The 72,089-nt window shown below is 34.0% G+C and overlaps 1 protein-coding gene, 1 non-coding gene and 2 pseudogenes across 2 annotated transcripts; all 4 read right to left on the reverse strand.

The window, feature by feature from the left end:
* Window positions 1-17,927: 17,927 nt before the first annotated feature.
* Window positions 17,928-19,515, reverse strand: LOC120173835 (annotated as a pseudogene).
* A 126-nt stretch (window positions 19,516-19,641) lies between these two features.
* On the reverse strand, window positions 19,642-19,714 carry TRNAK-CUU. The gene has a single exon. It is a non-coding gene; the product is annotated as a tRNA-Lys (tRNA).
* A 6,008-nt stretch (window positions 19,715-25,722) lies between these two features.
* On the reverse strand, window positions 25,723-38,942 carry LOC120173842 (annotated as a pseudogene).
* Window positions 38,943-49,840: 10,898 nt separating this feature from the next.
* LOC120173862 (SPX domain-containing membrane protein At4g22990-like) lies at window positions 49,841-55,201 on the reverse strand. Its single transcript, XM_039180912.1, has 11 exons — window positions 55,132-55,201; window positions 54,399-54,457; window positions 53,827-53,947; window positions 52,945-53,256; window positions 52,669-52,773; window positions 52,105-52,559; window positions 51,346-51,647; window positions 50,928-51,115; window positions 50,496-50,686; window positions 50,237-50,370; window positions 49,841-50,109 (listed from the first exon to the last, which is right to left on the reverse strand). The coding sequence occupies exons 2-11, from the start codon at window positions 54,449-54,451 to the stop codon at window positions 49,871-49,873; spliced, it is 2,100 nt and encodes a 699-aa protein (XP_039036843.1). The 5' UTR covers window positions 54,452-54,457; window positions 55,132-55,201; the 3' UTR covers window positions 49,841-49,870.
* Window positions 55,202-72,089: the final 16,888 nt, after the last annotated feature.

Consider the following 72,089-nt stretch of genomic DNA (forward strand, 5'->3'; position numbering starts at 1 on the left):
AGCTATAGGTATAATTGGCATGCCAAGAGTCGAGGGATTATCAGTGGTCCTTCGGGACATAGTGGTTCTTCGGAACAATTAGTGGTCCTTCGGGACATAGTGGTCCTTCGGGACAAATATTTAGTGCCACTTGAGGGAATTATATGAGCTGTGGTGACAGCATAGTGCACAACCTCTATGTACTCACATACCTTTGTTCTCAATAATGTAAATGGGCAATCCAAAGATAAATTAAAGTGGAATTGGCATGAGAATGTATGTGTTATATGTACATGTTATCATCATATATGTTATAGTGTAATCGATACATGAACATTGAAATGTCCTGATTCATGGTAAGAACACATGTTTATAAATTCATGGTTATACATGTGAATACATACATTTATGTTATGCCTCACTAAGTCTGTGACTTAGCGTGTAAGTGATTTACACGTAGGTACTAAGAATCAGGAAGTACGGAAATAGGGTGGCAAGAACAGCAACACTGCTAGCGGATCAGATCAGAAGTAACTGATAAAGTATATATTTTATCGTGTATAGTATGTTGGCATGTAAGTAAAGTGTCAGTTATGAATGCTCTGATCGATTTTGGTTATTTTGGTCAATCCATGTAAATAAATCGCTTTTATTTTAATGAAAGTTTTAAATTTACCTATTTTCTTTAAGTGTCAAAGTTGAAAAGTCAATGTGACATCTCAGACTCGTATTGGGTTAGATATGGGTTGGGGTGTTACAGTTTTGGTTGAGCAAAATCCAAGGATCTCTTTCTCGGTGTTAGCTGCATCTATTTGAGACCAGTTCGGATAAAATGTAAAATACAAACCCGTTTGGCATGCAAAGGAGAAGGCAAGGAGGTTGATATATGGTGATTGAGATACATCATACAATGAGTTACCTGATTTTTACTAGCTATAAAAATTCATACCTAGAACCATCGTGAATTCTCAGACCATGTCTGCATAAACCGAGAAGGTCAACTTCTTCAAGGGAAGAGAATATTCAATATACTCTTTTGGGCATTCAAGTCATGCATAGAAGGTTTTCCATTTTGCAAATATATGGTCCAAGTAGATGATATGTGGTTATACGGTCAATACAAACATATATTATTGATAGTAGTTACGCAAATGGTCAACAAATATATTCCCAATTGCATTTGCCATCGTTGAAGAAGAAACGACAGAGGCTTGGGATTTCTTTTGCCTAATCTATGTAAGTATGTAATCAGAGAAAAAGGCATTTTCTTGATATCTGATCGAGGAACATGCCTTTTGGCAGCAATTGAACGACTGGAAGTCGTTGGACACCTCCGTATGCATATCCCTCATATTGTATCTGTCATATTGGTAATAATTGTATTGAGAAGTTTCATAACGACCGTATTCGTAGGGAGATAATCACATGAGTAAGTTTTATTTTCAGCATTTGTACTTATTTATATGTTTGTTTATAAATTGACTTTAACACAATATCTATTTTGAAAGAGGATATGAAATACGCCAACCAAATTTTGACAATAGATTGGAGGATTTGAAGGCCATAGATGAGTGCGTTTGGAAATGGGCACCAAATATGAGCAGAGAAGTGGTCACAAGCATACGATGGTGGTCGGTGATACGGACATGACTACAAACCTTGCTGAGACCATTAATTCAGTACTAAAAGGTACACGCCATCTCCCAATAGCGAGTGTGGTGAAATAGACATACTTTAGGTTGGCTAAATTTTGTCTGATAAAGGAAAGAGATCGAGTGTCTGATAAATCGAGGTAAAATCTGGTCTCCGACGGTGGTAGAAGCAATGAAAGTAAATGAGCGTATATTCATAACTTCGATCGAATTGGACATACTTTTGTTGTCATCTCATGCATACGTCGCAATGAAGGAGCAGATCGAGAATCATTTACTATTAATTTAAGACAAAGATAGTGTGATTGTGGCCGCTTTCACGCGTGGAGATATCGTGTGATCATGCAGTCGCTGCATGTATGCATACTGGATCAATTCATACACTTATGTTGATGAGTGCTTTCACCTACAGAGGATATTAAATATATACAACCACGAGTACAGACCGATCCCAAATGAATCTTATTGGGAGAATCGAGATCATGATGAATGGTTGCCAAATCCACTACTTCGTAGAAGTCCGACGGGTCGACCAGAATCTACTCGTATTCATACCAGTATGGATATCCATATTAGAGAGAAAGACCAACCGAAGATATGTGATTATGTAGAGGAGAAGGTCATTCAAAAAGAAATTGCCCAAACCTTCCACGGTACAGGCCTCAGCAGTAATCTTATTTCTATTTGATAATGAATAATTGTATTTATTTATAAATTTATTAATTATATTCTATTCAATTATTTGAATATATATATAATATTACTTAAAGTTTAAAACGTCAATTTTAACTTCTTACTGAAATGAAAATTTTTTGCTAAAGGTTTCGAACTTTAATAGTAAAAAACTCAATTTAATAGTAATGATATGATTTATTAAAAATGATTTAATGATTTAATGATTTACTATTAATGATTTAATAATAATGATTTAATGATTTTTGTGGCTAATGATTTAATAATAATGATTTAATAATGATTTGATAATAACAATTTAATAATGATTACTAATAATGATTTGAACTTTAATGATTTAATATGATTACTACTAATTATATAACATTTTTTATTTTTTAAATGCCAAACAAATTTGTTAATTAATTTTTATAAATTTTTAAATTATATTATATTCAATTATTTGAATATATATATATATATATATATTACTTAAAGTTTAAAACATCAATTTTAACTCCTTATTGAAATGAAAAATTTAACTAAAGGTTTCGAACTTTAATAGTAAAAAACTCAATTTAATAGTAATGATATGATTTATTAATAATGATTTACTACTAATGATTTAATAATAATGATTTAATGATTTGATACTAATGTTTTAATAATGATTTGATAATAATGATTTAATAATGATTATTAATAATGATTTGAACTTTAATGATTTAATAATGATTACTACTTATTTTATAACATTTTTATTTTTTAAATGCCAAAAAAATTTGTTAATTAATTTTTATAAATTTGAAGATTATATTCCATTCAATTACTTGAATATATATACATATTTATTACTTAAAGTTTAAAACGTCAATTTTAACTCCTTACTGAAATGAAATTTTTTACTAAAGGTTTCGAACTTTAATAGTAAAAAACTCAATTTAAGTGTAATGATATGATTTATTAATAATGATTTAATGATTTTCTACTAATGATTTAATAATAATGATTTAATGATTTGATACTAATGATTTAATAATGATTTGATAATAATGATTTATTAATAATGATTTGAACTTTAATGATTTAATAATTATTACTACTATTTTATAACATTTTTGATTTTTAAATGCCAAACAAATTTGTTTATGATATTCGATTCAATTACTTAAATTTGATACTAATAATTTAATAATGATTACTATAATGATTATTAATTTTTATTTAATACTAATGAATAATATGATTAGTAATAATGATTATTAATAATGATTTAATTATTATTAATTTAATGATTTAATTTTTAATGATTTAGTAATGATTACTAATAATGTTTTATTATTAATATTTAAAGATTTGATACTAATGATTTAGGAATGATTACTAATAATGAAATTATAATAATTACTAATAATGATTTAATAATTATTACTAATAATGATTTAATAGTGATTTAATAATATTAAATATTTAAATTTTATCTTAATATTTAAATATTTAAATAAATCTTTAATTTTTATTTAAATATAAATTTCATTGTACCATGAACGATATATAAATATATCTCATTTATTTAATAATAATTCAAACATATAAAGTGTTTACAACTCTTAACGGTGTCAATGTGTTGTTGAATAATAATGTCGAGGCGCACGTCAGTTTCGTTGTGGTCGTTGCACTTGTTCAGGAGTTTGTTCATCATAACCAACCTGCTTATTCACTGAGGGCACAGGTTCCGGTGTTGTAAATATATGCCCACCACTACTATGCTCTCTCATCTAAGGACAAATACTCGTATTTGTCATCATAGATGTCATCTGATCAAAATCATTTGTTGCCCCAAACATGGGAGAGAACATGGGTGATTGATAAGGAACAAGTTAAGGAGTATAGGGCGTAACACCAAAATCACCAAACACTTAATTAAATGATATTGTGTGATCAAAAGATTTGGTGGGATATTATCCATTGCCTCTTGTTTTGCTCCATGGTGAGAAGAACTCCCACTCCTACTCCCAGTCCTTCTTGGTTTATCGGGTTTACCAAATTTTTTCTATACTCTACAAATTGTCGTCTTTCTCTGTTCGTTGTCAAGAACGGCTTTCCGTGTTCCCAAAAATAATTCAGGTAATCCGAACCCTGGAAGTCAAAGTCATCCGCTTGTATGGGAGTGAGCGTTGGCAAGTATGAACCCCTGTTGTTCCAATGATCGATATGAATGGCATGCTTCACGGACCAATCCTCACTGACCCTATCCCTCTATCTAATTTATGGAAAGCGTCATGATTCTCTGGAATTCCTGGAATAGGTTGGTGGAAGCTGAACTACCTCAGCACTCTGTCGGAAAATTGAAACTCCACAAATGCGAAAAGGATCAATGGTGTAACAACACACCAATATTGACAACCCTCCCAGACATGTTACAGTACACACGACATAATTTCTCCATCATCGTACGACCTCCAAATAAACTATAAAACAAAATTATATAGTTATTATTTAATTAAATAATTATAAAATTCAACTAAATAACTAAACAATATTATAATATAAACATAATAAAAAATCACCGTTCTTTCTATTTTATGCCTCCATTTGTATACCAATCAAAATAAAATTTTGTAATTATTTTTCCTTTACAAAATATTCTTTAATTAATTTAAGATCAAATATTTTAAATCAAAAAAATTACCTTCAAGCAAGAGGAAAGTCAACTGTAGATCGGCTAATCGGTGTTAACCATGGAATTTGTGCCATGCCCACAATTGTAATAACATCGTGCATCCACTAATTTCAGTCGTATATGCATCATTTACAAGTAATGATGCCTTGCACATCTCGCGATACAAGAATGCCAATATTGTCGATCCCCAACTATACTGAAGGGTAATAAAGAAGTTACCCAAAAACGGAAGATATTGTATATGAACAAGATTATTGGATTTATCCGACATCAAGATTCTGTCGATCAACCGTAATATATATGCTCGAGTTGCATATATAATGTCTTGCTCACTACAATGAGGATCGAGCTTAAACTCATTTGGTAACCAGGATAATCTCAGTCGTGACCCTTTTGTTAAATCTTTGTGTGGTACCTTCCCAAGGTACTCCTCACATATTGCAAACACGTCAAGATCAATATTTCCCACCACTGCCATTCCATTTGTAGGAACACCGAGTTGTAAACCACATCCTCCAAATTGATCGTACATTCACCATACGAAAGATGAAAAGTATGAGTTTCTGGTCTCCACTGTTCAATTAATGCACTGATCAAACCGGGGACCAACCTAAATTCTCTTACAAAAGTGACATAAAAAAACTGACTATTTTAAATTATCGACAATACGTTGATCAGGCATCTCGCAATTGATAAGTCAAGGACGAAGGACTCATTTTTCGTCATCCTGCAATTTGTTAATCCATGTAATTAGAATTAATTCACCGTTCTCAAATAAAAAAAATATTCGATCATAATACCAGTTCTCCCAAATGACTCGAAATGTGTCAACCATCTAGCCTCAAAAGAACATTTTCTTCTGCCATGTTTCAACAAATCTAGAAAAAAAATTACACTCAAATACAACTTAATATGTTAGAAAAAATAAACGGAGTTAACATGGGAAACAAGAGAGAACTTAAGTGTTTTTGAACAACGTTAAACCAAAACTCAGAAAATTATCACTGAAAACCCACTTCAAGCAAAGCAACAACTCCAATTGAAAATAAAAGAAAAAAAATTGTTGACGATCCTCACACTATTTTGCCGATTTGCTTCTGTAAATTAACACCGACTGACTCGTATGCACAATGAAACGCAAAACTAAACCCCTCTTATAAACATAATCAGTGCATACATTATTGGTGGTCTAATTATTGTACCTATCCTAATGCATGCATTCTGTATTCGGGGTCCCTTTGCTGCAGAAGATGCCGAGAAATCCCCCCATACTGAAGAAGACGTCAAGCAATCCCAGCAGCATACATGCAAGATTCCTGCGCCTATGCAGAGAAATCCGCTCACGTCCAGCCCCCCACATGCAACCTGAAGAAGATGTCAAGAAATCCCACATGCAAGCTGAAGACGTCGTGATTTCCCACATCCAATCCCCCACGTGCACCAGCAGCAGCACCAGCAATATGCAACAACTCCAACATACAACAACAATAGTTTTGCAGCTCCCACATCCAACAACAGTATTTTCCCATATGCAGCAACAGTAGCAAAGCTGAAGACGCCAAAATTTTTAGCTGCCTTTATCGTAACCCTAAAAACACCGAGAGATCCCAAGCTATGCATGTTTTACTATAGCATTCACCCCATTTGGGGAAATAATTGGAAAAGGGGATTATTGTGGTAAAAAATATTTCCCACATGCATTATCTGGGCATTTTTGCCGGGCAAGGGATGGCGCATTATTGGATCTTGGATTTTCTATAAAAAAGAAAGGAGAGAATATTTTGTTTAACAAATTTAACTCCGTATGAATATAAGTAGGTCTTAATTCTTACTCACTCAAGGGTCTACATTAGGTGTCGACTTTATATAGATGACATCCTTATCTTTATCATTTTAGGAAATAACACTTAAAATAAATTATTTAAAAAAATGATATTTACACAAAAAGTTATATTAGATAAAAGTGTAGTCTTACTTTATTAGAGACAGGTTTAATAAGACAATTACATAATATTTTTTTATTTTTAAGATCAAATCCTAAGGAAACAATTTTTTAATTAAAATAATGATTTTATAAATTATTCTTTTAAGTTAAATGATGAAACTTAAAATAATATATATAAGATAATATATTTTTTATTTATTTTTAATATATTAATAGTAGACACCCATTTTTGTCTAGATCTTTTTTATTATTATTAATTATTATAAATTATTATTTAATATATTTACATTCATTTTTTGCAGGCATAAAACACAAACCAGCAGCCCAACAGGATCACACCCGGTACAAGCCCAGGACCCAGTTACAGCCGACCCGACCCGAACCGTCCCAAGTCAGCAGACCCAAACAAACTAATTAGGGTTTTTAAACCCTAACCCAACCACCACCGCTGTTTACTGAATTTGACCATTCCATCATCGACGCGTGTGGTAAACGCGCCTGACCCTTTGTCTTCCAAACACGCGTGTATCCCACCGTTCAAATCCTCACCGCGTGAGCCACCACCAAAGAGCTCCACACCGCTTCCGACGTCATCCAAAGTACCCAAATTAAACACCAAATCAGAAAAATCTATCAAAATCAAAATCCAAAAATAAAAAATACCTAAATCCGATAAATTCAAAAATGGTTCCCTACCCTAGGATATCATAATTTCCTACCCGAAGGGTACTGATAAATCAACATACAACTATAAAATCAAGGGGGGATTTCAGAGAACCATTCGATGAAGAAACGAAAAGAACCGAGAAAAAAATCCAAAAACCTTCATCCTTTTCGAAAAAAGAGAGAAAAAACAGAGAACAAAAAAGGAAAAAGAGAGAAGAGAGGAAAAGATACTTACCTTAGTTTGAAGCGTCGGGAAACTAAAAGGTTATCGGAGTAGTTTTTTTCCGTGAGGTAAACCCTAGATCTAGGGTGCTTTTTATACTAGGTGGGGTAGTTTTCGGGTTGAGGGAGACGAGAGGGGCCTTTTGAGGTCATTTGCTCCCTCCGACCATCTTGAGCTCCGCCGTGAGTCGTCGTGACTGCCTCCGGTGAGAGACGACTCCCTCTCTCTGATGAGAGGAAGTTGAGAGAGTTTGGCAAACTCTCTCTTCCCTCAACTCTCTCTTCCCTCAGTTGAGTAGGCCGAACAAATGAATTGGGTGGTTATTTTTTGGCCTAGGATAATATATATATATATATATATTTGGTGTAAAATGACGCCATTTAGAAGGGGATTACTAGCATTTTTGTGCGTGGGTAAACCCTATTCCGGGTTATTCTAATTTTGTAATGTTTCATTCTAGTCATTAATGAATGTTTTATTTCTTTTTATTTTGAGCACATGATTTATTAATGTTGTAATTTAGTCCTTATTTGCCTTTAAATGTTTTTACGTATATATTTAAGCTGGAGTCATTGTACTTTAATTTATTTATATTTATGTAGTACATGTTTATATTAGTTCATTTTAGTCCCTTGTTTTTATGTTATTTTATCTTGGGTTAAGTTTCTGTTAGTATCATGGTATTTTACTTTGTTATATTTCAATCCTTAATTGAAACATTGGTTATTTTATTTCGAACTTTAAATTTCATCCTTCCTATATTTTAGTCATTTTTTACACTGTAAATCTCTTGGTTAAATGGCTGATGTCACTTATTAATTTGTGATGTGATTATTTTATTCCTTGCATTTAGTTTTTAAATTTTCATATTTGGGTCTGCCATGTTTGATGTTTGTTCCCATGTTTGATGTTTGTTCATTTAAGCCACAATACTAAATTATAGTGCGTATGTACTGTGATAGGTGTAAGCATATTTATATTATTGCATGGATCATGTTTGTGTTTATTAAACTTCCTTTTTTTTACTCCATTCATGTTTTCCATATATATATATATATATATATATATATATATATATATATATATATATATATAAATAAATGTATGTGCCGTGTGATTTATTTACTTTTCCTATTAAATTCCTAATTTACAAATTTTATATGATGTATTTGGAATTTGTTTTTTTTATGTATATAAGTGTTATTTTTAAATGTATTTAAGTGTATTTTGTGTAGAGCCCACCTTTGTGCCTTAAATATACATATATTTGTTTTTTTACCCATGACTTATATTCATTGTTTCCATGTCAACTCTTTGGTTCCTTGTTAAATTACGTTCTAATTTTTATTAATGTCTAAGTGTAGGTAAATATTTACTTGGTATTCCATAATTCTTGTATGTTTGTATATCGATTATCCTTATATACTATATTCATATTAATTGATCTAGTGTCGGCATTTTATGTATCTCTCATATTCGATTAAATGTTTTAGTAACTAATTCGAATATTTTCATGAACAACGATTTGTAGAATGGGCGTGGAAAGTATTGCTTGATCGAAGTAGTGCGATCCGGAACTTGAAATAAATCGAAGTTATTTTTTAAGTGCCAATTAATTTGTTCTAATTCAAATGATGCAATGTGAATGTAAACGTTGATTTTTTAATTTATATTCGATTCACGTTTTAATGAGGGAATATTTTTTTAGATAAGAAATAGACGAGATAGCCTTCCCATTGGAGGACGAGCAAATCTCAGGATTTCTTATCGAATTAAGGAATGTTCCCTAACTAATCAATTCGGAGCAAATTAATTAAAATTTAATAAATGGATCATTCTTTTAACATTATATTTGATTCAAAGTTTCCACCATTACGACAACGTTTAAGCGACTAAGTACCAATTTTGGGCACTGTGGTGGTGCTAATTCTTCCCACACGTAATCGACTCCTGGACCCGTAAAATTGAGTTTTTGGTAAACGCAAACCAATTTTTGTCTTAAAAACAAATTTTTTCTTAAAATTATTTTAAAAGACGTTTTTAGGTATTCAACCTACCTAGCCCAAAGGTCGATGGCTACTCCCTTTCAATTTAATTCAAATCAATCACCAATTTTTCAAAATAAAATGTCATATTTGTTTTTCAAAAAAATGGTTATGACATTAATAATATCTATTGATATATTACTTATATATACTAAAATACTAATAATATATAATAATATATTATAATATGTACTAATATAATATATGTTGATATATTAGTAACATGAGACATGAAGTAAAGAGATTAATAAAAAATAGAGTTAAAACATACCTACTAAGATTTTCTTCATCTACTTTTTCAAGTGTAGCAACAAAACTCAAATGAGAAGCTTGAGGGTCTTGATGATTTTTCAACTTACATAAAATTCTTGCTGTTGATTTTTCATACTGAAGAATTCGTTTAGTTATTTCATGCTCACCTTGAAGGTCAGACTAGAAGAATGATACTTGCATGATTTCTCTAAATCTTACAAAAATATGAATTGTTCATTTTTTTACTTGACGTTAAATAATGAGATATTTTATAAAAATAAATAAAACTTTGAATCCGTTTGATTAAAAAAAGAAGTCAAAGATTTAAAATTTGTGATAGAAAACTAAAAAAAATCTAAATCAAAGGATAAAATGATATTTTATGAGATGAAAATAGCGACAAGATGTCTTTGGTCCATTGTTACTGTGAATTGTTGAAAAATAGATTACTATAAAACGAGGCGTTAGCACTAACTTGAAAATATTAAATAAAATATGCAAAAAGGAATAATAAGCATGTCGTGGTAATCCACTACCTTAAAAGTGAATTCACCCCGATGTGTATAATCGTTACAATCGACGAATGACCTCCGGAGGTTAGCACAACTCTCCAAATTTCGCACACCCGAAAGATAGAGTGGACTTAGGTGGTACTACTATTCTCTCAACTCAAACAACACTCTCAATAGGAAGAGTGTTTCAAAAGCAAACAACAACTTAAAGATACTTCTACAGAAGTGCATATGAAATGGAGAATTAGACATCCATTTATAGGCTCAACATAAGGGTAAAATGGTAAAAGATCCAGTGACAGTTATAAAATAATTAATTGTCATAAACATTATGACCATAAACTATAATAAGTATTTTATAATAGCTATAAACAATAATATAAACTATGATAAATAATATTTTATCGGAAAGATCTTGTTTAAAAAGAAACACATATGAACTGAATTCGAACCACACCAAACAGTTCACTCCCAATGTGAAATTCTTTGAATTAACAACATTTCTCCAATAATACAAAAGAATGCTTTTGTAAAATGAGAAATTTGAAGCTAAACACGAAAAAAAAATAGCGAGATTAATTGCTTAAGCACTAGTGAACATATCTTGAATTTGTACATAATGATAATGAGTAAGTCTTCTCTTAGATAAGTGAATGAATCTTGAACTTTCTAAGACTAGGTTGAACTCATAACACACAACTAACACCTTCATCCATCGAAGTCCACGATGGGTGGTTTATATATATATATAGCATTCTTTCTTCAGGATTCTAGTAAGTGTACTAGAAAAATGATCCAACGTTTTTTATAGAATGTGGCTATTCCTTATTATTTACGTAGATTATTTCATCATGTTTATCTCAATATAAACCACCCAAACTAGCATGCTATGAAATAATTAATAGCTTTTTCAATATAAACCACCCAAACTAGGCTATGAAAAAATTAAGAGCTTTTTTAATGGCTCATCCTTACAATAGGTAGGATGAATTTCTTCAAGTTCATTTTTAAATGAACCACCCAAACTCTGGATAAGAAATCATTAAGAATAAATATTCAACATCATCAATCGGTGAATCTAATATGCCCTTCTCACTAGGAACACCCAAACTCTTGGGTTTAAATCATTAGAAGTTTTAAGAAAACTCATCATCTCTAGTAGTAAGTTCACCTAGTCTTTTGCAATAGTACTACCCACTCAACACTAGGTTATGAACTTATTAAGAATAGATATTCAACCAAAAATTAGTAAATTCATCAAGTATTTCACAATAAGACCACCCAAAGCATGAGCTATGCATATATTAAGAGCAATTAAGCTCATCCAGTGCATATGCATTATTCGTCATAGGGATAGATAGGTATAAACGTACACTATGATTCTTTCCATGACTTCGTTTGACCACACTAAACTTAGATAACTAAATTGAGTATCCTCCATGAATTCCTCAACCAATAGACTTTAAACCTATCCCCCTCGACGAATCAAGAACCAACTTCCGACTTAACCCTTTGATTAGCAGATCAACTAGGTTCTTCTCCGATTTTAATCATTTTCAGACACCCCCTATTTTTAAATTTTATATGATAGAAATAAATCCTTAAGTGTCTTGGACAATGTGTAAACAAATTCTCTTACACATTTACTCATTTATACTACAATAAAATTTTTATGAGTTTTAACCATAAAATTATGCTTTAACAAACTCAAATCTTGTTTACACATTATTATATTCTCAAAGTTTAGAGAAGTTACACATAATTAAGATTAGTTTGTATAATCTCCAACATTTATGAAATTCCTTATATCTCATCCGTAGACATTCATGAGTTTTTCTCATTCAAAAGGAATTTTGATTTTCCTAGTTCTTCATAAGACGTGTTTAGGAAATTATGAATATTATGAGGAGTTTTCAACATTTTCTAACAATGGGAAAATTATCTTAAGTTTACTGAAAGAGATTTTAACTCAACTCCTGAGATATACCATCTTTTTCTTTCCTCTACTTAGAAAAAAATCAAAGAGATTTAGTAGCTACAACCAACTTTTAGTAGCACTAAAATTAACTTCGCTCAACCAAATTACTATGACTAAATTTGGTATTTCGCTCAACCAAATTAAAATTCACCTTTTTAACTTCAACACTAATTTTAAAGAGAACTTACCTTGTCATAGTATTTTATAAAATTGGAATAGTGAGTATAGTAATGATCCAATCCTAGACATGTACTTTCATACTCATCACACTACTTTCCAATAAAGTAATACACCATGTAGGTTTCTATGAAAGAGAAGTGGTACATTATGCATGCTTAAGTACCATGTCTTTATAGAACCAATCCTATACATGTACTTTCATACTCATCACACTACTTTCCAAAAATCAATTATGAGTTTTCCCTTTGTTAAGGCCCCTTCAAGAATTATGCTTGATATTTTTACTCACAACAATATCTTATTAAGCATACACATTTTTGGCTCACTATTATCTTAGTCTTAACCTTAGCCTTAGTCCTTTTACTAAGGATTTGTCTCAGTCCATAATATATCAACTAAGTTTTAAAGACTAACTTAAAGGCTCATTTAAACTAGTTCATGTATTTATAAAGCATGGATTATAACATGCAATAAGTCAAAATAATCTGACCTCGCAGGTAGAATCATAATCCACAAATAGATTTATCCATTCTCACCATGCTTGTGATCTTCACTCTTTGCATCATCATCGTAACTTAATCAAAATGATCTTGTAATATACCAAGATGATCACATCATCAAAATCTTCTTTTGAATCTTCTAAATTCAAATGAAGATTATACATGGTTAGTCTCAAAAATAATTTAATTGATAGTAATAGAGTTCTTATCTTTAGTAACTTTCAGTAATCAAAACAACCATTGGATAAGAACATTTGATTTGAAGAGTTTTTCATTCTCGCTTCACTAGTTCCATATTTTCCCAAAATTACAATTGTCGTGTACGTCATCCAAATTTCTTGAAAACTCGTTGTATAACATCATCATTCACATAATGTTTTATCATGATATATTTATGCAAAAAAACAAATTATATATTAAATCAAATATCAATTCACTTAATTAACTTCTGGTAACATAACAATATGAAATTAATACTAATTCAACAGAAAGAATCAAAATATTCGTTAACAAGTTGTTCATTTCCTTTCATATTAATTAGTATTAACCACGCACTTTAAAAATAAGTATTAAGGCATAACTTAGAAAATCATATTAATGCTTTTGATTATGTTACTTCAACTATTCAAACATAATTTAAAGCAGGTTAATCAATAGATCTTAAAGTCATAAGTCGTTAATTTAAAATTTTATTATTACCATCATAAAACTGCTTTAAATATTTTAAACGACATTATTGTATAATTTAAAATAACTATAAACCATTTCAAATGTTATAATTAATAGTATACAAAATGAAATTATTTTTAACATGAAATTTATCCAAAATTGCTTACTTTTTATATAATAGCCGCCTCTATAACAGCTATCTCTATTGTAAATACAGTAATAATGAAAGTATGGAATAAGCCATTAAATAATTTAAAATTGCATAACTCCATTTTCAATAAAATGAAACGCTTCTACTATCATACTAGTATATAATGTGTTTAAAATATTTTAAAATTTATTTCTCCAACCAAATTGTGACACATTTCACCTTTTGTATAATACAATTTAATTAATTTAATAATTTTTTGATCCAATCAAAAGGTGACACATGTCACCTTTTGAATTGAAGTAAAAATAAATGAAGATGAGTTTTGACACCCAAGGGTAACCTGGACATGCCTTAACCATTGAGCTAATTCTCATACTTGTTATTGAAATAATACATATGTTATATAACTTGTTTAAATTTAGACAGAAAATAAAATTAACCCAAAATGAATTAGTAACCAAACAAACCTTAACGAATAAGTTAAATCTAATATTTAGGAATCAACTTATATATATACTAATGATAAAAAATAAAAACGGATAAGTGAGAACTTATATCTAGACCAATTCAAATATGACAACACTTAAATCACTAAAATAAATCTAATAGTTTCTTTATAATTGATTTAAAATTATAATATTTTTAAACTAAATTTATTGTTTTCGTATTTATTTTTAATGATTATATATATGAAGTCATACAAAATTAATATTAAAATTATAATCATAAGAAAAAATATTTAAGATTCAAATCATAAATTTATCTTTTGATTTTAAATTGTGCTCGTGAGTTCAGATATGTTAAATAATTTTTTAATTTAATTTAAATATTATATCATATATAATCATTAATAAATAAATATAAAATAAATGTAATTAAAAAAATATTAAAATCTTAAATTAATTATACATAATATATTAGATTTTTTTAGCAGTTTAAGTGTTATCATATTTTGAATTGGCCTAGATTTTAGTCACTTGTCTATTTTATTTCCATCATTAACTATAATATATAAAAATATTTTAATTATTTTTAAATTTTTGATTTAGCGTATTGGTTAAGATTTTGCTTGGTTATTAATTGATCTTGGTTCAAATGCAATTAAGTTATGGGTAAAGTATAGTAATGGTCACTGAACTTTTTTAAAGCTTTCATTTAGGTCCCCTAACTTTTAAAACTTGCAATACAGTCCCCCAACATTTAGTTCGTTTGTAATATGGTCCCCAACATTTAGTCTATTTGCAATATGGTCCCCGACTGTTTGACGTCGTTACACTACCGTTAGTACGTTTTCAATATGGTCACTGAACTTTTTAGGTACTTTCATTTAGGTCCCCTAACTTTTAAAACTTGCAACAAAGTCCTAAATTTCATTCTAAATTCCATTCTAAATTCCTTTTTCGATCTCGAATTTCATTTTCGCTTCTCTCTTCTCATTTCTAGCATAACTTTTCGGTCGGGGATGCATGGGAAATTCTAATCTAACTTTTCGGTCCATTGAGAGAAGACCCGACTAAGGGACTATTGGGACCTTCAACGATTCAAGGTGTAATGTTAGATACAGGTCATCTCAGGTGAAGCATAGAAGTTCGATGAAATGCTTGTGAGAAAAAAGGGGTTAGAAATGAAGAGTTGACAAATACTACTAAGATGAACTAAGTATCATTGTTGAAAGTCACCAACAAAGCTGTAATTATTTTGTATAAATGGCATATAATAATTTCTTCGTTTTATTCCTTGTGCTTAAAGATTTTCCAATAGATGATCAAATATAATGAAATCCCAAACAACGCATTCACCTCTCGTTTGGTTTTTGTTCTTCAATTTTCCGCCATATAAAATTGTAAACCCAAGCAGTGCTCTGTCTTTCAGCTTTTTATTTACAAAGAAAAAATGGAGGGAGAATTTCTGGAACGCAACACAGATTGCGTTTATTTCTTAGCCTCTCCCCTCACTTGCAAGAAGGTATTTATTTTCTCTTTTGGGCTATCCGGAAGTAAGCTTTTAGTCTTTCGCACTTTCCCATTTTCAGCTCACATTGTGTGTTTTTTGTTGAAATTTTTATGTTTCTGGAATTGCATGTCAATGATCTAGGTATTTAGTGTTAGTTTTGAACCAAAACCAGCTAATTTTCTTTCTTTCTTCTTAATTAAAACTTGTAGTACTCCTTATGAAAGATATTCAGTACATCAGAATAGAAGTAAAATATGATCCTAGGCTAATTTTTTTTATCTTCTTGTTTGGTTTTTCTTTTAAATCAAGGAATTGGTTGTGAGTATCGACATACTGAAATCGCCAGGCTCAATCTGAGAGACTGCTGGTACTAGTTTACTAGGAATTGTATTGATCCGACCTGTGGTTTTCGACGTCCTGTGAGCTTGTATTCTTTTTAATAAGTTCATGTTGATTATGGGACTGATATATCGTGAACGAATTAATTTTTTTTTACATGTTTTAGAAATTTTGCAGTTGAATTGTATTGAATTATAGCTTTAGAAGACAATTTTGTATGCACGCAACTCGAAAGGCATCATGACATGGTAGTATATTTGGAGCAGCTACTTGACCCTATCATGATGCCTTTCGAGTTGCGAAAGAGACTAAGAGGTGAATGCGTTGTTTGGGATTTCATTATATTTGATCATCTGTTGGAAAATATTTAAGCACAAGGATTAAACGAAATAAATTATTATATGTCATTTATACAAAATAATTACAGCTTTGTTGGTGACTTTCAACACTGATACTTAGTTCATCTTAGTAGTATTTGTCAACTCTGCATTTCTAACCCCATTTGTTTCTCACAAACATTTCATCGAACATCTATGTTTCACCTGAGATTACCTGTATCTAACATTACACCTTGAATCGTTGATGTTCCTGATAGTCCCTTGGTTAGGTTTTCCCTCAATGGACCCTTATTCAAGTCAACACCTCCACATAATTCAAAGTTAGATTAGAATTTCCCATGCATCCCCGACTGAAAAGTTACTTTGGAAATGAGAAGAGGAAAGAGAAAAAAGAAATTCGAAATTGAAAAGGAATTTGGGGTTTAGAATGAAATTTAAGACTGTGTTGCAAGTTTTAAAAATTGGGGGACCTAAATGCAAGCACCTAAAAAGTTTAGTGACCATATTGCAAACGTACTAATGGCAATGTAACGGTGTCAAACGGTCGGGGACCATATTGCAAACAGACTTAATGTTGGGGGACCATATAACAAACGGACTAAATGTTAGGGGACTATATTGCAAGTTTTAAAAGTTAGGAGACCTAAATGAAAACATTAAAAAAATTCAATGACCATTACTATACTTTACCCTTAAGTTATTTTAGTTTTATTTTTCTGCCTAAACTTGAACAAGTTATATAACATATGCATCATCTTGAAAAACAAGTGTGAGAATTGACTCAACGATTAATTCTAAAATATAGGAGATTTAATATATAAATCTAATACATGACTAGAATAAAAAAATTTTAAAGTTAATGTACAAATTAAGACATTAAACAAATTAAAAATAGAATCAAAATAAAATTGCATTAAATGAAAATCCAAGGAAACAAATCATACAAATAGTGACCAAAATGACAGAAAAAAGCATGTGCCAACGCCACAGATATATAACTTTACAATGATACCCATCCTAATTATACTAATTTTACTAACTGCCAAGTAAATATTTCTTTTAACATTATTAAATGTTAATAGTAATTAACTATATTGAAACCATTTAAATAATTCACTAGTTATATTGACACATTTAAAAATGATGGTTCATATATATATATATATATATGGTTTCTCTTTTTTCACTCTTTTTAATTGCAACATTCAACGTGGCTCTACCCAATGGTAAGCAACTAATTGAACAAGTCCACCTACAAAGATTTTGAAAACATCTGTATACTCTCCATTAAAATCCAATATTAGCAAAATAACTCAACATGACCATACTTTTAAAGAGGTTTTCAACTGCCTGGGAAAAGGGCCCAAAAGAAGTGGTTTTGGTAAAGGATGACAAATCATGTTCATTATCGCCACTGCTGCCACCGCAGCATCATTCCATTATTCCCTGACCTGCATTTTCAACATCAACTTCGCCCATGCCCGTGTCTTCCTCTTCTTCGCTATCTTCAACACCACTTACCTCTTCATTATCATTACGCAACTTAGCCATGTGCTCGGCAAGCAATTTATCATCTCGTTCGCTCACCTAAATATCAATCCAACATGTGAGACACTCCAGAGAAAGATTAAAATTTTCAAACCACGCAACAAAGACTAATGAAAAATCTGAAATGAGATGGACACTCACTGCTCTAGGTTGTTCCTTGACAACAAGTTTCCCCTTGTGATGCTCTTATAGCTTCGGTGCAAGCTGTAATTGCTTTAGTGAGAGTAGCTATACCTTGATCCTGAGCAACACACAATAAAGAATTACATAACTCAGAAAAGGGGAAAATGCTAGACAGACGTGCTTGATTTCAGAACTAAAAGCTGTAGGCTGAAACTTCGAAGACAAGTAAAATAAAGATGAAAAGAGACATTAAGCTAACCTTGTGAAGGGTTTGAGTGGTAAGAACATAAAGTGTAGGAGCAACAAGCTTGATTTTAACAGGGCAATCATCATTCCCAGCTGCATCAGCTTTGCGCATGGCCTCCAGCAAATTCAAAAAAAAAAAAAGAGTTCCTTGACAAATCTGAAGTACCATTATTCTCAGATGACGTCAACCGAACCAAATTTTCAAACCAAAAATTCAAAAAACAATGATCAAAATCCCCTCAATCAACCAAGAAAACCCCAAAATTACTTCTAAATCAAAATCCATAAAGCATGACAAAAAATATGCATATTATCCAAATTTAGAAAACTACAAGTACAGTAAACCAAAGAGCAATAAAAACAATTCTCGAATTTAAAAATGAAAAAAAGAAAAAAATAGATAAATTACCTCCAAATCAATATCCAACGTCTCGGCCACATGTCGCATAATAGAGTGAACAAGCTTACTCTTATTATACCTTTCTTCACAAGCCTGGATATCTTTGCTAACTCTCCTTTTACTCAAATCAATGTAACCCTTTTCCTTATCGACACGTAGGACCATCACGGGCTCTGTTCTGCCCACTTTGACTAGACTGCTAACGCTGCGAATCCGGCGGCGGGAGAGATCCGAGAACAAGATCATACCTTCGATGTTGTTGTACTCGAGGAGATAAACATAGGCACCCATGTCGGCGATATTTTCACTTGTATCATAACCGCCATATCCACATCAGGGTACTTCGCATCGTACATACGACATTCAAGGTTCGGCATCTTCGTTCAAGTTTCAAATTCCTTTCTTTGTTCTTTTGGATTTGATTTGTTTTGACAGATTTATCTTTGGGGTTAGGGTTTTAAGAAAATTAGCTGGACTGATGAGACTTGAGAAATCAAAGACAAAAATAAAAAGATATTTTTATGTGTATGAAACGACGTCGGTACAAGATTCAATTTAAAGCGTAATGACCGGGAATAAAAATTTGACGCCCACCGTGGGGCTCGAACCCACGACCACAAGGTTAAGAGCCTTGCGCTCTACCAACTGAGCTAGACGGGCTGTTGTGGCAAGTAATCTTAAAACATTTATTATAATATGTTAAAACCAGTTGATCAGCCTTCCTTTTCTTGATTTTTATCACGTCTAATGTTTCTGCATGATCCAAGCTTTCACATTTAGGTATCGGATTTTTTCCTTTTAAGGGTATTGTTGGTGCTACCACATTCAAATGATGCACCTATTACATTTTTTTATTTCAGAAAATGATGTCTTCTTGCTGATTTGGTTCCTTCAGGTTTTTGTGCTTCACCACCTGTTTCAGATATGGGCATGAGAATGAATCTTGGAATGGATTCATCCACCTTTTTGTTTTCAGTGCTGGAAACTATAGCTGGTTTTTCAGGGATTCGAGTTGGCCATGATACTCGGAGTCTGGGACAAGATTCACTATCCCCAAGCTTGTATCCTATGGCTGAATCTTTCAGAACTGGAGCATTGGATTTCTTGACATACAATCAAAAGAATCCAAATGGGTTTTCTCCAAAAACCTTTAAAAAATGAACAAATAAGGAAGTCAAGGTAAAAGATAAAAAGCCCCAAGGTGTCCATGTCTTTAGCTCCCAATGCAGATGCATCAAGCAACACATGCCTCCCATTCTCCTAAGCCACGCTCATCCACAGATATGGATATATTGATCCTGTAGCCCTTGATTGCAGTGGAAAAACGTTAAGGCCTTTGCCTTTCTTCACGCGCTTGCTTGAACTCACTATCTTCTTTCTCAAATTTTCTGTATGTATTTGTCGATAAGTCATGAAAAACTAGCCGACATAACATTTTCTCCTTACTTCTTTGAGCTCTCAATAATCACGTCTAGGACCTCATTTTGATGGCCATAAACCATCAGAAGATTTCGACTGCACGAAAATGCTATAAGACTCTGCTAGATGATTGAAAACAGCGGATTGATTTGGAAAGAAACCATGCTGTAATCAGCTTCTGAGATATCCATGAATGGCATAATCCTTTTCTTGATACCGGATTGAAATTTCGACTCTTCACCACCACATAACAGCTGTGCAACGGAGGAGGATGAGAAATGAAGAAGTAACAAAATCCTGAATATTGATTTCTTTTTGTACTCTTTTTTCAACATAGTGAATTTTCTTTCTTCCCTTGGTTATTTTCGAAAATGTTTTTCTAGTTAAATCTTGATGTTTTTTATTTTAGGATTGTTTTACATTCATTATTATCATTCTTACATCATCACAGTATGTTTTAATTTCTAGTTCTTCTACATTTTGATCTGTTATGGATCATTGAACCAGTTTATCAGAAGGCAAAACAATTGAACAACAAAAATATAACATTTCTCAACTCCAAATATCGTAAATGAAACTTTTGATAAATGGTTTAACTTAAAGACCTCAACATTTGGGCCGCATAATGCTTAATAACAAACCAAGAACATCATGTCTTAATCAAAACAAATAAACATAAACCACAATGAATCACTTGGATTCTTAATTGGCTCATCTCTCACTCAATATCTTCACACCCATGTACCTGCATCACATGAAACAGAAAACGTCAATTAAAAACCAACATAATCCTACATAACTGATCCTTTTGTGCCAAGTAATAATACCTTCCAAGCATCATGACAGTGGCTTGAGGATTAGTCCCAGGCGAGTAGTTGAGGTCCCATCGATAACCCTTAGAGCATCGACACCGAGAACCCTGTAATCAAGATCAACAACCCTACCACTTGGCAGCCTCCATGATAGTGCCATATAGTCATCACTGTCTCTGCAAAACACGTCCAGTGGCAATGAGGGGTTGTAATGTTTAGGCACAAATTTATGGGGGGAAATTCGGTCATATTGAGAAGTTCTTGCCAAGACGCAGAATCCTGTCTGAATCTAGAGAAATACTCTGATTCAATGATTTTCCCTATGGTTTCAATCCCCTTGAACACATCTTTGCAGGTCTAGAGGATCCTTGAAATAATTGAAGGTGACAGATGGGTTGTCATTCGGATCTCGGGCTTGGAGCTCCAAATGGGCCTCTTGAAATTGGACCCATGATTTTTTCCAATATAAATCCACCTTGTAAAGCTATTGGTCAAGACTATTCATGTATCAATAGCTTTGGCAATAGCTTCTGGGGTCCTTTGTTTAGGTGGCACCGTAGATAAACTGGCCAATCTGCATAGCAAATTGAGGACAAAGTACTAAAGTTGATATTCTAAGCTTTGAGGGTTCAAAAATGCTTTAAAAGAGTGGCACACAAAACTTATTATACCTTAGGTGAGAACATGCCATAAAATCTTGAAGAGGTTCATAGCTCGTACCAAGGATCTGATGATGTCATGATTGGCGATGGATCGGCCCTTCACATAACCCATACTGGTTCTACCACCATACCAACTTCCTCTCGCACCTTTACTTTACAAAATGTCCTTTGTGTCCCTTCCATGAAAAGAACTTAATTTTGATTATCAATTTTGCACTCATAACCATGTTTCTGTTGAATTCTCACCCTCTGCTTTTCAGGTGAAGGATCTAAACACGGGGACAATCCTTTGATTGAACCTAAGGATGGCGTATATGAGTGGCCGACTACATCCCCTTCATTTCCTCTTCACCATTGCTTGCATTTTCCAGTGTCAAGACCACTTCGTCGAGTGGCACTCTAGACTAGGTCATCCGTCATTTACTATTATGAAAATATTGTTTCCAAATTTCCTTTACCATTTTCTAGTCCGTTATCCTCCTTCACACATTGCAATGCATGTTCATGCAATAAAAGTCATAAAATTCCATTTTCTTCTTCTACCTTAACTTCATCTCACCCGCTTGAACTTATCTTTTCTGATGTCTGGACCTCTCCTGTTTATTCTGTTGATGGTTTTCAATACTATGTTATTTTGTTGATCATTATACACGATATATTTGGTATTATCCCCTTAAACGAAAATCTCATGTGCATGACGTCTTTGTACGTTTCAAGGCATTAGTCGAAAACCAATTTAAACCAAATTATTACCCTATTCAGATAATGGTGGTGAATATCAAGCCCTTGATCGTTTTCTCTCCACCAATGGTATATCACATCTTACTACACCACCCATACACCAGAACATAATGGTTTTTCTGAACGACGTCATCGACATATTGTTGAAACTGGTCTATCTCTCCTCATGCATCAATGCCTTTAACTTATTGGACTTACGCCTTTGCCACTGCTGTATATCTCATCAACCGTATGCCCACACACCCACACTACATTTTTCATCTCCTTTGAGAAACTCTTTGAGTCTCAACCCAACTACACTAAACTTGGGGGTTTGGTTGCTTATGTTATCCGTGGCTTCGTCCTTATTCTCAGCACAAACTTGACTCTCGTTCCACTCCTTGTGTTTTTCTTGGCTACTCTTTAACACAAAGTGCATATATCTGTCTCGCTCTATCCACTTCTAAAATATACATTTCTCGTCATGTCAAATTTCTGAAAACTCATTTCCCTTTAGCACTCACCAAATCCATCTAGCGCGTCCCACCCCAGAGATCATTTCCAAATGGCTTCCCCGGTCCAAATTTTACCAATTTCAAGTGGCTCACTCAATACCCACAAAGGGATTCCTCATGTCAACATCCGTCACAAAATACCCAAACAGACCACTGCCCTTCCATCAGTCGACCGTCGATCCCTATCCATAGACCTCCCTTTACCCGAACACAGCTCGGTTAATCGCCAAGAAACCATCGTCGACCATTACCACTAGAACCACACAATTCTGAGACCTCTTCTGCTTCAATCATAGCGCAACCCACCTATCAAATACCCATCCCATGACCACTAGATCGAAAAAACAACATTCATAAACCCCTAACCAAAATAAACCTCACTGCTATCATTTCTCAACCATCAGACATTGAGCCTCATACTGTTTCTCAAGCCCTAAAAGATCCCAAATGGAGACAAGCTATGAATGATGAGTTTGATGCTCTTGTTCGGAATGGAACTTGGGAGCTTGTTCCATCTACTTCTCTGCAGAATCTTATTGGATGTAAGTGGGTCTTTCGTATTAAACGGCTTCCTAATGGTTCTATTGACAGGTACAAAGCTAGATTAGTTGCCAAAGGCTTTCATCAAATACCTGGAGTGGATTATCATGACACTTTTAGTCTGGTTGTCAAGCCGACAACAATACGACTTGTTCTAAGCCTAGCAGTCAGTAGAGGTTGGCAATTGCGACAATTGGATGTTAATAATGCCTTTCTTCAGGGCCATCTTTCCGAAGATGTCTACATGGCCCAGCCTCCAGGATTTGTTGATAAAGACAATCCAACACATGTATGCAAACTAAAGAAGGCAATATGGACTCAAGCAGGCCCCACGGGCTTGGTACCTTGAACTTCACCAATTCTCATTGAGTCTGGGTTCACAAACTCTCAAGCAGACACTTCCCTATTCATTCTTCACTCAGGTGATACTACTATATATCTACTTGTTTATGTGGATGACATTATTATCACATGCACCAACACCAATATTATTCAGCGCTACATTGACCTCATGGCACAAAGATTTTCAATCAAGGATCTTGGCACATTGTCTTATTTTCTCGGCATTGAGGTTCTAACTACTCCATCCGGTCTGCTGCTTACTCAAAGGCGCTACATCACTGATCTTCTTGCCGGACAAAAATGATTGGTGCAAAACCTGTTGCTACACCACTTGTTACAGATGGAAATCTTACACTTCATTCAGGTACAGCTCTAACTGACTGCACAGAAATAGAACAATTGTTGGCAGTCTACAGTATCTTGCCTCACTCGCCCAGACATAGCATATGCTGTCAACAAGCTTTCTCAATTCATGCATCGCCCGACGTCTGAACATTGGAATGCTGCAAAACGACTGCTTCGATATCTATGTGGCACATTAACTCATGGATTATTCCTTCACAAGGCAAATCCACTTTCCCTTCATGCATTCTCAGATGCTGATTGGGCTGGAAACAAAGATGATACCTCAACGAGTGCCTATATTGTCTATCTTGGTCGTCATCCTATTTCTTGGTCATCCAAGAAACAACGTACAGTTGCTCGATCCTCCACGGAGGCTGAGTATCGATCAGTTGCCGCTACTACTTCTGAACTCAATTGGATTTGTTCCCTTCTCACAGAACTTGGCATCACTCTTTCTACACCGCCTGTTATCTACTGCGACAATGTTGGTGCCACCTATCTCTGTTCTAATCCAGTCTTTCATTGCGCATGAAACATGTGGCACTTGACTATCACTTTATTCGGGGTCAAGTTCAATCAGGTGCTCTTCGTGTTACTCATGTTTCCTCAGCAGATCAACTTGCCGACGCTCTTACCAAACCGCTTCCACGAAGCCGATTCCAAGATTTAAGGGTCAAGATTGGTGTCTCCTCCGGAGCTCCATCTTGAGGGGGCATATTAGAGAATTAATTATAATAGATTTTATATATATTTTAAATTATTGTAATCAATTATAATATTCTTGTAATTAGTTGTAATCCCCTAACTCTAGGCTAGTCTCCTATTTCTATGCCTTGTAATTAGTTGTAATCCCCTAACTCTAGGCTAGTTTCCTATTTCTATGTGTCCAATTTTGTGTATATATATTCACTCTTAATCAATGGAAAACTCAAGCCATTGTTTCTCATTACTCTTCTCTCTATTTCAGCATCCATGAATGGCATAATCCTTTTCTTGATACCGGATTGAAATTTCGACTCTTCACCACCACATAACAGCTGTGCAATGGAGGAGGATGAGAAGATGAAGAAGTAACAAAAGATCCTGAATATTGATTTTCTTTTTGTACTCTTTTTCAACATAGTGAATTTTCTTTCTTCCCTTGGTTATTTTCGAAAATGTTTTTCTAGTTAAATCTTGATGTTTTTTATTTTAGGATTGTTTTACATTCATTATTATCATTCTTACATCATCACAGTATGTTTTAATTTCTAGTTCTTCTACATTTTGATCTGTTATGGATCATTGAACCAGTTTATCAGAAGGCAAAACAATTGAACAACAAAAATATAACATTTCTCAACTCCAAATATCGTAAATGAAACTTTTGATAAATGGTTTAACTTAAAGACCTCAACATTTGGGCCGCATAATGCTTAATAACAAGCCAAGAACATCATGTCTTAATCAAAACAAATAAACATAAACCACAATGAATCACTTGGATTCTTAATTGGCTCATCTCTCACTCAATATCTTCACACCCATGTACCTGCATCACATGAGACAGAAAACGTCAATTAAAAACCAACATAATCCTACATAACTGATCCTTTTTGTGCCAAGTAATAATACCTTCCAAGCATCATGACAGTGGCTTGAGGATTAGTCGCAGGCGAGTAGTTGAAGGTCCCATCGATACCCCTTAGAGCATTGACACCGAGAACCCTGTAATCAAGATCAACAACCCTACCAACTTGGCAGCCTCCATGATAGTGCCATATAGTCATCACTGTGTCTCTGCAAAACACGTCCAGTGGCATTGAGGGGTTGTAATGTTTAGGCAACAAATTTATGGGGGGAAATTCGGTCATATTGAGAAGTTCTTGCCAAGACGCAGAATCCTGTCTGAATCTAGAGAAATACTCTGATTCAATGATTTTCCCTATGTGTTGACGAAAACGGGTAAAGAAAACGAAAGAACACGAGAATTTTACGAGGTTCGGCAATGTGCTTACGTCCTCGGTGCCTAGGCGACGCTAGAAGTTTTATTCAATGATCATTTTTAGGTCTAGGTTACATCTCTATTTATAATAGAAAACCCTGGTACATAATTACAAAATCAACCCTGTACCGTACCGCGGGGGCTGCGCCCCCACACCCCCAACCCACATAATTTGTAACCCCACAATGAGACTTTCTTTGTAAGGACAGTTGATGTTCGCTGCGTTCGCTCACTCCGCTCCATCTCCTGTCCTCTTTACTGGTATATTTATGAGCCATACCTAACAAATCTCCACCTTGGCGAATATCCTGCCCCTTGGAAACTTCAATGTGGGTTGGGTTACCTTGCTTCTTTAACAACTCGAAACATTCAACAAGTCCAAGCAATGCTTGAACTTGTCTGTCGTAACTGGCTTGGTGAACATATCAGCGGCATTCATCAGTATGTACCTTCTGAAACAAAACCTCTCCAGATGCAACCAACTCTCTGATCTTGTGGAACCTTACATCAATATGTTTAGTTCTAGCACGATACACCTGATTCTTAGCCAAGTGAATAGCACTTTGATTATCACAAAGTAACTGAACTCCACCTTGTTGAACACCCTCCTTCACTAAACCAGTAAGCCATAAAGCTTCTTTTGCAGCTTCAGCCGCTGCCATGTATTCAGCTTCAGTTGTAGATAGTGCCACGACAGATTGAACAGTAGACTTCCAGCAAATAGGCCCTCCACCAAGAGTAAACACATACCCTGTCGTAGATCTTCTATTATCCAAGTCACCTGCATAATCTGAATCCACATATCCTACAACCAAAGGATTATCCCGCTGACTCCCAAAAACAATTCCATGTCCCACAGTACCCTTTAAGTACCGAAAGATCCACTTGACTGCATCCCAATGTTGCTTACCAGGTTTAGACATGTACTTGACTAACAAAACTGAGAATCAAGCAGCCCAAAAGCATTAGAATACGGAACTTTGCCATATTTTCAGCTTCCTTATCTGTCTTAGGCTGTTCTGATGAGAGCTTAAAGTGATTCGCCAATGGAGTGCTAACTGGTTTCGCGCTGCTCATCGCAAACCTTTCTAGCATTTTCTCAACATAACCCCGTTGAGATAGCCGCAGTTTCCTTGAGTCTCTGTCCCTGCAAATTTCCATTCCAAGAATTTTCTTTGCAGCACCTAAATCTTTCATATCAAATTCCTGACTCAATAAAGTTTTCAAACCGATAACATCATCCATGTTCTTCGCAGCAATCAACATATCATCAACATATAGTAATAGAAAAATAAAAGAACCATCATCAAGGCTCTTAACATAGACACAACAATCATACTCACATCGGTTGTAGCCAATCTTGATCATATAGGAGTCAAACCGTTTATACCACGTCTCGGAGACTGTTTTAACCCGTACAAAGATTTCTTCAATCTGCAAACTAAATGTTCGTTTCCAGGTTGAGTGAAACCTTCAGGTTGCCGCATGTAGATCTGCTCCTCTAAATCACCATGCAAAAAAGCAGTTTTAACATCCAACTGCTCTAAATGCAAATCCCAACTAGCCACCAATGCAAGTACTGCTCGGATTGAAGTGTGCCTGACCACAGGAGAAAAAGATTTCATCATAATCAACTCCTTTCTGCTGTGAAAAACCCTTCGCTACCAAACGAGCCTTGAACTTCTCCCCTCTTTTTCTGTTACTGCTGGTTTCTTATACACCCATTTGCAACCAATCGGCTTCTTACCCTCAGGAAGGGGGAAACTCCATGTGCGATTGTGATTCAAAGACTCCATCTCCTCAACCATGGCTGCCATCCACTTGTCTTTTCCTGACTAGTAACGGCATCATAAAAGTAACTGGATCATCACTGCTAACATAAGTGCAAAAGATACCAAGTCTTCAAAACCCAATCTGTCGGGAGGCTTTATATTCGTCTCACCCTGTCTCTGGCGAGACTATAATCCTGCAAATCATCCGTAGTGGAACCACCAGAAGTCGGTTGAGAAGTTCTGGTTTCTCAACTGGAACCTGCTCGAAATCTACCACTGTCGTGTCTTGCTTCTGCTGCAACTAGACTGTTCATCAAAAACGACATCTACTAATCACAACTTTCTTCGCAACTGGATCCCAGAACTTGAATCCTTTGACAACTTTTTGTAACCCAAAATGCACTCCTTCGATTTTGCATCAAGTTTGGATCTCTCATCAGCAGGTACATGCATAAGCAGGACAACCAAAAATCGTAAGTTATCAAAACTAACATCATGACAGTCCATACCTCTTCTGCAACTTCCCACCAGCGATGCCCTTGGCGATCTGTTGATAAGGTAACACGCCATGTTAACAGCTTCAGCCCAGAAGTGTTTGGGAGCCCCGCATTCAACCGCAAACATCTGGCTCTTTCATTCAACGACCTGTTCATTCGTTCCGCAACACCATTCTGTTGTGGTGTCTTGCGCACTGTAAAATGCCTCTGAATCCCATGCTCCTTACAGAATTGTAGGAACTGTGAATCTGTGTACTCCGTACCATTGTCCAGACCGTAAACACTTGATTTTTGTCCTGTTGGTTTTCTACCTCAGCTTTCCACAGCTTTCAAACTTCAAAAAATCAGATTTGTTCAAAAAATGACATCCACCCACAAGAATGAACATAATCAAGAAATCCCTTGAGTTGTGTGCTTGCAGTCTTGAAACGGACTTTAGTCTGTTTACCAGAACACAATACTTGTAAAAGTCGAGCTTACAGCTTTTGACACCATGCACAAGTTTCTCTTGTGTAATTCTGCCATACACGTTCACTAAGATGAGCAAGGCGCAATATGCCACAATTTTGCGTATCATCACAGGACTCAACAGAGTGAACTCCACTGCAACGGTACTCCCTAACAATCTGTAGATTCCTGCAGCCATCTTGCCTTTCATCACAGTCAATGCTCCTTTAACAATCCGAATGGTTTCCCTATCCTCGTCAGCCTTAGGGATAAAACCATTCTTGTGCAAAGTGCCCAAGGAAATCAAATTCTTCTTCAAGTCTGGGATATTTCGAACACCACTCAACGTCCGAACGGAGCCATCGTGCATCTTAATTCTGACATCACCAATACCAACAATATTGCAACATCGATCATCACCCATAAAACCGAACAGAATAACCGGCCTGTATGTCGAAAAATTCCCTACGGCCTGTATGTCGAAAACCATTCCCTATTTGGCGTGATGTGATAAGAACTCCAGAATCAAGAATCCAAGCATCCGTCAATTGTGTCGTTGAAATAGAAAGCATATCACCCTCAATGCAATCAGAAGTATCATCCTCGACCACGTTCACAGACTTGGATGAGCCATCACGCTTCTCATCGGTCTGCTTTTTCAACTTCGGACAGTCTCGCTTCATATGTCCCACCTCCTTGCACTTGTAACAGTGAATCGTCTTCTATCCCTGGATTTGGATCTGGAATTCCGCTTCCCGGACCCTGCCTTCTCTGGCTTCCGTCCACAATCTCGATTACCCTTGACATATAAGCTATCGGCTTGAGAGCTTTCCCCTGCTCTGCTTCGCTGGTTGTGAGCCAAAGGCTGCAGTAATCTCCTCAACATTGATAGTCTCTTTCCCATATGTAAGAGTAGTCACATGTGTTCGTAAGAGGAAGGCAACGAACACAAAAAAATCATCGCTCTGTCTTCATCCTCAATTTTCACATCAAGCCGAGCCAGATCAGAAACGATTTGATTGAAGACATTCACGTGTTGCGCCAAATCGTGATCGTCCTGCATCTTCAGCCCATACAACCGGCTTCAGATACAGTTTTGTCGTTAAGGATTTGGACATAAACTGACTTTCCAACTTCCTCCAAATTTCGTCTGGAGATGATAGATGCATGACGTGATACATGACCTCGTCCGCCAAGCATAATCGTATGGTTCTGTCGCTCGCTGCGGCAATTCTTCCCAATCTTCCTCATCCATCGACGCCAGCTTTGTTAGGTCGCAAAGCCTTCAAGATCCCTTGCTGCGCCAATAGATCCTTCACCCTCGTTTGCCATAATCCGAAGTTACCCTGACCATCGAATTTCGCGACTTCGAATTTGCTCCTGACATCTGATACCAATTGTTGACGAAAACGGGTAAAGAAAACGAAAGAACACGAGAATTTACGAGGTTCGGCAATGTGCTTATGTCCTCGGTGCCTAGGCGGCGCTAGAAGTTTATTCAATGATCATTTTAGGTCTAGGTACATCTCTATATAATAGAAAACCTGTACCGTACCGCGGGGGCTGCGCCCCCACACCCCCAACCCACATAATTTGTAACCCCACAATGAGACTTTCTTTGTAAGGACAGTTGATGTTCGCTGCGTTCGCTCACTCCGCTCCATCTCCTGTCCTCTTTACTGGTATATTTATGAGCCATACCTAACACTATGGTTTCAATCCCTTGAACACATCTTTGCAGGTCTAGAGGATCCTTGAAATAATTGAAGGTGACAGATGGGTTGTCCACCTTGTAAAGCTATTTGGTCAAGACTATTCATGTATTCAATAGCTTGGCAATAGCTTCTGGGGTCCTTGTTTAGGTGGCACCGTAGATAACTGGCCAATCTGCATAGCAAATTGAGGACAAAGTACTAAAGTTTGATATTCTAATTTTGAGGGTTTCAAAAAATGCTTTAAAGAGTGGCACACAAACTTATTATACCTTAGGTGAGAACATGCCATAAAATCTTGAAGAGGAAGCAAGGTTAGAAGTAGTAAAGCTTTCACCACTAGCAGCTTCAATGTAGCTTCCAAAATTTGTAATCCCAACTACTTGGATGAGTGAAACCTCAACCGGGAGAGGGGACGGGACAAAGACGGCGTTCATGGGGTTATCGGACATGCCTTGGCCGACCAAGGGTTGGTCTAACACCACCCTGATATTGTGCGACTGAAGATGAGCTTCCGGTCCGACCCCACTCAGCATTAACAACTGCGGGCTTCCCAGTGCTCCGGCAGATACAATGATTTCATTTTTAGATCCACGTTTAAGATAAGCTTTATGTTGAGGCCCTGTTTCGTCTCTGAAAATCACTCCATGAGCCGTTGGCCTGCTTTTACCTGTTCTTTGAAACCAAACTCAAGTTACATATCAGATGATGGAGAGAATTCGTTGTGGTGGCTATGAGATAATGTTTACCTTTGCTTGTGAACAAGATTCTGTGCACAGTTGCATGCAAGAGGACAGTAAGAGCCCCAGGGTTAGCATACATCAATAAATCAGCTGCCGTGTGCCGGTTCCCTTGTTGATCAAATATTGTTCCACCAACTTTGGCCCCATTAATATGGTCAAAGGTGAAGCCATTGAATGGCATCACCCCAACCTCTATCAGACCATCTCTCACAGCTGACTGCCATTCCCCCATCGATGGCTCAAACGCCACTAAGTTTTCAACCCATTGGTATGACTCATTCACTAGTCGTCCATTCCACCCTACTTGCCTACAAATAACAACACAACACATATGCATACGCTGCAAAAACAATGGTAAATAATGTTAATCGGTGCAAATCGGTACCTGACATATTCAGGGGCGGCGCGCGTGTAAAACCCTGTATTCAGACAACTTCCGCCGCCCAATACGCGCGCTCGTGCATTAATGACGCCATCCGTGGAGATAAACCGCTGCGATGGGGCCTTATAAATCCGATGATAACAAAATAGGTTAATTACTTAATTTGTTATCAATATTAACGCCTAAAATGTTAACAAAGTTTAAGCTGATGTAGCCTTAGGAATCTGACAATAATATAACCGGTTAATTACTTGATTTGTTATCAAGCTTTATCAACATATTATCATGTACATTGTTTACGCATATTATCATGATACTGATTGACTTTAACCGTTTTCATTGGAAATTAATTTATTACTTTAGAGTAATAAATTTCAAAATTATAAGTATATATATATATATGGTGTGTGTGCACGCGCCGATACATTTTACGTGCAGATTGTTTGAGCCTTTAAGTGGAATTAACCAAAGTTAAAGCTAATAGAGCCTTAGAACCGACGATAACATAACCGGTTAATTACTTGATTTGTTATTAAGCTTTATCAACATATTACTGTGTACATTGTTTACTCATATTATCATGATACCGATTGACTTTAACTGTTTTCATTATCTATTAACCTATTAATTAAAAGTAATAGGTTTTAAAATTATAAGTATGATATATATATATATATATATATATCGATACATTTTGCGTGCAGATTGTTTGAGCCTTTATGTGGAATTAAATAATAATTATCAAGATCGATATAACAAAGTATTGATACATATATAAAAGTTTACGCTATTATCATTATACCGGTATAATTTTACCGTGTACCTTGTAAATTTAACTATTACTTCTACAAAGATTACTTTGATATATGGGTTATCATAATGTAGGATTTGCACATAAAGACATCTATAATGCACTTGAAAGAGGTAAAACAAAGCAAATCATCGATGGGGTGTCAATGCACTAATTGCTTATTTTTACCTGGTACTTGGAGTATTGATACTTTGACCTTTCCATATGTTCCCTTGTATCGTGTACTTGAACCTTGCCAAACAGTATGTAGAATAGAGTCCCGTAAGTCATAGCCGAAATTAGTTCTATAGTTGAGATTATCCAAGTTAATCATGTTGAGTGCATAGCCAATAAAACCCCCTTGCAAGGTCCAAATGGTAAGCTAAGAATTGGTAAGACAAGCTTTCTTTGAGGCTTTAAGGACTGAACCCCTCCCACGTAAGGAGTGCATGAATGAACATTACATACAATAGTTGTATTAAGTTCATGAAGAATTGTTCTTCATTTTATATAAGGATAGTTGTAATGATATTCGTTCACGTTTCGAAACCAATAAGTATCATGCATGCAGAACCCTATATCCTGGAGGCAGAGGATAAGAAATCTGACACTTATAGATTTACCAAGAGCGGTAGCTTCTGCTCTGCATGAAGACCGAACCTAGAATCAATTTCACCATTATGTTTATACTAGTAAAGAGAACCTACTGAATGAAGGGATTAGCACACAACCATGAGTATTTTATGGGAAACCCCAAGTATGGGTTACCCCAGACATCTCTATTGTAGGATTTAGCGAAGTACTTAGGGTTTCCAATCAAATACTTGTAGTTGTGTGCAAATCATATCATTCAACTGGTTCTCTTGAGTAGTATAGGCATAATGGCAAAGTTAATTCTAAGTTTGGTCTTCATGCAGAGCAGAAGCTACCGCTCTTGGTAAATCTTTAAGTGCCAGATTCCTTATCCTCTGCCTCGAGGATATAGAGTACTGCATGCATCTAACTTATTGGTTTCAAAACATGAACGAATATCATTTGAGATATCCTTATATAGAATGAAGAACAATTAAAGAACTGAATACGACTATTGTATGTAATGTTCAATCATGCAGTCCTTCCTTGGGAGGGGTTGAGTCCCTAAACCCTCAAAAGAAGCTTGTCTTACCAATTCATGGCTTACCATTTGGACCTTGCCCTTCGGGTTTTATTGGCTATACAGTCAATATGATTATCAACTTCCTGCATCCTTTGGCATTTAGTCATACAGTCAAGATTTGAAATTTGTAATCAATTAAAATTTCTTAAATACTTTAATCCAATTACGATTTCAAGAACAATTACAAAAATACATTGATACTTACTAGAAGTACATATATCCACCCAGTGGTTTCTTTCGATTTTCTTCAATGTTGATCCTCTCGGGCTCCATTTCAAGGTAATCATATTCGCGAACAAAGATTGAACTTGAATGTACCTATAATAGGTCCCAAATGCTTCTTTACTTCAAAAACCCCAAACTCAAAAACCTAACCCCTATTTTGAAATACTAAAATACTAAAAAAGTAGGGTTTCGACAACATACCTTTCAATTCGATTGCAGCAACAAACAAATAAGAACACTTCCAAAAATGCGCTATTATTATTTCACAACAATTAACTTTCGTTGATCTCTAAAGCTACTATCATCTTCTATCTATTTTTTTGGTATAAGGTTTTCTTTGTAACCGGTTAAGTTATTTATATTGAATACTCTTACTGAAGTATCAATACTTTTTTGTATGGTATCGATAGTTTCGAGTCGTTTCATTTTTGTGTAAAATGGTATCTTTTTACCTGTTTTGTCATATTGAAACAGGTTTTATCAATTTTCAACATATTATATTGTCATGTATCGATACATGTGTATTATGTATCGATACTTTCTACGTGCATATAGTTTGGGAAGTATACTGGACAAAAAGTATCGATACTTTATGTTAACATATTTTGTCATTAAATTGGTATATTTTTACCGCTTACGTTGTAAATTTACATATTACTTTAAAGTAATCCATTTCAAAGTTTTAAGAATTGATACTTTTCGTACGTGTATTGATACTTTATAGGTGCAATTATGAAAATCAGTTTTGTTAATTTTGAACGTGTTAAGTTATTTATATTTAATCGATAGCATTACCTTTACTTAAGTATCAATACTTTTTTTGTATGGTATTGATACTTTCGAGACGTTTTATTTTTTTGTAAACCAGTATCTTTTTACATGTTTTGCATATTGAAACCGGTTTTATCAATTTCAACCTGTTATATTGTCATGTATCGATACATGTGTATTTAGTATCGATACTTTCTGCGTGCATCTAGTTTGGGAAGCATACTGGACAAAAAGTATCGATACATATACAAAAAGTATCGATACTTTATGTTAACATATTTTGTCATTAAACTGGTATATTTTTACCGCTTACATTGTAAATTTACCTATTACTTTAAAGTAATCCGTTTTGAAGTTTTAAGAATTGATATTTCTCGTACGTGTATTGATACTTTATAGGTGCAATTATGGAAACCGATTTTGTCATTTTGAACCTGTTAAGTTATTTATATTTAATCGATACCATTACCCTTACCTAAGTATCGATACTTTTTTATAAGGTATCAATATTTTCGAGACATTTCGTTTTTTTGTAAACCGGTATCTCTTTACTGGTATTGGCATATTGAAACCAATTTTCTAAATTTTCAACATGTTATATTGTCATGTATCGATACATGTTTCTTAGGTACCGATACTTTGTAGGAGCAATTATTGAAACCGGTTTTGTCAATTTTCAATCTGTTATATTCAATCAATTTTGTCAAATTTTAATCGTTTGTCAAATTTTAATCGGTTTAGAATTTCTAAGTTTCGAAACCTTGTTGTCGAGATTAGAAAAAATGATACTTTAATAATGTGTATTGATATATTTTCAAGCAGATTGTTGTACAAACATACTGAAATATGGAGTGGGTGTACAATACTTTAATAACTAGTATTGATATTTCAACAATCCTCAAATATAAAATATAGATACATATAGTATGTGTATCGATACAAAAATGTAAGTATGGATATAAAATCCCGACCAATCAAACCAACAAAGCTTCAGAAATCAAATGTCGTGATATGTTCGGAGCAATCAACTAACATGAAATGACAGGGAAATCCCGACCATCAAAATTTTGAGTAACAAGCTGGAAGACTAGAGATGTGAAGAATGTCTTCCGGATAATATCCATTTCATCCAGCTCATGAAGATATGATAGTCGTAAACCGAAACCGTCTAAGAGAAACATAGCTGATGTAGAAGCAACTGCATATTTAAAATCTGGAAGGCGATGCATTTGTTTCTCAAACATTTAAAGCATCAGAAGCACATCTGACTTATGATTTGGGTGCTATATAGGAAATGCAACAAAAAAATCTCGAGAATTAAATGGTACGTCTTTTTAATAATAATAATGTTAAATAATGGAAGATACACACGTAAATCAGAAGTACCAGTACTTGGAATTCGAAACCTATTACTTTAAAGTAATAGGTAAATTAACAATGTAAATGGATAAAAGTGTTCCGGTATAATGAAAATAGTCGTAAATGACAAGTTACGACACTTGTCATCTACGCCTACTATCATTACATCGGAAAACTTTTACCGTTTACATTTTAACTAAGTATCGAACTTTATACATGTGTATCCTTCAATTCCTTTTATTATTATTACAAGTTGTAGCCCTCAATTTTCGATATTTTTAGTTGCCCTTTTTTGCATTTCCCGTATACCACCCAGATCATAAGACCGAAACATTTCTAACGCTTTAATTGTTTGAGAACCAAATGCATCACCGTTGAGATTTTAAATATGCATCTGCTTCTACATCAGGTATGTTTTGCTTCGACGATTTTGATTTAGGGTTATCTAATCTTAATGAGCTGGATGAAATGGATAACATCCAAAATATATTCTTCACATATTCAATCTCCCAGTTTGTTCCTCAAAATTATGATGGTCGGGATTTCCCTTGCGTTTCATGTTGGGAAAAATAATGGAAATTATGATTAATCAATGATAACATGAAAATTGTCTAAGTTAATAAGTATTGATAAAGGTTGTTGTTACCTTACAAATGGCATTTGATGTTACCTCCCAATGCAATGAGCATGTTGTTGTTTGAAGGGAACAAAGGATCCAACTCATATTTATAATGGAGCCGAAATTGAAATTGAAATTCAAACTCAAATTAAAATTGATATTGAAATTGAAACTCAAATTAAAATTGAAATTGAAAATGAAATTCAGTCTGAAATTGAAATTGAAATTGAAATTGAAAATTGAATAAATGATTCCTATTGTTCAAGTAACATGCATTATATGCCAAAAAGTCGGGAAAGACAATACTGATTCAGTTCAAAGCTGAGTTGATGGGGTTGTCACATAGAAATAAAGCAGTCACATGGAAGACAATAGGAGATAATTAGATTATTTTCTTGACACTACCCCATCCGAATTGAATAGTTATTGTGTAAGTCACATGTTCTACTGTGGAATATTAAAATACACAATATAAGTAAACCAAACATACATACAAAACAATGTTATACATAACAATGTTTTCTTCTTTTATATGTTTGAATACATTTAAATTGAAAATAGTGCATTTTATGTATCGAATGAAAAATACACTCAAAATAGTAAACCAAACATACATACAAACAATGATATATTAATAGCTACCCACAACGAAATTAATCCAAAGAAAAAGGGTTATTTCTGACAAAGTTCGGAACATTAGGCGTCTTCTATAAATTTTACAAATACTCGCGTATATTTCCGCCTTTTGCTGAAGACATATATAAATAATTGCAATTATCAAACTAATCAGGTGTAATTTTACTAACAAGAAACCAATTTCGTATAATCAAGCATAAATTTGTGTCATACCTAAAGCATTGACCTCCGAATATAAAGCGTCAAAGGGATGTGGACATATGTAAATGTATTGCTTTATAAATACATAAATTGTTAATCAACCAATGTATAAACACCTGTTTAATAGAAAAAAACATATGGAAAACATGTAACTTACCAAATTATAAATCATTTTTCTCGCTGAATCATCGACCAATAGCGTATTTAGGGCGTTAAATTAAGGAAACACATTCCAAACATCATGGAGATCTTTAGAGTAGGTAACACTATTTTTTTTTGCACTTTCCTTGATCTTGTTTATACAGACAGTCGAACATAAATATCTAGAAATCATAAACAAACAAAAGTAAGCAAAATTTAATGACATTCATCTTACTCAAATGAATATAAACTGGTCACATAATAAAGGTAGTTTCTGAAGTACACGATCAATGTTATGCCTGAGATTGTTAACAATTTCGAAGATTAACATCTAATTATAGATGATCCATTTTTCTATAATAATTCAATTGCTTAACAGGGCTTACCTCATCTTGGAAGACCAAACGACAATAACAAAATTATCTAAACAAAAATACAGAAATTTATATACTCCTAGTCTTAGTATAACATCTACAACATAAACAAAATGACATTAAAGTAGTGCACTTATAGGTTAAAATAATATATACAAATGAACAAAATTAAAACCTTTTGAATTTCTTGAGAAGTAGGCAAGGACTCCATTGAAATAAAAAAATGACAAGTTTTCTTGTCGGTTCTGTTGCAGACATGATATACTTGTTTGGATCTTCATCATCATCTGTAATGTTGTCATCTTCATTCAACACTTGGTTGTCCTTCGCTGTTATAAGAAGAACAAATACATTTTACAACATGTAAATGTTTAGAACATAAATAATGAATTACCTAACTCGTTTGATGTTGTTGACGAAATTCGTAACACAAACTGGGGACTTCATTGCGCAATGATGAAATGTCGGCTCATATTTCCCCTAGTTGGTCATTGATGTGGCCTACACGATAATCAAAATGCTCCCGGAAGTTCACCATGTATTTCATCATTATCTTAATTGTAATATCCTCTCCAACTGTAGCATTTTCCACCGTTGTGTCTTCCAACGGTTGGTGGTCTTCATGGCCAATGGGGTCCAATTGCTCCTTATCTTGTTCTACTCCAATGCCATCTTTTTTACTCCAACCAACATTTTCAAAAAATTCGTATCCCGCTCTAGTCATGGATAACATGTCAATCTTACGGGTTAATTGAACAGGGGAGTCAAGAGAAAAATCAAATTCATGCTTCTTCAAAAGATGGGTGATGACACATCCATATGATAGTGAATTTGTGATAAATGCTCCATTTCTGACTATATTAACAATTATCTGAAATATCAATTGAGCAATGTTTGGAGCGGTTTTGGAGTTATAATTCGCTAACCACCAATAATCATAATTTCAAAGTACGAAAACATTTTTCCCAGAAGGTCGAATAAACCAAGTGAGCATTTTGTGAAATAATCTGGCCTCCACATCTAGGTGAATGGGGTTATTTCTGTCAACACATTTTATTGTAGGATCTATATTAGTTTCATCCAAATCCCCTTTATTCTCGACACCTATACCCACAGCAATAGAATCCGGAGATATATATATATATATATATATATATCCTTCCCCATGACATGCATATAAATTTCGATGATGTTATTCCTATTAGGCTCACGGTCAAATGAAGCATTATTTTAGAATACTCTAACTAGGTTTGGGAAATAGGTTCTACACCAAGAAATTCAAGCTAACCCCAAGATGTAAATATCGATTTAAAACTAAAATTATATTTTTCATCGAACATGAAATCCATGTCAATAACACGTTTGGGATGAATCTTCCTTATTTTGAAACACCGATGCCATTTTTCTTTCTCCTCGTTGGTTCTAAAGTTGTTTGTATCAAATGACCTGATTTGCTCATAATCCCTTACGTGAGAAGAAGAGTTTGGTTGAGATAAAGGTTTTGGTTGAGAAGACTCACGCCTCTAACGTTTTGGGGCCATTTTTAGGTGTGGATATTGTTACATAGAGCACAAGCACATTAACAAAAAAAGAGTAAAATCCCTAAATCAATCAAACCCTAATTTATGGAAAAATATCAATAAATTTACCTACAAACTTTATAGTAATAGTTGCAAGGGAGAATTTTGGAAGATTGAATGGTGCAATATTTCTAAACGATGGTATTCGTCGGAGTGGAAGAGTTCTCATTTGCCTTTTGGGTTTAGGGTTTTTGATTTAGAGGAGAGGATATTTTTTTCTTTTAAATAATGAAGACAAAAAAGGCATGGTCGGTTTTGTTTATAGGTTAATAGTAATGAAACCGGTTCAAAAATGTTAACTTCACTAGTTAATATCCTAATATCGGTAATTGTGTTGAAAGTATCAATGCTTTCATACTGGATAAAAAGTATTGATACACATACAAAAAGTATCGATACTTTGTGTTTACTTATTTTGTCATTTAACTGGTATATTTTAACAACTTACATTGTAAATTTATCTATTACTTTATACTAATCGGTTTTGAAGTTTTAAGAATCTTCTCGTACGTGTATCGATACTTTATGTGTGCATCTAGTTTGGAAAGCTTACTGGACAAAAAGTATCGATACATATACAAAAAGTATCGATACTTTATGTTTACATATATTGTCACTAAACCAGTATATTTTTACCGCTTTCATTGTAAATTTACCTATTACTTTATACTAATTGGTTTCAAAGTTTCAAGAATCGATACATCTCGTACATGTATCGATATTTTCTGTGTGCGTCTAGTTTGGAAAGCATATTGGACAAAAAGTATCGATACAAATATAAAAAGTATCGATACTTTATATTTACGTATTTTGTCATTAAATCGGTATATTTTTACCTCTAACCTTGTAAATTTACCTATTACCTTAAATTAATCGGTTTCGAAGTTTTAAGAATCGATACTTTACATAAGTGTATCGATACGTTATGCGTGCATCTCGTTTGCGATGCATACTGGACAAAAAGTATCGGTACACATACAAAAAGTATCAATACTTTATGTTTACATATCTTGTCATTAAACCAGTATATTGTTACCGCTAACATTGTAAATTTACCTATTACTTTATACTAATCGGTTTCGAAGTTTTAAGAATCGATACTTTTAATTCGTGTATCGATACTTTCTGTGTGCATCTAGTTTGGAAAGCATACTGGACAATTAGTAACGATACAAATACGAAAAGTATCGATACTTTGTGTTTACATATTTTATCATTAAACCAATATATTTTTATCGCTTACATTGTAAATTTACCTATTACTTTATACTAATCAGTTTCACAGTTTTAAGAATCGATACTTCTCATACGTTTATCGATACTTTCTGCGTGGATCTAGTTTGGAAAGCATACTTGACAATTAGTATCGATACAAATACAAAAAGTATCGATACTTTGTGTTTACGTATTTTTTCATTAAACTGGTATATTTTTACCTCTAACCTAGTAAATTTACCTATTACCTTAAATTAATCGGTTTTGAAGTTTTAAGAATCGATACTTTATGCGTGCATCCCGTTTGGGATACATACTGGAAAAAAGTATCGATACATATACAAAGAGTAGCGATACTTTATGTTTACGTATATTGTCATTAAATCAATATATTTTTACCGCTAACATTGTAAATTTACCTATTACCTTTAAATAATTGGTTTTAAAGTTTTAAGAATCAATACTTTTCATACTTGTATCGATACTTGTTTTTTACTTACTTAAGTTTGGGATGCATACTGTAAAGAAGTATAGATGCACATATAAAAAGTATTGATACTTTATGTTAACGTGTTTTATCATAAACTGGTATCTTTTTACCTCTAACATTGTAAAATTACATATTACTTTAAGTTAATCGGTTTCAAATTTTTAAGAATCGATTCTTTTCATATCTGTATCGATACTTTCTTTTTACTTCCAATTTGGGAAGCATACTGGACAAAAAGGATTAAAACTTTATGTTTACACATTTTGTCATTAAACGTGTATATTTTTACCTCTTACATTGTCAATTTACCTATTACTTTAAAATAATAAATGTTTAATTTGGTATTTATTAATTGTACATACCTAAATATGTCCTAAGAAATTAATGTTTTACCCACCCTTCAACTACCACATCCTAATATAATTGAAAGGACATCTAAATCATGTTGTTTTATGAACCTCTACTTACTTATATCTCCATCAACTCCTGTTGGGACCGGTAAACTTTCCGAAACACAAGCAAATTTTTGTCGTTCTTTTAAACCATTAGTTATAAGATCATATTGTATCAGACAACATTAAGCCAACTGAGGAATACCATGAAGTACTTATTGTTAATGAATTTGAAAGATTGGTTGATCAGCTATTCTCTTCACGAGAGAAAGCTTGGGACTTTTACAAGGAATTCACACGGAAACTTGGTTTTAGTGCATATCGGGGAACAACACGCCTTGATAGGGAAGGGAATGTGAAGACACAAGAATTTTGTTGTTCAAGAGAAGGGTTTAGAGTATCCAAAGTCAATATTATTGATCGTCAAGTGCTTATACGTCAGTCACAAGAATCGGATGCAAGGCTAAAGTCATCATTACAGTAACAAATACAAACGATCAGTGGGTTCTAAATAAGTATTCTCAGCAACATAATCATGCATTGTGCACACCTGCTATAACACCATGTACGCATTCAAGCAAAGCTATGAGTAAGGCTGATGTGGATGAGGCAACAACAATGAAAGACGTTGGTGTTGGCACATCATAAGTAATGAATTATTTAACGAATCAGGCAGGGGGTTATCATAATGTTGGATTTACACATAAAGACCTCTACAATGCACTTCAAAGAGGTAAATCAAAGGAAATCGTCAATGGGGATGTCAATGCACTAATTGCTTACTTTGATTATAAGAAACATGATGATCCCAGATTTATTATGGCATACTTAGTAGATGAATCAGGAGCATTGCATAATCTTATTTGGGATGATTCTACATCGAGATCAGATTACACGTGCTTCGGTGATGTAATTTTGTTTGACACAACGTACAAAGATGGTTTGTATGATCGACCAATTATGCCTATTATTGGTGTCAATCATCACAATAACACAATAGTGTTTGCTACTACCATAATTGCTGACAAAATGTCCCAATCTTTCAAGTGGGTGATGAAGATTTTTTTAGAAGCCATGATGAATAAATCACCTATTTTAGTTATCACCGATGGGGATAGGGCAATGCAGAGGGCTATCAAATCTATTATCTCTTTTGCTAAGCACATATTATGTTCTTGGCATATTTCTCGCAATGCACAAGCTAACATTGGTGACCCCAAATTTATAGCAGCATTATCAAAATACATGGCTTCCTTATGGACAATCGAGGAATTTGATACTCAATGGTGTTCAATTATTTCATAATTCAATATCAAAAAAGCATCCATGGATGATTGAGAAGGGAAATACTCGGCACTTATGGGCACAAGTATATCTAACCGGTCATTTCTTTGCCAATATTCGCTCAACACAAAGGTGCGAGTCTATGAATGCTTCACTCGCGATTGCACTAAAAACAAGAAGACATATTTAGATGTTGTTCATAAACTTGAAGAAGGAATTAGTAGAATGTGTATCAACGAGTTGAAAGAGGATTACTTAAGTTCCCAGACGAAGCCCTTCCAGATCACAAAACTGATTGACCTTGAAAGCCATGTTGCTGAGATTTATATGCGCGAATCTTTTCGTTTGTTCCAAGAAGAACTTCAACGGGAGACATTGTACCGGCTTTAAGAAGAGATTCAGTCCTTATCAGATGAATGTCAAAATTATATTTTGACAAAGTACAAAGAAAAAAACAAGAGATTTGAAATAAATTTTGATTTTTGTGCGAAAACCCTAACACGCTCGTTTAGAAAATTCAAGACCGTCGGAATTCTATGTCGCCATCAACTTCACATTTTTGAAGAACTTGGATTATACATCTTTGCCTAAATATTTGATTCTAAGTAGGTGGACTAAGGATGAAAAGGCTTGTGCACCAAGTTTTGTTGACTTGAATGTACCTCCAGAAGCAATGCAAATGGCAAAGTTCGCTTCTCTACGTGTAACGTCAAGTCGGTTTTCCTACATTGCATCAAATACATATATGTCTTTTGAAACCGCAAGAGATGAGATGAAAAGACTAACGACCAAATTTGAAAACTCATTTGGTTTGAATGATTCAGTTAACCGAAGTAGTGTAGTAAACAATATTCGCAACCCTAAATAAAAACAACAAAAATGAAAAGAAGTAGCAAAGAACATGGTCGAGAAGAAAATTATGCGATGTGGGTTCTACAACGGCGAGAGACATAACAAACTAACATGTCCTCAAGTTAAACTCAGTTTGGAAATAAGCACACAACCTACATCAACTGATTTTTTTGAAAACGGAATAGAAAGGTCAACCGGTCCTGCAAATGATGTGAGTTTCTATATCTATTTTACAATGTTGTCTTCAATTTTAAATGCTTACTTATAATTTCAATCTTTCTATTATGTCTCAGGAAAATGACAATATTTGGAATACTGCAAGTCCCGATCTATATATATCGTAAGTATCAGCATAACTTGTATTATGTAAAACAAACATGTACAACAACCTATTGCTAACTTTGTTAATCTTATACATAATTACATTCACATACAAAATTATAATTCATATACAAAATTTTTCTTACAACATCGGGGCTTATGTTTGTACATGTGTCTGATGGAAGCCATTGTCACCGCATCTCTCCGTTTATTTTGATCGTGGCTTATAAGATCATTTAATATTCTCATATGATCCCATTCTCCAACAACCTATATTAAAATTGTCAGTATGTTAACCACATCATTCAATCTACAACTTTTAACATTTTAACCGTAAACTAATTTTTCATTCCACTTACCAAATCATTCGTTTACCCTCTAGCAACCATCCCTTCATCCGCATAATCACATAAATGCTACAATCATATCTGTTAAAAAATTTGAATACCACACATGTCAAATATGAAACCTACATAAATTACGCGTTTAATTTATGCTAACATTTCATACCCATTCAATTGCTCATTCATCTTATGCTCCACAAATTTAAAATCTTTCAATGGGACCTTCAGATGCGCACATGCATTTACAAAAATGTCTTCCTTATTATATTTATTTAATATGATAATCTGCTTTAAAAAATATCAAGTTATGATTCAAATAAATTATGCATTATCAATTATTGTTTCTTTTCATATATACCAATTTCCTAGCATCTTTCACTCTCTGTTTGGCCCATGGAGTTGAAAATGGACTATCGTATACCATTGCAACATAAGAAACCATATACAACACCAACAGATACCAATGGGAATCATTGTCGTTTATTGTGATAAGGATCTGCTATAAATGTCACACCCAATTTGACAAAATTCAACATTATCATCTCCCAAAACACCATGTGCAATTCGTATGGTATCTTACAGTGTCACAGTCGGTTAATTTCGAATAGTCTTTTAATTCATCTTCTAAAAGACCGCAGCATTGTCAACACATACACTGTCGTCCAACACCATTTTCTGCATTTACACGACAATCATTATTAATTGACCATCTATAACACTACTTTTCGACATTTATTAATTTAACTCACCGCTAAGTTGTATGGAATATACCCAATCTTCCCATTCATCGGTATCTTATTCAATTCGTAAACCAACACCCAGCCGACCATATCAATAACCTAACAAAATTAATTACACAATTACAACATATTCACTAGGTTTTAACATTTTATACTTTCTACTTATCACACCGCTAACCCATTCCATAGGCTTCAACGTTGTAACATATGATACTGTGGCGTATTGATTTCCTATTTCGATTACAATATCACTATATGAGGAATTTGGATTAATATTTTGTCATGAAATATTTATATATCACTCACAAAGCAATATATTTCACTGACCTCGATTGTAACCCACTATTCCATATATATTTACACATTCCACTTTCGTATTCACCAATTTCTTTTAGTATTTTCTCTTTTTCAACCTACAATTTTGCATACAAATATTTGTCACAACACAATAAAAAAAATCAAATTAAATTTTCTTTTATTCAACTTACCTTCTGTTTCTTCTTCTTGGGTGCAGGACATTCTGAATCCAACTCAGCATCCATTACAATCTCTGGTGTTTGCATAACATCTTTCCTCCTCACTTCCCCCCTTAAGGCTCTCAATTGCCTCTTCGATTATGGATTGTCTTTGCAAACAATTATAAATGACTTTTCTTTAGCTCCGCCAACTCAGACATCAAAATGTCAAATTTACTTGAACTGGTCTGACCATCATCCCCCCCCTACTACATTCTCTTCTTCCTTCTCTTCCTTCTCCTCTGCCTCTACCTCCTTGCCAATAACCTTAAAAATTAAATTACAATATTAATACATTGGATTATATTCTTAATATTACATAATTACTTTTTTACCCTTTCTTGCTTGCTTGGTCTTTCCAACTTCAACTTCACCATCACTCTAACTACTTCTTCCTTCCCCCATGCACGGATGTGTGCCACTCCGATTCTTTGGAATGTCGGCACACTTGCACAGTTAGACCAAAAATCGAACAATACAACTTGCATTTATAATTAAATCTATCATTATCATTTTATATAAAAAACACAACACGTCTTTCAACTCATTTACCTCTAAGATTGTTATGCACCCTATAAGGTATCTCTGGCTTCGACCCTTCTGAAAGTTGATTATTGATTCAATCAATCTGACATGGACATATTCAGCCCAATTCAATTTACCTTGCAAGCCTTCATCATAAATCAACTTCATATTGTCCTTGCTCGGGGATGTATCACCCGTTGGACAAAGAAAGATTCTGATAAGGTACAATAGTACACGGGCCTTCAGGTTATCCCCCTCGTAAGATTCGCTTTTAGTTTCCTCTTCAAGTCCATCATATGTCACATTGGGCTTTAAATCATATTTCATCGCAAGTGCTTTCCAGTTCTTCGTCTTAATGACTTCTTCAACACTATTGTCTTTATCTTCTAGCCTCAAGACTGCTACAACACATGGGACCCCCAGAGGAAATGAATAATCACCATATTTAACTCTACATTGTTCTACATCGAAGTCCATCAAGGATTGACGTAATTCCCTCCGAATTTGTCGATCTCTTACTCCGATCAAATATCCAAACCCCATTTCTTCTAACACATAAACTTTATTCTTCTCCTTCATGTGTTCAATTATGGAGTTCAGTCTTTTGATGCTACACCTTGTCGACACTTCTTACATTTTAAAAAAATATATAATGTTATTGTTCTTATATATATATTATCACAATATTTGCAAGTTTAATGAATACCTTCTTTTTATGTGTTTTCCTCCAAGCTTTGTATTGTTGTCTATCCTTTTTTGACCATGTCACGTACGATTACTTCTCAGCATCACTCATCGACTTCCATTTCTCCAACACCTCATGTTTCACCTAAAATTAAGTATAAATGTTTCTTAATCAATACATTAACGCTAAATAATACTCAATGTCAATTTCATTTTACATATCGAACCGATGTTGTGATTACCAGCTTCCTTCATCCTTTGGCATTCTGTCATACTGTCAACATTTAAAATTTGTAATCAATTAAAAGTTCTTAAATACTTTAATCAAATTACCATTTCAACAATAATAACAAAAATACATTGATACTTACTAGAAGTACATATATTCACCCAGTGGTTGATTTCGATTTACTTTATTGTTGATACTCTCGGACTCCATTTCAATGTCATCTTTGCGAACAACAATTGCAAGATTCGTTGACTTCATTTTTCCTTCATATATCAGTTTACGCAAATCAAATCAAATATTGGTTACATACAGTTTATTCAATATTCAAGTATCGATAACTAATCTTATACTAAAACGGTTTCCTTCAAAAGAATCGGAATACTCTCTACTACAAGTATCGGTACATTTATACAACCTACAATATCATTTTCTACATATAATATTATATACAAGCATCGATATTTATTTTCTACCTATAAGATCACTTTCTAACTCTAATCGGTCCCAAATCATTCTTTGCTTCGAAATCCCCAAACCTGTAAAGCCTAATCCCTATTTTTGATTATTGTAATACTAAAAAAAACTAGGGTTTCCTTCAAACGAATGAGAATACCCTCTATTACAAATATCGATACATTTATACAACCTACAATATCATTTTCTACTTATAATATTATATACAAGTATCGATATTTATTTTCTACCTATAATATCACTTTCTAACTCTAATCGGTCTCAAATCCTTCTTTGCTTCGAAATCCCCAAATCCATAAAACCCCTATTTTCGATTACTGTAATAATAAAAAACTAGGGTTTCGACAATGTACTTTTCGATTCGACTGCAGCAAGAAACAAACAACTTCGCTTTAAAAACGCATTCCTTTTATTTTGCAACAACTAATACACTTTGATTTCGAAAACTACGGCCGTGTTCTATCTATTTTCAGAGGAAATGTAGTTATGCCTTTGATATTTTAACATGATACGTTATTTATATTTAATCGATACAATTACCCAAGTCTTGATACTTTTGTGTCAGGTGTCGATACTTTCGATACGTTTTCATTTTTTTCTTTTTAAAGTATCGATAATATGATACATATACTTATTAAAGTATCGATACATTCAACATATCCAGTAGCGCTTTACCGGTTTTGTCATATTAAAATCGGTTTTGTCATATTTTAGCTTGTTATATTGTCATGTATCGATACATGTTTCTAAAGTATCGATATTATATAGGTGCTACTATTGCAATTATTTTAAATTCCTAAAGTATCGATACTATGATACATATACTTATAAAAGTATTGATACCTTCAACATATTCGGTAGCTCTTTACCGGTTTTGTCATATTGAAACTGATTTTGTCATATTTTTACCTGTTATATTGTCATGTATCGATACATGTTTATTTGGTGCAAATACTTAGAAAAGTATTGATACAAATTCCAATAATTCAGGTATTTCTACTGGTTTTGTCAAATTGAAACCGGTTTTGTCAAATTGAAACCGGTTTTGTCAAACTTCAACCTTTTATATTGTTACGTATCGATACTGCTTTGCAAGGTATTGATACCTACCGACAAGCTAAGTTTGCCGGTTGCCAAATTTTTTAATATTTCTTCATGATTTCCACCTACAATATTATTATTACTCAATATTTCCGTTAGCGCTAAACTGACTTTATTAAGTATCTTACTATGTTTTCGGTAATACCGTAATTAACTGTATATTAATCCGCCTTTCCTGAGACAATTCTGTGCATGAGCCTAAGGTGGACGAGGCAAAATAGGCGGGCACTACGAACAAAATCCTAGCCTAGTTCTCGCCGGAGTGCTGGTAGCTTGCTTTCCAAGCCTTGCCTAAATAATGGAGGAGCCTAAAGTAAATAACGCATGACGTAGCATTTTAATTGATATTTTATGTAGTTAGTTGCTGGGATTAAGATTAGTTATTTGTATTCAGTAAACTAGTACCGAGTCTCCAAATATTTATATATTTCAATTAAATCCTAATTAAACGTGCATGATAGGTACGTGAGAATATCTAACGATCCTATTTCTACCCACCAAAATCATTACCGCTACCTAAGCTTTAAGTGAAATTTTAGCTAATATTATTAAAGAATGAGACTATATTTGAGATGACTTGGATACAACATAAACAGGGGATGTGAAGTTGTATAACACATATTCATATACCTGACATCCACTTAATAAGCCTAGATAACAAAAACCATAAGTAAAACAAATGGGAGCATTCTGTAGGTCAAGAACTTGTCAGCTCCTTTTTGAGAGCTCAAATTAATGGAAACAAAATTTTATCAAGATACAATTATAAAGTATAATCAACGCCCCAAGTTTCTCAAAATATACATCACCGATATAACAATGATGAAAAATTAATTTGAACGGGCAAAAACTGTTGAGGATCATCGTGATGCTGATTTCTTTTTATTCTTGTTCTTATGGAATTTATCAAAATAATGAGTTATAGGTACAGCAGGTAGCAATGACAGAGACGACACATATCACTAGTGAAGGAAGTAGAGTGATATTCAGAAGCTGACTCTGACCAAAGAAGCCGGCTATTGTTATTGTGGCATCTGCAATCACTCGAGCAATAGTCCCAGCTTCTGTCGAGAGTAGTCCCCCATTGTAGGTTCCACGTGAAAGCCGAGACGACATTACGCGAGATAGCAGTGACAAGTTGACACCTGCAGAGCTCAAGAAAGTTTTGAACAATTAAAACTTGAAAACAGGGAGGAATGCTTCATATTCTGTTCATATTACGAAAATTTGAGGTGCCCTTTGCAGGCATAAACCAAATTATATAATATTTACCTTCGAGTACTTCAGCGGAAACAAACATGATGAGCCCTGAGAATACATACTGGGGCACGGAGTATGGTATTATTATATGGAAGCTTAACAGTATGCCTACGCAAACCAAAATTTCCGATGCCAACAAAATTTGCCTGCAACGAACCAACAAAAGCGGATGCATTAGACACACAATTCCGAAGCAAAGATCAACAAAGATATGAATACCAATTTGTGTTAATAAATTAATTAATTAAAAGGGTACATACTTCAAAAATACCTGTCTTCAAACATGTTGCTAATGTAGCTCCCAACAACAATGTTTACAGGAAGAACTGTTAAGCCGAGACATGCAAGAAAGATGGCAACTGTGCTTGTTGACCAGCTGAAGTAGTATGTGGTGACCACACTAGACTCCGATAGTAGAATTTCCATTGCATACTTGAGCATGAAATATATCAACAACTGAACCTGATGATATATTATTAGAACTCAAGTTAGAGAAAATCCAAATATATCAACAACTAAGGCCATTTTCTTTAGCTAAAATGATACAAGTAAAAATAAGTTGATAAATATAAGCATCATGGTTGTCCACTTTTTCCCATTTAAGTCTGCTAACGACTTTTTTATTGCAAATGACATATGACGAACACTCGACTAATCTTATATTACTTTTGAAACTCAAGACAGTAATTGTTTAATCATATACCTTGACCGAGGGTGTAAGCAGTCTATAGGCTGAAACCATTGATGTAGCAGGTCGACGAGATTCCTCAGAATCTTCTTCACTTCCATCAGCTTCTGGGTCTTCATCATCTTCTTTCTTCTCTTCCGAAGTAATCAGCAATGGTTGTTTAAGACATTTCTCAAGTTTATTTTTTTCTGCCTTTTCTGTTTCTACATGGTAGAACATGCATATCAATAATTTTAATTCACTATATAAGATATCCAGCAACTAAATAAAACAATCAAAGAAGCAGAATTGAAAAGGAAGAGCTCCCAAACCAATTATTGGGTTTTGAATTAAACAGGCTGTAAAGACCTTGATCAGTGATAAAGACATAATCGTATATATGCATATACCTATCAAGCCAAAAGATAATTGAAATTGATAGAAGAAGACATACCACAATTAGATGCATGAGGAGAATTATTCTCGTCTAAATCACGAGATGGTTCTTTAAATGAGAACCACAACCATACCAGGTATACGAGCCAAGCAACAGCCATAACCCATCCTGGCAAAGTGACTGCATTAAATGTTAACTTGTAAATTTTGAAATTTGTCTGAAGTATACCAGCAAGAGCAGGACCACATGCCATTCCCAAAGCACTGGCACTAACAAATCCAGCAGATGCCTGCATTCGGATTTTTAGTGGTACACAATCACTGATATACCGGCGGTTAACAGCTCTAGCAGAACCGAATCTGCAATGACAATTAACTTTATCAAGATAGATGGAAAAAGTAAAAATGAAACGTAACTCCTAGTCTCTCAAACTAATAATGTTCATAGGTGAGTTCAATTTGGGTCCTGAAGCCATATTTTAATCTCCAATCCTACTCCCACTTATAATTCCAATAAGGCTCAGGTTTGCCATACATATAATAAAAGTAATAACTAATCCAATAAGAGAAAATTTGGAATGGTTAGGTTAGAGTTATTATACGCTAAGAAGTCTAGCATACTGCAAACTACAACGACTATGTTAAGCTTTGGTTTTCTCTCAATAATGACCATGCTGCTAACAACCGTATGGTATGTTGGTAGTGTGTCAAGACTCTTAGTATCAGTAACCAGGGATCAAACCCTGACGAAATCAAGCACCAAAAATAAAAACAAAAACCCACATAAAAAAAGAAGATAAAGAGGACAAACACTTACCCACAGAAAAGTCGACCCAGTAGAAGAACTATTAATGAGTTCAGATCATAAGCCAACGCATACATGGTATTCCCCACAAAAAGGACAATACTGCTAAATATGAGAGGTCTGAAGTATGACCTGTTAGACCATGCACTAAAGTACACTGAAGAAAACACCTGTGCAACAGCCATTGCCCCAATAACAATACCACAAACTGTTGCAGCAGCTCCAAGGCTCATGGAGTAGTTATCTGCCGTAGGGACAATAATATATGTATTAACCATATAAAGGAATGTGTTTGCTAAGTTCAGGAGGAGTGACAAAAAATGGTATTTCTCTTCATCAATGTGTTGCTCGACAGGAGCAGGTAGCTCTTCTTGCATAATCAGAGCATGTTGTGCCATGAAGTTTAGGAAGTTTGTTGAGTGAGTTAACCTATCAACAGCCGCTTTTATTGAATCAACCACAGGATCCTGCAGATGATCTGAGTAAGTAAAATAGCATAACCTTATCTTTATTACCATATAACATTTGCAGAGGGAATAAGATGAAATATTTGTAACAAATATATATAGCAGAAACCTGGAGAGGAAGGGAGGGCGAATCATAAATTGATAAGTAGCTCCCCTGACGGTCTTGAAGTTCATGAAGATTACGAGATACTGCCCCAACAACAGCACCTAAACCCTGAAAAATATACATTTAGAAATTAAGCTTATGGATACTGCTAAAATTATCTACATGCCCTACTGTTACATTTTCACAATATAATCTAGAAATGAACAAGAGCTGGATGTTAAAGATGGAAATAGGACCGACTGAAAGAAAGGCAAAGTCTTTCTGAGTTCGGCACATTACCACGTGCTTGAACACTTGCTGCAGCTGAGAGTAAGGATGATTAGCACGTGTTTTGACATAGTAATCAGTGAATCTATAGCGAAAGCGTTTATCAAACTTTTTCAGTATCTTCCGTAGACCAATAGCATTCATTTCAACAAAATAGAGAAGCTTCAAAAGATCGTATCCCACTCCTCTATAAGTTTCTCTTAGTTCAGTTATTTTGGATATTTGTGGATGCTCTTCAAGAGCATCATGCTGTTCTCGAAGCTTTGTTAACTTGCTTGCAAGTAGGCCTTGTTGCTCCAATAGAAAAAGGACAATCTTCTCAATCTGAAATTTTAATTAAAATAAAGCATGAAATACATCAGATTCAATCTTGGGAAAGACATTTTTCATAAAGCATAAAGGTGTATGGAAACAAAAAATACTTTTATGATCGGCTGCAAAATTTCTCATTAGATTTAAAATCTATACAAAGGCATTCTAATTCCACAGGGACATGAAATATCACATTGCTCACATGGAGCATTTTAAATAAATCTTTACCAGCTAAAAGAGGCTTTTAAGATGTGATACAACAAGCATGCAGAACAAGACAAACAAAATAAAGGATAAATGACAGAAATTCCCATAAATGTACTGATATCCTACCCTCTATACCTTTAAACATACTCTTTTTCCCCAACAATGCATAAAAATTGGGAAAAAATGGGAAAAGGAGTGATGTTAAAGAAAATATAAATTTAGTGAAAGGAGAAAGTAAATAGATTGCAAAAGGACCAAAGCATAATATCAGTATGTTCATAATGGAGTCCCTGCCTCCCTGCTATTCAAGCTTTTGATCTCAGTTTTCCATGAATAAGTACATGCAGATAATTTGAAGTTCAGTTTTCAACATGCCTGATTATCCAGCATTCTTGAAAAATCTTTGAGAACCTGTCGACGATCTAGTGCCCCGACTTCAATTTGATGAGCATACTGTTTGACTTTTTTCTTCATTAACTTGTAGTTTATGTAATATCTGCAAGAGAAATGAAACATGATCACATCATATAATCTTTGTCTTGCCGCTACTAACATTCAAGTTTGTCAACATGCACAACCTCTCTCTCTCTCTCTCTCTCTCTTTTTCACATCATATATCTATGGCTTGTTTTGTACCACGAAAGATAATTTTTTAGATTAATCTTGACTAAAGAAAAAAAAATTATAAAGAAACATGTAAACTCTTCATGCTCACACAAGATTGATAGTAGCAAATCAAGCACCATATGCCGGTAAAGAAGCCAATTGTAGTCGTAACCACAATATATTTATTGAAAAACGCCACAATAAGATATATTAAACTGCAACTAGCAGCATGTTGGACAAGCAAAAATCATAGAATTGACACAGCAGAGAAGTATATAACACAATACATAGGAAATAGTATAATAGCAATACACACAGAAATACGTATATATCAAACATACTCTTGCCATTCCTGAATTTGTCTTTCCTTCAACCTCTTTCCAAAGGCAACCATATCTCACTGCGTTAAAATGAAACAATTATTAAAAGAACGCTGAAAGAAAAAAAAGTATAAAAATATGCAACCTTTGCATTAAAAAGTAGGGAATAGGAGGAAAATGTTTGAAACTAGACGCCAGAGAGATAAAAATTGCCTTTACATATCATAGAACAGAATCTAATTGAACAATCACTGTGTCAAACACGAGTGGAAAAGCCACGCTAATTGATTTGGCCAGTCAAATCATGTGTTTCTGATTCTTAATTTTTACATCAATCACCTAAAGGCAACTTTATAACAACCGAGTTTAAAGGCGAGTTTTCTACTTGTAATAGTTATATATAAATGCAACAATTAACAAAAGAACTCTTCTAATGATATACTGTAATTAGAATTAAAAGAAAAAGAAATCAAAAGTGACGTTGAAATCATTCAGTGAAATTGTAACGGTTGCAAATTCTAGAGATTCATAATGATTTCTGGTTTATAACCGGAAGCCTCAAGAAAAGGAAAAAACGAAAACTTATATAAACTCCGAATCGCATTCTGACTAAATGCAAGGATACGGAACTGAAAGGAATGGAAGAATAAATCCAGGTTTGTCTTCGATGATTAGTTTATCATGGTTGTTTTCTTGGAAAACAAACAGATGTAGGAACAAAAGAAGGGAAAATAATAAGAAAGAAAAGCATTACCTGAAAAACAAATCAGAAGCGCTCTACGATGAACAAAGAAGTACAAAAGAAAGCGAGGAAATATGGCTTAATTTAGATATTTAATAGAAATACAGATCCATAGAGGCAAAGGAGAGGTGGAAGGTAAATATAGAGGTATTTTCCTTTTTAATATTTAAAAAATCCGATGCTTTGTTTATCAAATAATGTGGATTTTGACGAATTAATATATTTTTTAATAATTTAAAATAATTATAAAATAATATATTTTAATTTTTTTAATTATTGATAATAAATACTTATCTTGTAAATATATTTGCTTGAACTCTAAATCTTTAAAGAAAATAATAATTAGTTTATTATTTTATTTTTGATATAACAATTTTTATTATTAAGACTATTTAATGATATATATTTTTAAAAATTTAAATCAATTATAATGATAATTATAATGATAATTAAATGAATTTAATAGATTAAAACAAAATTATATATATATACACACACTTTGTATACTCGAAAATCTTAACTAGGAAAAGAATCACTCTTGGCCAATTATTGGCGGGAGACAGAAAGAATGCCTTATATGAATTTTGCTTCGCATGTTATATGAATAGAATGTAAAAAATAATTAATATAATACTAAAAATATTATGATATGTAAATATTTGAATAGATAAGCATATAAGAAATATTTAATCAAAAAGACATGTAAAATGCTTTCCGGTGACGATTATCTTAGGAGTTTTTCCCCAATAAGGCACTCATTTTTAATTTTTTAGCTCAATAGGCACCACCAAAATTAATTTGGGGATATACAATATTTTCTACAGTCCTAGAATAATTTTTCATCTCGACGTGATGAGTTTCATGGGATATAATTTTTATATTCTAAGCTTAATATTTTAATATTTCCTGTAGAACTCGTCACCTCGAGGTGACGAGTTCTATTAAAAAAATTTCTTCATATTATTATGTGGATTTAATATTAGGAAGAAAAAAATTCACTGGAACTCGTCACGTCGAGATGACGAGTTCTGTATGATTTTTTCCTCTGTCTCCAAAATATGGTAGATTATGTTAAAAAGAACAATAAACTATGAACATTAGATTAAACTTTCAAAGATACTTAGCAAGAAAAAAACTACAAACTTAATACATTAACATAATGACGTAAATAAGACTAACCTTACAAACACCATAAACATTAAATAAAATCATTAACATAACAATATTGATTAAGAAATTTTAATCTTCATAATTAGTAGAGTTGTCAGAGGTAAGATTAAGTTCTTTAATTCTATATTTTTTTTGTTGTTGTCCTTCACGTACAAATTGGAATCATGCTTCTAGGTCTCCATCATCTATGTTTTTTCTTGATCATGTGTCTGAGTTGGTGGGATATTCAAGCTGGAAGCAACATCCTCAATGGTACGAGCAAGGTCGATATCATCGAACTCTACAAACAAATCGATATTAGAGAAAGAGTGATAGTAATATGTCTCAATTATTCCAGCAAGGTTTACATCATCACTTAGATGAAACCTCGTGCATGATAGTGGAAATTTATAATATAAGGAAGAATACTCTTCAACTACTTCCGAGTAGAACTCTTGTTTCTATACTGAACTTCAACTCATGTAGTTGAATTTTTTTGGGGAACGCATGATTACATATTTGCAACCTTAAAAAAAAGTTGCACAAATAGTTGACATGTTTGAAAAAAAAAACTCAAGCTTTGGAAGTGAAAGATTGAAGGTGTTTTGTTTTTTTTTTTGCTTCAATAGCAGAGTAAAATGGCTTTCAACTCACACATATTAATAGTTGCTGAAGATGATTAAATGAGCATTGAAAAGTTGGTGAAATGGGTCATTATTTGGCCTATGAGAAACACACGTTTTTTCTGACATGAAGTGATAAATGCACCATAAAAAAGTTTTCAAATTTGAGTTGATACATCACTGAATAGTTACAGAAGATGATAATGCACCACTATTTCACTATTTCACATGTTTTCTGAAAAGTTTTTTAAATTATGCATTGAATGACCTCTGAAAAGTTATTGAAGATGATAATGCACCACTATTTCACCCGTTTTCTGAAAAGTTGTTTAAATATGCATTGAATGACATCTGAAAAGTTGTAGAAGATGATAATACACCATTATTTCACCCGTTTTTTTGAAAATTTGTTTAAATTATACATTGAATGACATTTGAAAAGTTACAGAAGATTATAATGTATTATTATTTCATCGTTTTCTGGAAAGTTGTTTAAATTATGCATTGAATGAATGACCTTTGAAACATTGCAGAAGATTATAACGCACCACTATTTCACCTGTTTTCTGAAATGTTGTTTAAATTATGCATTGAATGACCTCAGAAAACTTGCAGAAGATGATAATGCACCACAATTATTTGGCCTACTGAGATGACATTTCACTAGAGAGTTGTTGAATGATAATTAATGATTGGTCGTATTTGTTTTAAATTGGCTCACTTTAGATGAATCTTCACAAGACTTGTTATTTTTACAATTGTATTGAACAAGGAAAAACCAATCTCTCTATGAAGCTATACTGAACAAGTTTTTCATAGTCGTCAACCCAAATAACCAAGTTGTCGAAACTGAAGATGGTGTTCAGTTCATGTCATAGAGGCCCATGAACATGATGTTCCTGGTAGATGTATCTCATGAGCAAATGAAGATGGAATAAAAAAATTAGAGGTTATGTTTCAAGTTTGAGATATAGACAGATCATTTCAGAGACTTCGCTCAAATATGAAGTAATCCTGCTCGATGACGACGACGATGTAATTGTTATGGTTGGCATTTATCAATCTTCCAATAATGAAATGATTGAGATTATTGCCGAAACTTCAGATATTCCTACTTCATCAACTGATGCATTGGTGACCGCAAAACCAGGACCATCAGAAGATGTAGATAACCGCATCTGGCGATTCGATAAAATCTTAGTAATTTTAGCGAGGACGATGAAACTTTCGTTTCACTTATGATGGACGATGACACACCAATAATCGTTGAATTTGATATCACCGAGTCTACTTCAGATGGACAAGCCTTTGATATAGAGGGTGATGTCTGGGAGGCAACCATTTCTAGTGGCCAAGCAATGTAGAATGTTCTGCCAGTTTGGGCACATCCACAAATAGCCAAGCAGAAAGTTCGCACTCCCAAATGCCTTATTATCGTCATGCAGTTGCAATGCATGAGATAAACTATGATGATATTCTTGAGATTCATGATATGCCCGATATTTACGCAGCCCACTAGGGGACCTTGGATGAAGGATCAACGGAGTTTGGAGTTGAGTCACATTTTTGAGAGTAAGAATGATGCACAACTAGCTGTTAAGGAGTCTTGTATCAAAGCTCATATGAAATTCACTATTGTGGAGTCTGACCAGAAGACATATTTTGTCAGATGTATTAACAACAACGTCGGCTGTAAGTGGAGGATACGTGTCTAATACCTATTGTTGCGGCCGTCTTTCGGGTGGGCCCAAAATTTGGCTTCGACTTAAATAAAATACTAGAGTTGCCACCGATCATTTAAAAATATTTAGGTTGATCGGATACCATATTACTTGATTTGTGTAATACCATAAATATGTCGGGTTCGGAAGTCAGTTACAGTCAAAGAAGGATTAACACCCTTGAACTGCCCTTTCGGTACCATTTAATTTATCGATTGTCTTAATTGTGAAAATTTAAATTTAAAAATTCGATCATAATTACATATCTTTTTTGATCAATTAAAATTATCCTAAAAAGGATCATAAATAAAGTAAAAAAACAAACAACAACAAAGAGTTAGTATTAAGATAGAAATAAAAAAATAAAAGGAATGAAAAAAAATTCAAAATAAAAAATTAAATTGGAAAGAATTAAAATTCATGGATCAAATTAATTCTAGGAATGAGCTGCAAGAGAAAAAACATAAACTTAAGGGATTAAATAGCAAAAAAAATTAAAGTACCAAAATAGCACAAACAGAAAATTAAAGGATTAAAATAGTATTAACAGAAACTAGAAGGACATTAACTTAATTCAAATAAAAACATAGATGTTTAATGACTAAATTATAACTAAGTAAAATATAGAGTTCAAAAATAAAAACAAATGCAACTGGTGACCATAATATGAAAACACGGCTAGACTAGGGGGACTTATGGGTGATTATACCACAAATTGGTGACCAATAACTAAACACATAAACTATGAGGACCTAAGGATAATTAACCCCTAAACTAGTGACTAAAACTAAAAGAGAGCTAAAGTTAAGGGGACCATTAAATGATTAACCCTTAAGATAAATGAACAAAGCATGAAGTTTCCAGACCCCAAGGACCTAACACATGATTTACCCAAAACTTAAAATAAACAATCCCACCCTTATCATTTCCAGTAGCCCTACAAACAAACAAAAAATCAAAATGCACTTTCCCTTTCTCTTCTTATCTTCGCTCAACACGCAAAAACCATGGCGACCCAATCTCCGGTGAACCGACTCTAACAACCATTCCTAAACTCTGATGAGACTAAGGTAAACATTATCTTCCTTTTTCTATTTTCCTTTATTTTCTTTTTGCTCGAAAAAAAAATCACTCTCAAAAGAAAATCAACAAAAATGCCTTCTAAAATTATTTGGTTGTATTACTTGTATATTTTTCAAAACTAGGAGATTCCCCGACTAACAATCACCGACGAAACACCAGCAGTAAGGTAAAACCCATTTCTTATTCTTTATTTTTTATCATAGAATTAGCATCGATCGAAGAACGAAAATGTGAACTATATTCTGTTTCTAATTACATTCCAAGCATAAAAAACAACTAGAATACTTGAAGTATTTGCTTTCGATTTTAGACTCGGATTGTTGGAAAATTCGTTTTTCTCTGTATTTTTATTGCTGGAAATTCTCCTCCTTTTTACATGGATTTCGGTTGGGTTATATACCCATTACAAAATTATAATAATAGAAAGATGCTTCATGGGCACGGGATGGGGCTGCTGGCACGACATGGGCTGGAGAAGAGCATGGATGAGGCATTGATGGTCGACAAGTATGGCACGGGTACGAGAGATGTTGTCGGGTATGGTGCTGGCGTAGGGTGCTGTGCAACAGTAGAAAAGCGGGTCAGTCAACTGGGTCGAATCTTGGGTAAGATCCGGGTCGGATCTTGTGAATTGGATCTATTGTATCTTGATATTGGGCTTGTATTGGGCTAGCTTGTGGGCTTGTTGTATTGGGCCTGCACAAATGTAGTATTTTAATAATAATAATATAATATTTTTTTAAATCTGATCAAGAACGGATGTCATCATCACCATTAATGGGAAGTGACATCACCATTAATGTGGATGGTGCTTGTTCTTTGCATGCCAACTCATCACTGGTTCTCCTAAGAAAACGGGAGGAAATGCGTTAGTCTTGTTGATTTTGAGATTACTAATAGGGACCGGGTGTTGAAGATACCACATAAACGTCGAGAGGCTAATACGGTGGCTGACAAACTCGCTCCAATAATTAGAGATTGTCCGATTGCTGCGATTGTTCATCGGGATCCTCCGAGTGAAGTGGTTGCCTTAATTAACCAAGATAAAACATCTATGATGTAAGCTTGTTCTGCTCTGTATTATCGAGAGAGGGAAATTTCAATGTATCGGGATCTTTGTAATTCTCTTTTTCCCTTTAAAAATTAAATAAAATTTCTAGGTTGAGGAAAAATAAAATAAAATTTTGCACAAATAATTTGACGAGAACCCCTCATTTATAATTAAGTGCATACATCATACATGATAACAATACAAATTTTCTATAATTTGTGTCAATTTTTTTAAGTTACAATTACAAGTATAAATAATATATACATATGATTATACTCACAATTAATCAAAACAATGTATAAAGGTGAATTACAATAAATACATCTGTATAGCCACAACTAGAATTATCATTGTAGACATCAATTTTTTCATTTTAAATTTAAATTTATTATTATTATTATTATTATTATTAGTATTATATATTATTTATTAATATTACAAAACCCAAATCAGAGGTTTGATGACCCAACAGTAACCCTAAACCCATTTAGGGTTTGTTTCATCACCAGCAGCCGCCTCTCCAAGCTTCTAGAAGACCCCAGCCGCTCCACGTTGCCGATTCAGCTTCCAGCCGCCTCGCCAGAAACCTCTACGTCGTTCTATCATTGCCACGACGCCAACAGAGGACTCCAGAAGGCCAGCTGCCCTCCACACGTCGCGGCTATAGGGTGAGTCACCACATAGCTCGGTGACTCACCGAACTTCCCCCCTCTGGACCGGTCCGAGCATGGCTCTGTGGTGGCTATAAAAGCCACCAGATCCTGCAAAAAAGAAGAACAACAGACAGAGAGAACCCAAAAGAAAAAAGAAAAAAAAAGGCCGGAGAAAGCAAAAAAAAAACAGAGACCAACAACCAGCAAACCAAGAAACGGAAAATAAACGAGAGAACGGGAAGAGACTTACCAACATCGTCGAAGCCTCCACTCGCCACCATACGCCTCTAAAGCACTCGAAAACCGAAGGTATAAACCGTAGATTTGCTCCGATTAGGAGCTTTTTAAAGAGAATAGAGGTCGTATTCGGCCTTAGGAGGTCGAGATATGTAATCTAGGATAAATTGGGAATTTCCGGCCACCACCACGGTGGCCGGCAGTGGAGCTCGTGGCGGCGTATGGCTGCCGGGGCCTCCCAGAATTCCCTCAGACGAGGGAAATATAGAGAGAGATGGGAGAATTCTCTCATAAGAGAGAGAAGAAAGAGAGAAAAATGAGAGAGAGTTGGCCCTTCGAGCCAGCCGTTTGGATTTAAATACCCCTCCCAAACGACGCCGTTTTGAGGAGGGGTACCCATGTAATTTCCCACATGGTTAAATCCTTTCCGCAGTACCCACAGTTTTGTACCTTTTCATTTTAATCACTGAAATCAATTTTTGAAAGTTTTTAATTTGGTCTCGTAATTTTATTTTATTTATTATTTTAATCCTTATATGTATATATATATATTTAGGGTAAATAACAGATTTAGTCCTTTAATTTTAATAATTAATATTTTAATCTGAATAGCATGTTTTAATTTATTTTAATTTGACATTCGAATTTAATATAATTTTATTTTAGTTCATAAATTAATAAATGAGTAAAATAACATGTTTAATCCTTGTAATTTTAAATAATTAATTATGAATTAGGTATTTAATTCTATTAGGTTATAATTTAGTCACTATTTTCAATTTTTATTTATTTTTTTTACAAATTTTATTTGTTTTAAATATATAGTTTTAATTTTATTCATTGTTTAGTTATATGTTAATTTTATATGTTTACTTTTAATTATTATTACTATTATTATTTAGCCATAAATATATATATTTATAATATTTATTTTATTTATTAAAATCTTATTTAATTATTTTTAATTTATTTTAATCATTTTTAATATTTATTTATTTTTCAATATTAAGAAATGACAGTCTTAAAACAACTGGATGTTCATTTTCTGATATTTTTAAATAAATAAATATCCTATTTTATAAATTATATATTAATTAATTTATTAATTTATTTATTTTTTAATATCGAAGAAAAGAGCTGTCTTAAGGCATCTAGAAGTTCTTTTCTGATATTTCTAAATAAATAAATATTTTATTTATAAATATATATAAATTAATATTTTTTCCATAATTATAATTTTGAAATAATAGGATTATAAATTAAATATACTTTTGAATTTTTAAATTTATGATAATAGGGACAATTTATAATTAATAAAGTACTAATTTTGGGCGTTGTAGGGGTGCTAATCCTTCCCTAAACGTAACCGACCACGAATCCCTTTTTATTAATAAAAAGAACGATTTTTTTGTTATAAACGCAGATCAGTTCATCTTTTAACTGATGTTTTCTTAAAAACTCTTTTAAAAGATAATTTTTAGGTATTCGACCTACCTGATCCAAAAGGCTGATGGCGACTCCCAAATTATTTATTATTCATATTATTTTTCCCGCCAAGTATAAAAAATTCGTGCCCGGACGAAAACCGGTTACGACAGCTTGGCGACTCTACTGGGGATGATAAGTGTCAAACTTTAAAATCAATTATAAATTGTCTCTATCAGTTAGAAATTAAAAATTCATATATTTAATTTTTAAGTCTTTTCTTTCAAATTTTTTATTACTCATTATTTTTATATTAATTTATTAATATATATTTTTTTTATTCAGGTATTTTTTATTTTATTTGTCTGTTAATGGTTTGAACATTTCTCCTCACATACAACACTTGCATTGCATAACATAAGCTTTTTAATTAAGCTTGTCCCTTTTAAGTGGGAGTGAAAGCGACGTCTTTGTGAGAATTTATTCTCCGTGTCAGACCTAGCAAGTAACTTTCGGGGTTCATATGCTCTATGTCTTCGTGAGAATTTATTCTCCGTGTCAGGCATAGAGAAGTGTATCCCCTTGAATTGAACTCGATCCGCTTAAGTCTATAATGGACTAGGATTGAGGGTTTGACAGCCCAAGGGGGCATCAACAAGGACAATTCGAGTACCTTTACTCCTAGAACTGAAACTCTGCATATAATAAACCCTAGAAACTCTCCCGATCTGAAACCATGCCAAAATTTTGTCAGTAGGTATACACAAAGGAGAAATAAGCTCTAGCTTTTAATTTATTTTATTTTCTTTTTCTTGAATAAATGCATGCGAACTAGAAATCATGCGGTTAGGTTAAATTTTCCAAACAAAGCATGTAACTAGAAAGCATGAGGTTAGGATTTATTATATACCATGATAAATAATTTTTTTCTTTCAATTAGTTGGTATTAACCATTTTTTTTTTCTTATTTTCCCATGCATGTTATTTTTGCTCTAATTTGTTTATATTGTTTTCTTTTGTTTGCATTGCATGATCATGGCATAACCAAAAGGTGTTAACTGAAAAGATTGTTCATCAAATTGGAAAGAAATCATAAATGGACAAAAAGTTTTATGATCGAACAAAATATGACGCAACCGTGGAATGGCATCCTGAGGGAACTCCGAGGATAGAGGAGAGCTATGCACCCAAAGATCGTATGCCCATTAAAGATCAAAAGGAGATACGTGAGATAAGAGAGAGTAGATGACCAAGATGATAGATAGAATATATGTTTTGGACAAAGAAAAAGAGATTCCTACACAGAAAGAGAGAGAGCTCAATGAACTTAACCCTGCAATGTCAGATACGCAAGGGACTTCTGATCCTAACCAATTTGAGAAATTACAGACAGTCATCATTCGTATTCACAAATCGTCTGGAGATACCAAAGAAATGGTGACCACTGTAAAAGCTCCCAGAGAAGAGAAGAAATCATGTAACCTGAAATTATCGAAGTTTAGTCTGCTCCCGGCATCTAAAACTCAGGTTCAATCCAAGACAAAAGGCGGTTCTCATGTTGATGCTATACCTATATCATATAAAGAGTTGTATGAAAAGTTACTTGAAGCACGAGAAATAGCTCCATATTACATAATACCATTCCAACCTCCGTATCCAAATTGGTATGACATCAACGTTCATTGTGTATATCATGCCGGAGCTCAAGGACATACCATTGAGAATTGTCTTGCCTTCAAACGTCGAGTCCAAAGTCTTTTGGATCATGGAACCTTACAATTTATGGTAAATGATCGACCTAGTTTGGTAACCGAGGGTCCTACTAGATTAATACCAAAAGTATTCAAAGGTAAGAGTATCAGTAGGGGCGCCCAGAGAGAAAAAGATTTGCTGAGGATTGAAGCTCAAATACGTCATTTGAAGATTGAAAACGATAAATTGAGCACCAAAATGGAAACCATAAAAGAAGATTTTCAGAAGGTCAGTCAAGCCTTTCAAAATGCTGGCATATGAAACACCCCAGAAGAGTGGATAACAGGGGTCACCAAACTGAAAAAGAGTTGCAACATACATGAAGATCTTGTCCAAAAACTTTTTGAACACAAATGTTCTCTCACAAGGGAAAATGAGCAACTCCGAGAATTGATATAGGAGATGAAATAACACCAGAATGTCATGGAAAAAGCTGTAGTCCAGACAAGCAATATGGCCCATAAGCTGATAAACTAACTTGGTTTTAGAGAAGAAAATGGGAAAGTTATTCCCTATATGTAAAGTTTTGTTGAAGTTAGGACTGAAAGTTGTCCCCTACATGTAAAAGTTTTGTTTGATGTACCGAAACTTTTGTGTTCAATGAAATCTGTTCTAAGATGATCACTCTTGAGTAAACACCTTTTCATATATGCATTTTCATTTTGCATCTTTGCATTTTTCATTTTGCATCTTTGCATTTTTCATTTTGCATTCATACTTTTATGTTTTCCTTTGAATTGCACATTTTGCATTCTTATTTTTCCATTTATGCATTTTTCACATTTTTATTTAAGTACTGTTATGTACTTTAATTATAAAAACATGTAAATAATTCATGAAAGGTTCTGTAACAGTAAAAACCAAGACCATTCATTCATATTACTTTACTATCATCATGAAAACAATGGAGCAATCTTATAAGGGACTACAAGACCAGTGGCCAAAACAATTGACAGGGTTACCTCGGGATATAAGGAAAGAAACATCAGATTCAGTACCAGATGGATCAAATCAAATTATTCAGTATGTGGCATCTGATAAAGAAAAGATAACTGCTAAAGAGCAACCATGTTATCAGAATGAAGAGTCAAGAAGGATATACTCTGGGGCATCCCACTTGAACCCAAAGAATAGCCTCGTTCATTATTCACAATATGAGGAAAGATTCGAGAGGAAGGATGAAGCAATCAGAAATATGAAATGTGTTGATACTTCCCACAAAGAACTAGAAGCAAGAGAACTCAGTTTGGTTCCAGATTTGGTTATTCCCCATGATTTCAAAATGCCAAATTTTGAAAAATATGATGGAACCAGTTGTCCTTTAATCCATTTGAGAATGTTTTACAGAAAAATGGAAGGATATTTAATTTCTGATGATTTGTTAATTCACTCTTTCCATGATAGCCTCGTTGGCCCAACAGTAGTCTGGTATAATCAGTTGACCCAAGAACATATCAAGAGATGGGTTGATTTAGCTGATGCATTTTTGGGACAATATCGGTATATTAAAGGCTTAGCTCCATCACGTATGGATCTTCGAAGAGTAAAGAAGAAAACCAATGAAAGATTTCAAGAATATGCCTTAAGATGGAGAGGAGTGGCAGCACAAGTTCAACCTCCCATATTAGAAGAAGAAATATCACGTATGTTTCGTGATTCCCTTCCAACGCATTTCTTCGAGTTAATGCAGGCAAATCCGACAAAGGAATTCGAGAATCTTGTGACAAGTGGAGATTTAATTGAGAATGTAATCAATGAAGAAAACTCAAAAGTCACATCCAGGAGCCCGACGGATCAAAAAGCAAAAGCTGATCATGTGAATGAGTGTCGCATCCAGAGTCCTCGCAATTACAAAAAGAAAAAGAGAGAGTAACTGTTCGGATCGACCAAAGAAAGTCATGCGATCAAGAAAAAACTTTGGAAGTGTTCCAAACTTCCATTTCAGACTTGTATCCTCATTTGGTTAAAGGTCAATACATCACACCAAGACCAACTAAAGTGACATCAAACCCTTCTGCTCATAGCTATGATTAAGATAGTGTTTGTAATTTCCACTTGGGGGTAAAGTGGCATTCTACAGGAAATTGTAGACCACTGTTAAAAGAAACTGAGATGCTTGTTGACAAAGGGGTTTTGACACAAGAAATAATCAAGAAATGGGGGGGCGAATGAAGAAAAGAACCCTGATCCTATTACATACCCAACATTATAGGAATAATGAGGCATGATAAAATAAATAAGTGGAAGTGTTATCTACCACTGTAGTACTTTCTATTTTCAGCATCTTGTTTGAACTTGTTTTTTGTTCCTTTCTACACCTTTTGTGCAATAAATAAATGTGTGTTGCTTTTTATGGTTATGAGCATTGAGTCAATTTTGCAATCTTTCAGTTCTTTGAATATCAACTGGATTAAAAATTTCTTCATGATTAGAGTTATAATCTTTGACAGAATATCAGGATTGAAAACCAGAAAAACAAGGACCATTGACCTTACCTCAGAAGAAATACACCCAAACACTATCCTATTACAAATATGAGATAGCCTACTCCTATTGAAAGGAATTACAAAAAGGCTTGGTATTTATATATAGGAGCGTACAACATGGGGCATCGTTGATGTATTACATTACAAAACCGACTAGAGTATTTTTCTATTGATGACATTCGATGATGAACGTAATCTTCCCAAATAGGTAAATCTATTTTAAGTCATTTGCTTGAGAATTGAATTCTAACAAAGAGATTTTCTGAATTCCACCAAAACACCTAGACTATAACAGGTTCTTCTTAACAAGCTTAAGAAATTGGATTTGAACACCCATGTTATATTATTATACAATAAAGCTTGAATTGTCCCTCTAGAGCAATTGGTTAATCGCCCTGGCTTTATGGATAATATTCAGCTAGTCTATTATACTATTATATGCAATAAAACTGTCCCTTTAGAGCAATTGGTTAATCACCCCGGCTTTATGGATAAGTTTCAATTAACCTGATAAAGGTGATTATATTATTATATACAATAAAGCTGAATTCATCTAGCCAAAGTGGCAAATACGTTAACAAATGGACTAAGGGAGTTACGAAACACCTGTTATAGTCAACTTCACACAAGCACTCAGAAATTTCATTTTTAGACCGATATTTTTGCACTACTTTGATTAGATGAGTCTAAATGAAAGATTGCAGAGAATTGAATGGAAAGATTCTAGAAGGTCTAGTGATTGGCAATCCTAGTTGCGTCATTTTGTACGCATCCGGTTAAAATACCAAGTCCTCAAAGTGAGACATGTAACAAAGTTCACAAAGAGCGAGAGATGAGTGACATCTTAAATAGATGTAACCATAAAAAATAGGAAGGCCATCCTGAAACCAAACCAAATCTTGATACTTGTCAAAGAATTATAATTCTTAAACATTACACAGTTGTTGATTCTTTTGATATTCATTAAACTCATTGTTTATGATTTGATTATATTGTGAACCTGAAAGGGGTAATACTTTACAAAATTCTTTCATTCTTCAATAAAGAAAGGAGAAAAAACATTTTCAAACAGGACAGTCTCAAATGAAGAAGGTCCTTGAAGAAATTGTTGCTTATTATACCTCTGTTGTAGAAAAAGAATGAACGAGGCCAGAATAATGAAGCACTTCACATTTTTGAAGGCAAGTGGTCCAAGAAGCCAGAAAGTCTGGAGATTTGAACTTGTGACACTCTCCTATGACATTATTAGCGGCTCATCAAGAAAGATTATCGTTTATCTCATGCTGAGGGAAATAAGCATCACCAGACAGATTATTTTCCCCAACCATCAATTCATGTTCTCTAGAAAATTACATCATAGAGCCATAAACAAGTCACTATCTGCACTCTGGTTATACCGTGATGCTGGCTCAAGTCTTGATACATTATTTCTACTTCTTCTATGCCGATCATTTTCTTTGTCAAGATGATATTCATTATGTCCTTCAGAAGATTGTTGAATTTGAATTTGAGGACTTATGGCACAGAATAAAACATTGGAACAGAATCTACCCTTATAGGCCTTTTATATAGGGTAACATTGGTTACATGATTCCAAAAGTTGAAGATGACCAGTTTTACTGTCAACTAAACCGTTCCATGATTCGAAAAGAGTTGGATATATTGAAGCAGCAGAAGAGACAGCTGTCGTAGCAAGTCATTGCAAGAAAATGCACCAACAAAAATCTTCTAGTTAATCATGATGATGTTTATTTCTTCCAGTAAGGTTGTTACACTGGATGCTATCGGCAACAAGGTCGAATTCGACAAATCTACTCATCAATTGCTCCAAACGATCACCATTCAGTTGTTGCTCATCTATTTTCAAAAGTAAGTCAAGACAGTAGAAGGCAACATCTGCATCATTGATCCCAGAGAAAAGAGACAGGACATTGATACCACCATGGAACATGTCTCTATACAGATCCTCGTGTATGGTTTTTAGGGAAACCTAAAAACATTTCCACCTCATCAGGTTCAAGTGGAACAATTTTATTCCTTCCAACCTATACCAGATTCCATTTTCAGCACTCATCAAGAACATACTTCTGGACACTCGAATGTGGCTCATCGTCATAAGCTTCAAGAGCCTTACAAATTCTTTCTGTCAATTTGGCACTTCCTGTACATTTTTGTAAACAGTTCAACTTTGTTCTTGGATCCCAGTAAGGCCATCATTTCTTTGTCAATGGAAAAGCATCATGTATGGCACATGGAGGAAGCAGAATAAGAGGAAATCTGTTCTCAATTGGCAGATAATGAACATAGCCCATTTTCAGTGTAGCAGTATGAAAATACTTTGAATCTACAAGTTTTGGTTTTACAACATCAGTACTGTGACATTTCAGTCCAAACATTAATTGGAGCAAGTGCCATGTTCTCGTAGTATAAATAAAGAGCCCCAATAGCATCTTCTGGAAGTGTTCTTTGAGTTATCTGATCTGATTTGGTATGAACCCCAAAACCAATCATTGGATTTGAAAGATGAATTTGCTCATAGTAGAAATAAGAAGATCCAATAGCATCTTCTGGAAGTGTTCTTTGAGTTATCTGATCTGGTTCGGTAGGAACCCCAGAACCAATCATTGGAATTGAAAGATGAACTGCATTATCGTCTTCATTAAGAAGCTTCTTTTCAAGCTTCCTCTGCTTCTTCCTTTTCAAAAATCATAGCCCAAGTTTTGCCTTTGCTTGTAATTGGGCATTGTATAATGAATTCCTACCTTCTAATAGAAGAAGTACGTCAACATCCTTAGCCATTTGATCATCACATATAAAATCTGTCAATTCTGCAATTGATGAATATGGACCACATCTCTCCATGGCTATTGAAGCCTCAACCTATGAATATCCTGTTTTTGTCAAGTATAACAGTTTATTCTCCTCATCAGAATCAGAATTCAGGATTTCCTCGGTGTAAGAAAGAACTATCAATATCTGTGAAATCATCCTAAAAGATCGCTTCATAATCAGATGAGTTGTTATCAGAATCAACATGTTGTATGGGTGCAGATTTTTCAAAAGCTTGTACCACTGTATATGTAGTCTTGCTATTGCATCAGATTACTGTTTGCATAAATTGGTTTCTCTCTCACAGAAAAGTATATTTCAGAGATGGCTTTCACTAAAAGATGATAAGCCACTATGTCAACCTAGAACGGATTACCAAGCTATTTTCACTACTCTGTCTGACTAAATCCCTCCAGATACAGAAAATGGTCACCTCATTCAGAAGACACATATCTCAGACGTTTCTATCAGAATGATTGAATATTTCTTATGTTTGTGACAACATGAAGAGAATTTCAATTACTTGATAACACTATTGTTTAGTGACACCAGAATGAGAGTATTAAAGATAAATAGATTTGGGGCACGGATAAAGCTACAAATACCTACAACAGTTCATTGTCAAAATTGGACCTCATGGGGATCATGACATTTCAGTCAAACAGACATTGAGAGTGAATCAGACAGATCTAGAGGGATATCTTGAGGGCCCATTTCAACTAGAAATAGAATATTGAGGCATTTTGAAGGCTCATAACAATATGAATATTTGGGCATTCTTGGAGGCTCATCTCAACAAGAAGTAATGTTAAGCACACTTTTAACATCTGTATCAGCAAATGTTGGAGCATTTTAAAGGTTCATTCAGACAGATCCATGTGGGGCATTTTGAAGGCTCAGATTAACAAGAAGCAAATGTCGGGGCATGCTGAAAGCCCATTTCAATCAGAATTAGGACTGTTGATGCAGTTTTGAACGTTCGTATCAGCAATGCTGGGACATGATGAAGGCCCACATCATCATGTGTCAAGATCATTGACTTGAACAAATATTTCCAATGAGGCAGAAAGATATAAAAAATGATAAAACAGTGGCAGTCGAGCTGACTATACATAATTGTTTCGTTCATCAAGCAGTTATATTATGATCATGTTGTTGAACAAATATCTACTCAGCAAGTATGGTTTCAAATACCCAATCTTCTTAAACCATGTATCACATGACAGTGTGTTCTTTGATAAACTACATCATGGTTGCATGAATAAAGATGGTCCCCAGGTAGACTACTCGATCCAGGGTTCAGTTCCTCAAGATTTTAGCTTTGAATTTTGTATTATATGTATCGGTGATGATTGGAAATATTTTTTTAAGATTCCTGGTAGTTAGTTACAACCATACTGTTGGGATTACGAAGCTGTTTTTCACAATAGGTTTTGCTTACTTGATGACATTGAAAAGGGAGACTCGACTCTCAATTATATTACTGTTATTCCCGTTGTTATTGGGATCATCATTGCTAGCCAAGATGAATTGAGTTTCCATCTATTTTGGGTTTTATCATGTGTGTTTCATCCCCAGTAGCAAGAAATCCACGGATATCTTTCTGTACACTGATCCTATAGCTGAAGTGTTTCTACTTTCTACAATGCTCATTATGAAAGAAAGCATGATCAGAATCACATTTGCCTTTTCCAGAGATGATATCAAGATCAATTGGTATCTCTTATTCAATTCATCACTAGCATATCTTGCGAATTTGATCAACTTTTTGGTCACACCAGCATCTCATTTGTATTCCTATTGAGTTTTGTTCTCAAGTGGTCTTGTGATGTTATACGAAAGTTCTGAGCGCTACAAAAGAGCCTCGCTGACCAGAAATCCGGGCAGAAGCCGTAAGAAAGGATGAATGTGTTTTCAAATGTTTTACATCTGGACAGAAACCACAGGAAAAGATGAATGTA

The sequence above is a fragment of the Hibiscus syriacus genome, unplaced genomic scaffold, assembly GCF_006381635.1.
Source record: "Hibiscus syriacus cultivar Baekdansim isolate YM2019G1 unplaced genomic scaffold, ASM638163v2 tig00111989_pilon, whole genome shotgun sequence".
Lineage (NCBI taxonomy): Eukaryota > Viridiplantae > Streptophyta > Magnoliopsida > Malvales > Malvaceae > Hibiscus > Hibiscus syriacus.

Excerpts from the sequence above, each read along its gene's own strand:
- LOC120173862 (XM_039180912.1), bottom strand. The coding sequence starts at position 54,451 with ATGGTTGCCTTTGGAAAGAGGTTGAAGGAAAGACAAATTCAGGAATGG. Across the intron at positions 51,648-52,104 it reads CTGGGTCGACTTTTCTGTGG|ATTCGGTTCTGCTAGAGCTG; the intron begins GTAAGTGTTTGT and ends TTGTCATTGCAG. Across the intron at positions 50,687-50,927 it reads TGCTTACACCCTCGGTCAAG|GTTCAGTTGTTGATATATTT; the intron begins GTATATGATTAA and ends ATATATCATCAG.